General features: G+C 35.2%; 2 protein-coding genes, 3 long non-coding RNA genes and 1 pseudogene across 6 annotated transcripts; 2 read left to right on the top strand and 4 right to left on the bottom strand.

The window, feature by feature from the left end:
- Positions 1 to 13,609: 13,609 nt before the first annotated feature.
- LOC147283191 (uncharacterized) lies at positions 13,610 to 15,503 on the top strand. The gene is made up of 3 exons (XR_015123090.1): positions 13,610 to 14,024; positions 14,752 to 14,802; positions 15,471 to 15,503. It is a non-coding gene; the product is annotated as an uncharacterized LOC147283191 (long non-coding RNA).
- A 9,707-nt stretch (positions 15,504 to 25,210) lies between these two features.
- Positions 25,211 to 28,800, bottom strand: ATWHY2 (WHIRLY 2). 2 transcript variants are annotated; one of them, XM_086247702.1, is made up of 9 exons: positions 28,653 to 28,800; positions 27,835 to 27,955; positions 27,084 to 27,175; positions 26,873 to 26,970; positions 26,682 to 26,774; positions 26,417 to 26,511; positions 26,118 to 26,191; positions 25,694 to 25,782; positions 25,211 to 25,574 (listed from the first exon to the last, which is right to left on the bottom strand). In XM_086247702.1, exons 2-9 carry the CDS (start codon positions 27,867 to 27,869, stop codon positions 25,461 to 25,463), a joined length of 690 nt encoding a protein of 229 aa, XP_086103828.1. In that variant the 5' UTR covers positions 27,870 to 27,955; positions 28,653 to 28,800; the 3' UTR covers positions 25,211 to 25,460. The 2 variants fall into 2 exon arrangements, with proteins under 2 accessions (XP_086103828.1, XP_086103827.1); XM_086247701.1 differs by lacking the exon at positions 28,653 to 28,800 and adding an exon at positions 28,341 to 28,484.
- Positions 28,801 to 36,872: 8,072 nt separating this feature from the next.
- On the bottom strand, positions 36,873 to 38,109 carry LOC147283189 (uncharacterized). Its single transcript, XR_015123108.1, has 3 exons — positions 37,572 to 38,109; positions 37,433 to 37,481; positions 36,873 to 37,345 (listed from the first exon to the last, which is right to left on the bottom strand). It is a non-coding gene; the product is annotated as an uncharacterized LOC147283189 (long non-coding RNA).
- A 274-nt stretch (positions 38,110 to 38,383) lies between these two features.
- On the bottom strand, positions 38,384 to 40,177 carry LOC147283188 (uncharacterized). The gene is made up of 3 exons (XR_015123129.1): positions 39,960 to 40,177; positions 39,203 to 39,259; positions 38,384 to 38,727 (listed from the first exon to the last, which is right to left on the bottom strand). It is a non-coding gene; the product is annotated as an uncharacterized LOC147283188 (long non-coding RNA).
- Positions 40,178 to 44,048: 3,871 nt separating this feature from the next.
- LOC147283187 (short-chain dehydrogenase reductase 3b-like) lies at positions 44,049 to 45,061 on the bottom strand. Its single transcript, XM_086248508.1, has 2 exons — positions 44,977 to 45,061; positions 44,049 to 44,901 (listed from the first exon to the last, which is right to left on the bottom strand). Exons 1-2 carry the CDS (start codon positions 44,988 to 44,990, stop codon positions 44,088 to 44,090), a joined length of 828 nt encoding a protein of 275 aa, XP_086104634.1. The 5' UTR covers positions 44,991 to 45,061; the 3' UTR covers positions 44,049 to 44,087.
- A 2,658-nt stretch (positions 45,062 to 47,719) lies between these two features.
- On the top strand, positions 47,720 to 52,281 carry LOC147283186 (ARM REPEAT PROTEIN INTERACTING WITH ABF2-like; annotated as a pseudogene).
- Positions 52,282 to 64,839: the final 12,558 nt, after the last annotated feature.

Here is a 64,839-nt window from a genome sequence, read left to right as displayed (position 1 = left end):
ATTCAAGGAAAATCCTACCGAAAATTCGGTAGAACCTCCCCTGAAAATGGACTAACCCAGAAATTTCAAGACCTGTTAAAAACACTTCTAAGTCATCAACCACCTCTACCACAACCAAATAGGGTCTCAGACCCAACAATTTCACAGAGAATCCAACTTAAAATTGTAGATGATTATCAGAGCTGCTATCCTAATACAAGGAATTTTCTACAAAAATTAAATGACGCCTACAGGGTCCGACTAGGGAGATGGATGTAACTGCCTCGACGTTATTGGCTCGACCTCCACCAAAGCTACTACCTGGGGGAAACAATTTAAGACAAACAAGAAAAACTGTGAGATAACTCAGTGAGTGGACAGTTTAATAAAAGCGAAAACAAAAGTGAGATTCTTGTTTTCAGAAAATCCTCCAAAAACCACGTTTAGCTCTAAAAACTCACGTCACTCTTGGAAATCCCCCAGTTTTTAAATCATTTTCAAGCTTAAGAGTATTATGAAATCAATGGAACTCTGGAAAATAATAACTCAAAACACATTTTTCAATAATAAATCATTTAATTTAACGAAGTCATAAAAATAATGAAATCGAAATCTCAATAGAACTCGAAAAGTATTTCTCACTTAAAATCCATATTTTAAACTCTTGAAGATATCAATTTTGTTTTTCCACCATGCTATATACCCTGAATAATCCTGGCCATACACACGCGTGGAGTGAAATCCAACACGTGCAGGCAATATCCTGGCCATACACACGCGTGGAGTAAAATCCAACACGTGCAGGCAATATCCTGGCCATACACACGTGCGAATAATATCAGCACGTGCAGGCAATTCTGTCATACGTGCACGCAGAGCAGCCCCCAAAGGGCGAAGCATCCCGACACACGGCCCAAAGCCTATATGTGTGCCGTGATGGGTCCCAAAGACCTATTTAAATCTGATAACCTGGAGAGTACTGCAAGGGTGGTTTGAAAACCATTTTTCCACAAAAAATAAATATCAAGGTACCTCCCAAAATCCGAATCAGATTCAATATACATAAATCAAAATAATACTTTTCGACAAAACCGAAATATTAAATGAACCTTGTATATAAAATGAGAAACTAAATTCTTTTCCCAAGGCCTAACAACTCACTAAAATCAACATGTAAATATATGTTTTAAAAACTTACTTATGAAGCATTTGAAATCCGAAATCTAACATTTTCATCAAATCCCAAAACAAATTCAAGCCATCATGCGTAATAGGATTAATGAAATCTTTTATGATTTTATTTAAAAACCAAAGTTCGCTCACATTGTTATTTCTAAATCAAACTTAAATAACCAAAATAAAAACATAAATTTCATAAATCAGTTTAAGGAAGAAGGGTCCACTCACATTGAGAATCCTAACTTCGATCCTTCGCCGGATCGTCACGAGCCACGGTCGTCTCGCCTATGAAATAAACAAATAAAAATATTATTAGTCCCGCCACAAAGGCATCAAAGTGGGTGCTAAACCTAATGTCTCACTCGACTCTCGTTCAATGACCACGAATTTTAACATGCCCAAATTAAAATCCGTAAACGCCTCCTCATATCCCAAAAGCTTCGCGGCTCAACCCAACGTCACATACACTTCTAGAATCAAAACGAAAATTAAAAGAACTAGCATAAGACTTATACCGGTCGAAAGCTCATCTTAGCGAAATTTCGACAACAACAAAGTCTCGCCTTTTGCGCCTCAAACAAATTTCGACTTCTCCAACCACACTCGATGCAGCCATGGTTAAACCCACTCATCAATCGCCTTAAAAATAAATTTACAACCACGAAATGACAACGGGTTTTCGAAATCACAGCGGGTGCCACCCAAAGTGGCTGCCCCAAATCCAAATTTTAACTAAAATACCAAATTCATCAAATCTACTCCAACCTTCAATTCTAAACAATAATTGAGGTTCCTAGGGATGAAATTTATCCAAAACCAACACCAATTAACAACCCCCAAATCAGAAACCCAAGGAAATTCGAAGTGGCCCTATAATCCAAAAATTTAAATTTCTAAATGCTCAAATTGATCAAGATAAGTAATGGGGAAATAAAGCCCATAAGAAATGGAGAAAAACCCACCTGGAAACAAGCCGAACGGAGGCTGGAGGTGGCTGGAATCGCCGAAGAGAAGGGGCGGCGCGAGGTGCATTTTTCTGGCGAGTTTCCTCGTGCAGGGGGGCAGCTCAGCGAGGAAGGAGGCTGGGCTGGACCGGCGCCTGGGTGGGTCGTCTGCCGTTGGCCTTGGGTCGTCGGGAAACTCGCCGGAGAAGATGGTTCGGCCTGGTGGTGTCGCGCGCCGAGAAGGGGAAGAGAGAGAGGGAGAGACGCGAAGGAGAGAGAGAGAGCACGGGGAGAGAGAAAACTGGGTCAGTGGGGTAGCTGGTCGCCGGGAAGTAGGCCGGAGCTGGCCGCGCCGGTGAGAGAAGAGAGGGGGAGGTGAGTGAGCTCGGGGAGAGAGGGAGAAGTGAGAGAGTGCGGGGGAGAGAGAGAGAGATAAAGGGGGAGGAAGAAGAGTGTAGAATTTTCTGGAGAGAGAGAGAGAAATCAGAAAAAATTTCTGATTTTGGGTATTTTAAAAACCCACTTATATAAATTTACAAAATTGCCCCTCATTTCACGTGCCCGTATCTTTCAAACCGTAACTCGAAATGACGCGTGCTACGTGTCTATGAAATCGTGGAATCGAAACCTATCTAACGGACCCAAAGTCAAAATCGAAAACCCATTTTTTTAAAAGTCAACTTTGGGTCAAGCTTAAATTAAAATGAAAATAAATAAATCAAAACTTTAATTCAAAACCCTTTTTACTTTTCAAATAAATTTCAAAATCTTTAAAATACAATCCAACATCTTTTATAAACCTCTTAAAAACATAGTTAAATAAAATTTTAAATTTCTAGTGAAAATTTGGGTCGGGTCGTTACAAAACTGGACATAAAAATGTAGATATTATGACTACTGCCAAGGAGTGAAATTTCAATTTCGAAAAAATTAATGAAAATTTTTGTGAAAATTTCGATTTCAACAAAATTAGACAAAAACGACGAAAATTACTATAAAAATACGGAAATTTTGAATGAAACTTGACCATATGTTTATTTAATATATTATCTACTACATTGATAAAAAAAAAATTAAAGAATCCAAATTATATAGTAGGTTTCATGTGATATAAGGTGAATATAATATGCGCTGTTAAAAAACAGGTCCATTGATTTTAACTACTAAATTTTAATAACTTTTTAGTTTAGGTACCAAAATTAAATAGCATTTTAGATTAGGTACTAGTTGAAAAGTCAAACAAAATAATAATGTAAAAGATATTATAATTTACAAATATTACATCACATGCCACTACAATAAAAAATAAAAATAATATTACATTACAAATATTACATTAATTTATACTATATTGTATTAAAAAAAAAATCAATTTAGTCACAACTTAACTGTGACTGTCTTGGTAAATTGAAAGAGACAACTTACACCACTATACTATGTATTATTTTGAGTAAAAGTATTATTTTGACCTCTATTTATAATATATTGTAGTATAATTTTTTTTTTAAAAATTTAATTAAGTCACAATTTAACTGTGACTGTCTCACAACTTAGATGTGACTGTCGTTCAGTCACAACTAAATTTGAAGTTGTGAGTGTCGTACAGTCACAACTAAATGTGATGTTGAGACTACATTAGCAAATTTTCAAGATAATATAAAAGCTTCAAGGGCAATTTTGTCAAAATCTTATAAATTTTAACTAATACCCATCATATATGGGCCAAAGGACAAAAATGTCAAATGGAAAAGGCTCAAATCAAATGGGCCAACATATTTGTGACCTAATCTAAAAAACTACATTTAAATTTGGTAGTTCAATTAAAATATTATATGGTCTTCATGCTATACCAAAAAATTATTGGGATTTGGTATTTAATCCTAATTTTCTAGTTAAAAAACTGGGTCACTAATTAATAATTATATAAATAACACCTCAAATTTTTTTATATTACAATATTAAATCATAAATTAAATAAGTATTCAATAAGATGAATATAATGCATGTTGGAGGCAAATACTGTTAAATAAAAATGGTTCACTAATTAACAATTATATAAAAATGACCTCTTTTTAAGGAATAGAAATGTATTAGGGTTTACTGGTTTAGGGTTTAAAAGCAATTAAACGAAACCCCAAAACGGCCAAACCAAACCCCAAACGAAATCCCAAACCCTCTTTTTCTTTCTAATTGCCCAAAAACCCCAAATCTCAATCAAACCTAAACCTTTTTTTTTTTTTTTTTCTTTCCTTCCTTTTCTTTCCCCCGTGACTCTCTAGTCCTTCCTCTCATTAGTCTTTCTCACTTATCTATCTACTTCTCAATATCTTTTTCCCTTTTTTTTTCCCCCAAAAGTCAAAACTCCAAACTGCTTTCAGGCTCCTAGGCTCCCAACTCCCCCACTCCCCTTTCTTTTCCTCTCTTCTCCTTTCTCTCATTTCTCTCCACAGACTCCACCTCGTGCTTCTCTCTCTCTCTCTCTCTTGGCATCTCCATCACCAACCCACCATCACCATCACCCTCATCTCTTTCTCCCTCATCTCGCCCTTGCCGCGGCCCTCCGCTGCCGAAACCCACCGAAAACCCAGCCCCTCTTCTCTTCCTCCTTCCACAGCCTTAGCTCCCAAGTGAGAGAAAGATTTGAGTCTGAGAGAGATATGAATTTGGGGCTAGGAGTGTTTAGTCACAGTAGATTTGGACGAAATTTGGAGAAATTTTACAAAAACACACATGCTCTGAGTTTGAAATTTAAGCGAGATTTTGCAAAATTACCGAAATTTCACCGAAATAATACCAAAAAATAATAGATATGTGATAAAATTTCAGGACCCCAAAATTTTTGAAATTTCATTCCTTGACTACAACCACCACTTTCTACGTTGATGATGTAAGTTACATGTGGAAGTTATTTAAATTACAAATAATTTAAAACTCATCACATGTTAACATGCGTTGAAACGATGGAATATAAAATTAAAAAAATACACAAAGCCTCTTCAAGTTCGTCTTTTCTCTTCAAATATTGCAACATTTTTTTTTTAATATGTAATTCCCATCGTACATTGCAACATTTTTTTATTTTGCCTTTCTTATCTCTCATGGCTGCAGGTAGGAGTGGAATCAGCAGTATTGGGTGGGGCAGTTCAGCATTTTGGTGTTTTGCTGGGGTTTTCCAAGCCGCTTCCGACCATCGATGGTGACAGTTTAGTCATTTCCGCTAACCAAAACGGACAAGGCAAGAATATAACCGAACTGATCGGTTCGGATCAGTGGTAGTGGTGGTTTTTCTCAGTTGCTCGGTCAGAAATGTCAGCCCTAGCTACAGGATACATATTGAAGGACAATCGCCCTTTTTTTTTAATTTATAATTTCAGAAACCAAATACTGCAAGATAGTCACTGTTTGGGCACTTAGCATACATTGCAAAGTTTTAGTTGTTACCAAGCCTCTCTTTAATTTCTCCCATAGTTGCAAGACAAATACTGAATGACAGTCACATTTTTTTTTTTACATTTTAGAAACCACATATTGAATGACAATCACCAATTGAGAACATAGCATACATTGCAATGTTTTTTTTTACTGTGCCTCTCTTTTATCTCTTGGCTGAAGGACACATACTAAAAGACAGTTACCATTTGGTCACTTAGCATATTAAACCACATAATTGGAAATGTTATAACTCAAAAGGTAAGTATGAAACCTATTTTTTTCATGTTTAAATTGCTAATTTGATTCTAAATGACAAATACCATTCATTAATTAAGTTTCCAATTAATCTTTTTTCAAATAAGTGGTTGTATCAATGTGTGCAAAACTAACAAAAAAACACACAAACTTAAAAATATTGACAACAAACTGTGACTGTATTGAAAAAACTAAAACAGTGATTGCATGACAGTATACAAAAATAAGAAAAATGCAAAAAGTAGACACAAACATGAAAAATATAAGAAACAAACATTTGAAAACATCAAACTAGTATTGGACAGTTTTACGACATTAAACAATGAAAAAACCTAGAAAAGAATCATTTTCAAAATAATTTTTCATGTAAAGAAACTCCAATGAAACTTTGTTCTTTCTTGAAAACCCCAAATCGAATTCATATGTGAATTTAAAGAAAACCCCTAAACCAAACTTTGTTCTATAAACCCCAAATCGAACTTCAATAATGCAAAAAATTGAAAACCCTAACTCAAATATACCTAAGTCTTCCAAGGCATCTCAAACGTGCGTACATGCAGTGAGCTTCTAGTGGGGTTAAGGTACAAATCGTGATCGAGACTGGATATTTGGGTTAAGGATCAGATCGAGATCGAGAGTCAACTTTTTGTAAGGTTCAGATTGAGAGAGCTAAGAAGAAGATGGTGTCGATGCACATAGATGGTTGTGTTAGTGAATCAAATGATTTTCTCACTATGACAAAACCTAGGATATGCTGTTTGAGTGTCTCAAATTTAGTGACACTTAATGAAATACCCGGGCTGATCTACCAGTTTTTTTCAATTGATCCATACAATAGTATTAACAAATAATCGTTGTGTGGTAATTTACATGATAAATCAAAAAGCCCAAAACATTGGATTATATGCATACATACGACAAAATAACCGTTGTGTGGTAAAATGTGAGGTCCTAGGATTTTTCCATAATTTATTTTGAGCTTACAATATTTTTTTGAAATTTAGTTAAGGTCAACATGATTTTGTTTATTATTTTTACGAAATTGGGAAACACAATTCTAGGTGTTCCCAGATTTATTCGATTAGACTTTTGATGTTGGGTAATTGAAGTAAAACCTTGATTCTGCAGTACTACTTAACGATATGGATCCAACGAGATTGAGATCAAGATGAGGGTTTCACCTTAGGGGTTTCCTCTCTTGGTGGTTTTGGCCAAGGTGAGGGTTTCACCTTATCCTCCTTTGCTTCCACTAGTTTGGTTCCTAACCTTTCAAGTGAAAGATTACTAAAGGATTGACACACTAAGAGACATCCTAAGATGAGATCTTAGAGAAAGGTTAGCTAAAATGGCTTTCTTTAAGAACAAGGAACCATGAGATATTTGTGACTATGAATCATAGACCTAGGCTCATCTCATGAGCATGATTCTCTAATCTCAACTTGACTTAATTAGAAGATCACATAAATGGAGGAAGAGATGAGTTTATGGAAACTAGGGTTCTTGAGAGAGTTCTAAGGAGATGAGAGAGTGTTGTTATTATGATAGATGAAGCAACAAAGGGCTTAAACCCCTCTCAATGCCGCACATCCCTCTCAAATATCTTTGACCTTAAGTAACTATCATATAGTCACTAAACCGGCCATCATGCATGTTTCTTTTAGGATATCAACTTATAGGTGTGAAATCCATAGGTTGTATTCCAATTTGGAAATGTAACAATCAAATCTCCATTTGATTTTCCCACGAGAATAATTGCATGCACTTATATCTTTTAGAGATGATAAGGTGCTTTATACCTATTATTCACCGGGCTTCCAAAGACCTTGAGTGACACTTAGCTATGATTCAGGCTTTCCCAAATTGAACAGATTATTGGAACCTATTCCGTTGTAGTTACAATTCGATACGCTTTCTCTATCCTTTAGTCATCTATTGTCCTGATCACTGATATGAGGTATGGAGCATTATCAAAACCTCTGATCGTGATGTTATGTCAGATATCTTTCTGATCATGAGCCTGGTCGAGATACAGTTAGAAAAACTCCGTTCTAACTGTCTTCTCACTCTTATGCTTCGGTTGAAATCTTTGACTCATGTCAAATAAATCGCATAGGACAATATTTCCTTCCGCACAGGGTAAGATAATAGATCCCTTGTTGACCACTCATATGTCTTCGTGCTTCCTTTCAGTGTACCCAACGATACACACATTATACCTTGATACACGTGCATTGTATTACCAAAACACAACTACCAGTTGCAGAAGACAATCGATGGTGTCTTTGGTCAAATGACTAATTTTGAATCTACTATAACTAATGAGATCTTGTCTGACAGGCGTACGTATCACTCCATACAAGATTCTCATTAGTTGATATTGTTCAGTGGACCTATATTCACTATAGGCACCCATACTTTTTGTCCTTGGTGTCTCTACACACATAGTCCGAGATTGACTGCCTCCACTTTTGAGTAGGCTAAAGAGCTATGCTGATCTCACTCATATATAATGTTTCCCAGACAACAATCTTTTCAATTAGGAATAGTTTAAGAACTATCAACAGAGTATAGGTCTCGTGGATAACAAACCTTTATTCCACTTATACTCTCCTCTTAAATAGCTCTAAGGTATCATCCGTCTTAATGGGTCTACTCGATGGACGATTGCCCGAAATATTGTCCTCAAGGTCGGCAACGATTGGCCTTAGAGCACACAATTCGTACAATACGTACCCCTACCTGCTTTCTTGAAGATCTCCCTTTGGTTGATGATTTGGACTGATCTGTTTGAGCGTGGCACTCTCACATCTTGTATGGATCCGCAAGTTCTCTAGGCCCTTTACCATATTCTTTTTCTATTATCATTGGGTCCTTGCTTTCTCTTCTTTTGTTGTTTCTTGTCTTTAGTTTAACTGTAATATATTTTGAAGTTCTCTAGTAGTTGTGGTTGGTGTCATTGTTTTGTACAATATTTTCTAAACATGATCTTTAAAGGCATTATGTTGTTATGTTCGTTTTGTAAACTCATCACCCTAACGGGTTGGCTTTTTAAAGTAAAATATTTTGAAGTGCGTTGTATTAGATCATGTGTGTAGATTAACTCTAATCTAACTTGTATTCTATCAAATAAAAAGGGATTAACTTGTTTTAGGTAATCTTGGAAATATAACGCTCGAGATACATGTATTATATTTCTGAGAATCCTTAGGACGGGTGCCGTTGTGGCGATTTCAAATTGGACGCTACAAAAACACTATAACAGATTTTACAAAATTATTGTCTATTATGTGTCGTCTATTCACATTATTGTAGTAGTTCCAACTAAATTTTTTAATTAAAATTCATTTTCTTACTGCCGAATTAAAAGGAAGATAAAAGGTCTCACATTATGAGTAAGCATTTGAAAATAAAAGCAAAAGATATTTAATTAATTAAGAGTTAATTAAATTTTTTGGGTTATATTTATTGGGCTAAGTTCTATTTAATTTATGTGATAAATTAAATAAAGACTTACATTGGACTTTAAACTATTGGGCCAATAATTATGAATTAATAATAAAAAGCCCAACTATTCCAACATACCCAATAGTCAGCTAGCCTTTTATGGTGAGTAGGGTTTTTGAATCTTACTCATACTCTTATATATAAATACATCATATAGGCCCAAGATAGCCGCTTGAGAGCCTTTGGAGATTTTATAGAAAAACTCTATTGCGATTCTCACTCACCTAGGGTTGTCACTATAGGGATTCTTGTGCTAGCACACTTTGAATTCCTTACACTCATTTTCTTCACTTACTTCTTTGTGTGGACACTCCAAGCTAGAAATTAATCTGATAGACTTTTTGAACCACAATCTGAATCATAATTGCGGCAACTATCAAAAGGGTGACGTTGACATGTTTTGGTGAAACGAGTGAGGGGACTTCAATCACGCGACAAGGGTAAGTCTCTAAGAAATTTAATTCGATTTTTGTTCTTACCATATTTATTATATTGTTGTCACTATAGGGATTCTTGTGCTAGCACACCTTGAATTCCTTACACTCATTTTTTTCACTTACTTTTTTGTGTGGACACTCCAAGCTAGAAATCTGATAGACTTTTTTGAACCACAATCTGAATCATAATTGCAGCAACTATCAAAAGGGTGACGTTGACACGTTTTGGTGTAACGAGTGAGGGGACTTCAATCACGCGACAAGGGTAAGTCTCTAAGAAATTGAATTCGATTATTGTTCTTACCATCTTCATTATATTGTTATTATCAATATTCTTGGCCAAGATCAGTGATTAAATTTTACTTTTATTTTTCTCCTGATGTGTATTTATTTACATATTCTAAATAAGTTATTTCACAAAGTTGTGAAGGCATTTCGAGGATTTATCAATTTTCCAGTTATAGATGCTTGAGAAAAAAAAAAAAAAAAACATTTGCAAAATATTTTGAGGATCTTGAGTAACAATCATCTTACAAGATATTTTAGGTACTTTTTCCCAATCATCTTGAGTAACTCTGGTGAATTAATTCTTAGTTCACCTACTTGATCATGATTTTAGATTTTGATAATTAACGCACTTATCCCATAGCCATTCAGTATTGTGAAGATTTTTTATTTTTATTCATTTTATCTATGATATCTAAGATTATTCTAGTGAAAAACCTTTTTAAACACATTTTCTTGATTTTAAGAATCCAAATTTTTATTTATCTATTTTTCCACCAAACCATGATATCAATTTTTTTTTTTTTGGGATGGGCCTGCACGAGAACAAGCACGAGCACAAATAAGTCTAACTGAGCACGACATGAAGCATAAATAGCTCTAACTTAAATGGGTTGGGCTAGCACGAAACTGCGCATTTGACATCTCTATATTGATATATAACTAGAGAAGTACATATAGGAAATTGAATATCCTATTGTAGAAGGGGCTTAATGGACCAAAAATTTCGGTATTTTTCGATTTTGGTATTTTTCGATTTCGGTATTTTTCGATTTTGGTATTTTTTCTGTTTCGGTATTTTTTGGTAAACTTCGGTTCAATTTCGAAAATTTTGGTATTGAATACTTTCAGTTCATTTTCGGTTTAATTATAATAATACTAATTATTATATACCAATATAGATTGAAATTTAATCAAATATGATGCATAACATATAATGTTTGATAGATATATATTTGCACAAGTAGTATTGGTAATTTAATTAGTATAGTACTAGTATTAATTGCAATAATATTAACATTAGTAATATATACTAATATAAGTAGTTTAATAATATATATTAGTACATATCCTATTAATTTAGTAGAGGAAATTACAGATTTGGTCCACTTATTTTATACCTAGTTCAATTTTGGTCCACGATCTTTTTTAAGTTCTGTTTTGGTCCACTAATTGTTTCATTTGTTCAATAAAGGTCCAGATTTGTGACTTTAAATCTTTTGGGTTGTGTTTTCTTCAATTATAATTGAAGTATAAGTTATATTTCATCATTTCTTAGTCATAAAAACAAATTTGGAGTATTATAATCTAAGAGAATTGAGATTTGGTGAAATTTGAAAAATTGGCAGTTTTTGGTACCCTACTTTAGGGTCAATTATCTTGAGTTTTAGAACTCCAATTTGAATGATCTTTATATGGTTGTAAAGAAGAAATGCATAGCTTTAAAACAAGTATATATTTGCTGAATTTGGGTGAGATTTGATAGGGTAAAAAGCAGGCCAAATTTGAGAAAACAAATCTGGACCTTTATTGAACAAGTGAAACAATTAATAGACCAAAACAGAACTTGAAAAAAATTGTGGACCAAAATTGAACTAGGTATAAAATAACTGGACTAAATCTGTAATTTCCTCTAATTTAGTATGTATATATACCGATAAACAGGCTCCTTCTGTTGAGGTATACCTCAACTTATTTATGTTGAGGTATACCCTGTTGGGGCCCACACGAGTCGTTTTGTGTCAATCCGAACCGTTCAATTTTTACATCTCCGTAGATAGATCATCCTTGCAAAAAATTAGCCAAATCGGAAATCATTTGCCTATCTAACTTTGATCAAATAAATGGACGAACCAAATATTTTCGATAAAACCGTCCATTTGTTTTATCAAAGTTAGATAGGCAAATGATTTCCGATTTGGCTAATTTTTTGCAAGGATGATCTATCAATGAAGATGATCCTTGCGAACGGTTCAGATCGACACAAAACGACTTGTGTGGACCCCAATAAGGTCATACCTCAACATAAATAAGTTGAGGTATACCTCAACAGAAGGAACCTGTACCGATAAATATAAGTATATATATATATATATATGCATTACTTACCTAAATATGAGATTCTTATTTTCCCAAAATTAATAACACTTACTTTATTAGAGAATGACTCTATATTTTAACTCACACTTTTGATAATATTAATATGATAACATTATAAAATTATATTTTTTTATAGTTGTTTATAATATTAGTAGTTTAATATTTATTGTACCACTAACATAATAGTATTATATAAGCATATGTAACTAAATTTTGGTAATTGTTTCAATTTTTTGATATATATTTCGGTTTTTTCAGTAATAATCGATTCAGTTTCTTTTAGCAATAATTTTCAGTTTACCAACATTTTTCAAATTTTTCGATTTTCAAATTGTGAAAATCAGTATATCAAACCAAAAAATTTCGATCAGTTCAATCAAAACCAAACCAAAAGGCAGCCCTACCATAAATCTTTGTTTTTTTTTTTAAGTGATAAGTTGTCCTTTATAGTCTTTCAATATTGGGTTAAATTTTTTATTTCACAAACTAAATAAAAGAGATGTCTAGTGAGAAGTAATGGTGTGTTCAAATAGAAATTTCTATTATATATATATTTATATATATATGCTAATCTAATTATATATTTGCATGTACAACAATATATGAAGGACAATTAAGGAGAAAATTGCTTCACATAATAAAAATGGAAACAAATCAAAATTATCTTTATTGTGACAAAAATTGACTTGTGGATTCTGATTTTTTATATCCCAAACCATATTTCTTGATTTTAGTATTGTTAATTACTTTCTTAAGCTCCTTTTTTCTTTCATTTTTTCCAGACCAAAGTAGTATATTTTAGAAAGAAAATATGGTGTATTAGCTTAGAAGCAGAAAGGAAAACCAAGTTAACTATTATGATCGGAGCATTTCAGAGTCAGAAGATGAGACTGATGATGAAATATATAGTTCTAATGATCCAGATTATATAAGATGGCGCCAAAGAAAACATGATCGTCCTCCTAAGAGACTGTCACAAGGGGTCCTAGTATCCAAAAGTCGAAGAGGGAAAAACGAGCAGAAAATAATGGTGTTGGATCTTCCCAAAACATAGTACACACTACAAGAAAAAGGGGCATGAGGCACATACAAAGAAGGCACAAATACAGATTTGTGACATGTTGAGACAATAAGGGCACAAATATAAATATATTTGTGTTTTATTATATAAGGCACATGTGATTGTGTTTTTTTTATACGTGTCCTATTATATAGGACATGATTTCCGTGTCTATGGTTATGTCCAAATTGACCATCCTTCACGTGGCAACAAACATCTGCAAACTTTTTAAAATAGGCACAAATAATTGTGTTAAAGTCATGGTTGATATCGACACAAGTGTATTATTTGTGTTTGTAGTGAAACACAAATGTTATCAAATGTGCCCTTTTACATAGAACGACAAAAAAAAAAAAAATAAAGCCTCTTTGTTATAATTTATAAAACACGTTCCCACCAAATTTTTTTTTACCCCCGCCTCTCATTTCTCTCTCTCTCTCTCTCCCCGACCTCACTCTCTCTCTCTCTCGCCATGCTTTGACCGGCCATATCGCTGTCGTCCGGCGGCTGATGGAGGCGAGACCACCGCCGAAATTCTCGCCTCTCCCTCCTCTCTTTGCCCATCTGTTTTGATTTTCCAGAAATGCAAGGATTGCGGCGACCCGAGCTGGGGCAGAGCCAAGCCCTTTGCCGGCGATCTCTATGCTCCGGCGGCTTCGCGACTTACCACCACCCAAAACTCATTCCTCTCGTCGAGCTGGTCCCTCTGGTACCTTTCCCTCACGCCGACGACGCCCCACGGCGGTGAATCGAAGCCACCCAGTCCGACGGCTCCGACCAGATCACTTTGTACGCAAACGGTGATAAGATGAGAAATGAGTACACTCAGCTACACAGCCTATGCATTTGGTATTTTTCTAATCATTATTTTTTATTATTTTGAATATGTGAAGCTAATTTATGGATGCGCAAAAGAAAATGGATGGTTAATGTGTTGGAAGTTGATTTGCATTTACTTAGAATTACAGGGTTTTGAAAATTGTTGGATTTGTGGAAGGTTTGGTTGTTGCAGATAAAGTCATTGGACTCCATACGAATCCACAAGAGGTGCATGAGGTCATGGCTAAACACGTACTCATGGAAGGTGTTAATAGTAGGCTATACTGCTCTTCTAAATTAACATATTCCAAAGAAAGAATTCATTTGGCATTATTAGAAACATTTTTATTTTGCTTAGGCGGCTAGGATGTGATAAACAGTGTTTGCAACCAATTAATCTATCAAAACCAAAGAGTCCAAGACCTAGGTAGCTAGGATGTGATAAAAAGTGTGGAGCCACCAAGTCTGCAATTAAATGGGCATAAAAATTTCTAAAATGTTCAAGTTAAGGATCTATAATTTGTTTGAGAATGACAAGGGACATATATACATATGTATTGTTTGTAGTTGAAGTTGTTGAATCACATACGGTTGTATAGGGCTGGTCTTTGCAAAAGCAAAGGAATCCACCATTAGCAGTGTTAAGGCCACACTTTCCTCCTGAAGTCTATTATTTTTAGTTGAAAAACTATGAGTAATTATATTCAATTCTCTTTTTTAATTTTCATTTCTTTTGGCTTACTTACCAACAATGCAGGTTGTTTTTGCTTATGGTGTGACAAGTAGTGGAAAGACACACACAATGCATGTAAGTTTTATTGTCTTTTCTTGGGATTTTGCTATTGAAAATTTAAGAATATTGAAAAATTATGTTGCCTACTGTTTGGTGAGTAAAACTCCCCTTTTGAGTTGTGCCAATTGGGTTATAATAAATAATGTTGACTCTCTGTCCGTTGGTTTCCACATTAGGCAATTAGTTGTATATTGGAGAGTTACATATTTTTGATGGTCTTTGTACTCATTTTTCTTAGATTTGCAGTAATCCAACTTCTTAACAAATCTTTAATAGAACCTACCCAGAATTGATTCTAGTTGTTTTTCATGATGAATAATAAGAAAAGTATAATAGGTTTGCTCTACAACTCAGTAAACCTTTATATTGTCTTTGTTTGCATATTGTTAGTGAGGACACACAAGATTGGTCATGTTGAGTCCAAATGAACACAATAACCGCTAAACACTTGGAGTTTTGATGCTGCCATCCATGCTTTCCCATATTTATCAATCTTTCAGTGCTGATGCTTCCCATACTTGGCCTGATTGTTGTCTTATTTCAATAATTGCACTATTGAGTTGTTCAAATTTATGAGTTTAGGGTCTATTTTTCATATAGGCATTCATTTGAATTCTTGAGATTCTTTTAATTCTTAAGACTTATAAATTCATAAAATTTGCCAATATGAACTCTCTTTGCAGGTTGTGTATGTTTGGCAGCCCTTCTTTGAAAAGAATGACATTGACATAGATTATCAAGTGAGTAGATGGTTTCAAGAGTCTTCTTACAATTGGGTTGTTAGCTTCTAGACTAATGTGATTAATTTCCTTTTTCTGACTACTCTTTCTTGTTCAAATACTGTGACGGCTGGAATGCACATAAATGCAAGGGCAGTTGCTAGGGGAAATCATAACAAGAGTTGTCTTCTCCCTTCCCGCAGAGTCTTTGCTTCTGAGGGAATTGAGTTAATGAACTGGTATGGCCTAATAACCAATACTGTGGTTTGTAGTTTATTTCATTTGTTAATTCAAAGCTTTATTGAGCACTGTCATAATCTGTCATTGTATCATGAACATGTAGAGTTTAATTAGAATATTTTAAGACTCTAGTTCTTCCATATTAAAGAATAGTCTTCAATATAGTAATATTTGTATCCAATGCCTATTAGAGTATGTTCTTATTCTTATTTATGTTTTCTCTGTGAACTGTAGGATGTAAATTATGGAAGGCTGTGAGGAAGGCAGCGGGATCTAGTGCTCTAAACACCAACAAATGCACAAATGTCAGTGAGTTGGTGATAGTTCTAGTGTACATTGGATCTAAATTTGTTTTCTTTGTATACATTAGATCTTTAGGATTTTGGCAATGTGGGGGTTCTCTATTTAAGAGGGTCACATGGTGATAGTTCTACTCTTTTGTTGTATTCTTTTGTAAATTAGTGTAGGGAAACTTATGAAATTTCCTGCATGGAATAGTATATTTCTTGTAGTGTCATTTTTTACTATATTTAATAGTATAATATAATAACATGTTTGCATATAGTTAATAAATTAATATGAGCATATGAATCTGTACTTTATTAGTATTAATTTAATTAGCATAAAGAAAAAATTGAGGTATTACAACAACAAAAAAATTCATAATAATAAAATATGATATTTTGAAATGCAATTCTATTGTACTACACTTTCGATAGGTAGGATAGCATTCTAGTGTATAGCATTTACTTATGTATTGTGTAAGTGCAAAATAATAACCAATAACTTGAAATGCAAACAGTTCATACTAATATATTGTTAATTTATTTAAAAATAAATAAATGCATTTGTTAACGTGATTGTTAGAACTCAAAATACTAATATATGTTGTTTATTTATTTAAAAATAAACTCATTGAGCACGATTGTAGTATTTGTGCCATTGTGGGAGCAGTAATGATTGTCAAATTGGAGGCACAAAATAGTACTTGTATTTGTGTCTCTGTGTAGGGGTCGGCAATGGGCCGGGCCGGGCTAGCCCGGCCCAAATTTTTTGGGTTCGGGCCGGGCTCGGGCTTGAATTATAGAAGCCCAATAGGGCTTTCGGGCCGGGCCGGGCCGGGCTTGGGCTTTAATACACAAGCTCAAGGCCCGCCCATCGGGCTTTGGCTTGCGGGCTTGGAGGACCGGGCCGGGCTAGGCCCGAACGGGCGGCCCAAAATGGGCCCAAAGCCTATTTAGACACATATATATCTTCAAAAAAAAAAAAAAAAGATTTTGGCTATATTGTGATTTGAACATGAGACCTCACATATCAAGCTTCAACTCTCAACCAACTGAGCTGACTAGTTTATTTGTCAAGTTTGTGAATCATAACATATTTAATAGCTTTTTCGTTTATTTACTTCAATAAATTATTAATATGCTTATTAAGTTATTATATAATACTATTATGTTAGTAATAGTGTAATACCATAAATAATAAACTTTTAAAATTATATACAACATTACAACTATAATAAAACATAAATGTACATATGTATTATTATATATTTTATTACATATTTTTATAAACAAACGATGCAATTGTGTTGTCAACGATCCAAACCGTTCAAATTTTAGTTCCTCACTCAAAGATAATTTGTGCAAAAAATTAGCTCAATCGGAGATGTAAAAGTGACATAATGGTGGTCAAATTAATGAACGATCGTGGTTTTTCTAATGATCATCGAATGGGTAGATGAATTTCGATTTAGCCGATTTTTTGTACGGATGATCTTTGACTATGAACATAGAAAATGAACAGGTCAGATTGTTGAAATCACGTTGTGGTCTTCATAATTATGGAAACAATAAGGTTTCAACGGGAAAGTTATTAGAATTATACTCTTCAAGTGTATTTATATGTAGAAGCTCACATATCGATCTTGTTTTCAACGATCCGATCCGAACCGTTCAAGTTTTAGTTCTCCACTCAAAGAGAATTCTTGCAAAAAATTAGCTTAATCGAAGATGTAAAAGTGATTTTTCTAAATGTAACGGTAGTCGAATTAATGAACGATCGTGGTTTTTCTAATGATAATCGAATGGGTAGATGAATTCCGATTTAGCCGATTTTTTGTAAGGATGATCTTTGACTATGAAAATAGAAAATGAACGGTTCAGATCGTTGAATTAATGAAATGACGATTGTGGTTTAATAACTTTAATTATACTTGTATTATAAAAGTTGTATATACACATATACATTTATATTTTATTATACTTGTAATGTTGTATATAATTTTAAAAGTTTATTACTTTATTATTTATGGTATTACATAGTTTACACTATTACTATTTACTAACATTATAGTATTATATAATAACTTAATAAGCATATTAATAATTTATTATAGTAAACAAACAAAAAACCTATTAAATATGTTATGATTTCCAAATTGGGCTTTGGGTCGGGCTTTGGGCGGGCCTAAACAGGCCGGGCTTCGGGCGGCCCATGGGCTTCAAGGGGATGGCCCAAGCCCAACCCAAGAGACTTTCGGGCCGGGCCGGGCCGGCCCAATTTTCGGGCCAAATCGGGCTTCGGGCCTAATGGGCCGGGCGGGCTTCGGGTGGGCTTCGGGCCTTGGGCTTTTTGGTGAGGCCTATCTCTGTGCATGTGACACAAATATTGATTTGTGTCCCGTGCTATCAGTAACGCCATTACCGGTCACAAACATGATAATTGTGGCTGCACTGTTACCAATGTCATTATGGCATGATTAATTGTGCTTTTTGAAACAAAAAGACACAAATATAAATTGTGCTATGTAAAGTTTTTTCTTGTAGTGACATAATGATGGTGTTGGATCTTCCCAAAACTCAGGAGAAAATAATGGTGTTGGATCTTCCCAAAACCCAGCAGAAAACAATGTCAATGAGAACCAGACAATATTGTTGGAACAATATGCTGCAGAAGCTGATATTGCAGATCTCTCTCTCTCTCTCTCACACACACACACACATACACACACATGCACACATATAAAGAGTATTTACCTTTTTTTTTTATTTGTTGATCAAAAAATAAATAAAATTATTTTCCTCCATAAATTCATTACCTTATGCACGTACATGCTTGCACAAATATATAGCAAGTTTCAGTTGTGTGAAGCAATATATGCACAATGCCTCTCATCACCTTGACTTCACAAATTTTATGATGCCATACAATTTAAAATTCACTCGTGTGTGTGTGTGTGTTTATTGTTAATATTATTATTATTTTACTATTCACACAGTTGAGCCCTTCAATTAGAAATAGAGGGGTGCTATTCCGACCACCTTAAAGTGTTGAATTGATCACCCTATTTCAAAATTTCAATTTTATCCTTCAAACAAAAAATTTCAATTTTGTTCGTTAGGTCATTCGACGGTTATCTACCGAAATATTTGTAGTTATTCAACAGTTATCTGCTGAACATTGGAAGATTATTCGGTGAATAACCACCGAATATAAATGAAAAAGGCATTTGCCATTTATTTGTGAAAATATTTGTGTTTATTCGACACTTATTTGTCGAATATTGGTGAATATTTCGATGGATAACTACCGAATGAATCTGGGGTAAAATAGGAAAAAAGTTGGGTAAAATATATTAGGGTGGTCAACTCAGCAGCTAAAAGTGGTCTACATAACCTCACTCTTAGAAATATGCATGTGTATTTATGCAAGAGTGCTTATTCCATCACGTCACCTGCTCTTGATTTTCTTGTGCAGCTACTCAAGTTAATGAAGTGCAAAACAATGATCGAAATGTGATCTAGCAAAATGCACCCCAAAGACCGCTTTTGTTTGACTTAAATCTTCAACCTCCGGATGAAGATGGCTCTAGAGAGAATGAAGTGATTAAATATTCATAAAAAAATAGCTTTATAGGGTGTATGTGGGGTCATATAGATTTGTGATCATCGGATTTCTAACAAATAATGGCTAGTACTGCTCAAGCTAATTTTCTATAAATTTAGTTTTTTAGTATGCTTAAGATAAAATTATGAGCAAATTAGAGATACACAAATTTCTGAGGCCCACTTTGATATTATCTCATTATTTTAATATACATCTATTTTTGAATTTGACACGTAGGATTATCTATTTTTCTGTAGAAAATTCATTCCCATCCAATCAATAAAAGCATAACTGGAAATAAAAAAAATAGCGTATTATTTTGTTTTGGTTGTCTTTGTAGTTTCTTTGATCTCCTTCTTCTTTGATCTTCCTTTTCTTTGATTTTTCTTCATCATCAATCTTCGATTTTTTTTTCTTCTTTTCAACACGTACCAAGCCCTCCATGATTTTTGGTTTTATTTTTCTTCCACATTTTTCTACTTGAGTGTAAGAGGTAATGAAACCATTGGTATATATACATCAAAAGAATGTTGGATTTGGGGGGATAGATATCTTCTTCTTGACCTAAGTGATAGGTATATTCTTCTTGACCTAAGTCATAGGTAGCTTCTTCTTTTTCTTCTTTTGTTTTATGTACTTGAGTCCAAGGTATTGATTTTTGTATTTATATATCTTAGTGGTATATTTGTATTGTGATAGATTTGTTATATTTTAATTAGATATATTTTTTTTTTAACCCAAAGTGGAGGCTTACTGTGTTCATTTTTTAAAATCTATATTATAGGTATATTATATGTATATATTATTGGGTGTTTAATTTTTTTTTTTTGTATTGAAGTGTTTATATGTTGATGTGAATTGGTAACAAATGTTTTTTTAATTGAATTCATGAATCATGAAATTTCATCAATAAAAACATTCAAAATTAGGAGCAAGGAGTAAAATTTCGTTTTCGAGGAATATGGAAATTTTAATACAATACCATATTAATTTAGTTTAAATTTTGAAATATTTCGCCGAAATTTCAAAAATTTCCCGAAATTCTCGAAATTTCGGCGAAATTTTTGAGTTGGGAAGGCGGAGCTAGAGGGAGAGAGGGGAGGAAGAGGCCAGCCGTCGCCGGAGGAGAGCGGCGGATCGAACAAAGTGATGATTGGGGAAGGAGGAGAGAGAAAAGAGAGAAGAGATGGGGGAGGGAGATCAGGAAAGGAAAGGAAGAGAAGGAAAAAGAGATCTGGGAGGGAGAGGGAGGAGAGAGAATAGATCTGGGACTGTCACAGTGGAATTGGGAGAGAGATATGAGAGGCAGCTGGAAGATTGGGAAGGAAGAAGGAAGGAAAGAAAGTCAAAGGGAAAATGAAGAAAAGAATAAAAAAAGAATAAAAAATAGAAAGAAAATAAAAAATTGTACTATGTCACTGTGTGTAGTACGGTGAAGTTGAAGTTGATTAGCCTAATTTTTGGTTTTTAACTTTTAAAAATTCAAAATAGAAATTACTCAAAAGCCCCTCACAATCAAACGCCCGTAACTTTTAAACCGTAACTGTGATTCACGAACGGTTCGCGTGTATGCGTTCGTGAGCTTGTGCATTTCCAACGGCACAAAAATTAAGATTAAAAACCCATTATTAATAGTCAACTTTGGAGTCAAACTAAATTATAAAAAATTTAATTAAAACAAACATTTTTAAAAACAATCACTATCCAATTTTTTTAGCTTAAATCTTTGTAAAAATAAATTATGAAAAAGAAATTTATCCCCTCACCATGAGGTTTCATTTCCTTAATGTTTGGTTTTCTAATTTTGAGAATTTGTGAAATTGAAATTTTTAAGTAAATCGCTGTCGCCGCTACTGTCACCGGGTCGGTTCTCTTTTAACCCAATTCGGCTCAATTTGACTATTGAAGACCATTTCCAAGTCCCTTTGAATAAGTTTGCTACTTCCCATTGCCACATTGGTGATTTATTCATGTAATTTTATTATGTAATTATTAATTAGTGAAACATTTTTTTAACAGTATTTGCCTCCAGTGCACATTATATCATCATATATCATTATATCATATGAAACCTACCATATAATTTAGTTTCTTAAGTATTTTTTATCAATGTAGTAGATAATATGTTAAATAAATATATGATAAAGTTTCATTCAAAATTTTTGTATTTTGATAGCAATTTTCGTATTTTGTCGAAATTTGAAAATCTTCGAAATTTCCTCGAAACCCGAAATTTTATTCCTCGATTAGGAGTAATAAATGCCTCAAATCATGGATCTTTAAATATTGCTCATTTTGGAGCAATGATATCTTTTGTAAATATCCATAAATTCATGCCTAGCTAAACCATTAATCTGGGCCGCTCAGCTTCATTAAAGGGACACGATCTCAGCTATCCATCCTCTTAGGCACCGGTTACTGTTCACGCCGGGTCAAGGATGACCCATATGTCCTATGTGGGTTGACCCATGGGTTTCTTGTGTCTACAAACGAGTATTTTGATGGGTTTTGCTGACCCAGTTCAGATTTTAAGCCTTTTGTGAGTATTTTTAGTGCAATTTGTCCCACATTAAAGATTTACAATTTCTTCCAACCCTCTAGTGCCTATAAATAGAGATCCTTGTCCCTCATTTTCACTTGCACCACCAAGTGAAGTTAGAGTTATTTACTTCTTGGTTATTTGGGAGTCTTTCTAAGAAAAGACATACCAAAAGTGAAGTGCAAAGAGGAGTCTCTAGGAGTGGAGTCTAGCTTTAGAGGTCTACAACCGGGTAAGTATTTTATTATTTTTGCTTTATTTATTTATTTATTTTTAAGCTTTAATTTTAGGATGCATACTTAGATTAATTAAGTAGGATTTATTTATTAATTAAGCATGCCTAGCTTTGTTTTTGGAGACTTAATTGTTTAATTAAGAGTATTTAGCATGTTAGGATTAGTAAGTTTCAATTGTAGAGATTAAATTGAATTAATATAATTTATTTTTAGGAACTACTTTGAGCTAAAGCAACTAGTTAATTGGTTTAACTTTAAGATAATTAAAGAAAAGGTCATATCGTCTTCCTTTATTGTTAATCGTCCCTAACTTAGAATTTGTTTTCTTTTGTCGTTTCTGTTTCTATCGGATTACCCAGTTACACAGTGGCCGAGTTGTTAAGAGGTTAAGGTTGCCGTATTTTCTAGTTATGAAGAATTTGCCAAAATAGGACCGAACGCGAACGTGGAAAGCTTGTGGAAGAGAATACTTGAAGAGCATTGGATTCCAGGTACAAGGATTTATTCTACATTCTTGACTATGAAATTTGTGTGTGTATATGTAGTTTTTAAACTGTTATAACATACTATTATGTTTATTGCATGTGTTTTTTCTGAGAGTAAGGGTAGTCTCGTAGGTGACCTTGAGTTCAAATCCCTAAACCTTCTAGAAGAATTGATCGCTTACGTTATGAGGTGCTTAGCCATATTGTCATGTGTATTGTGTAATTGTGCGAAGCCAAGGCTCATAACTGATCAGCTGACAGTTGATACGGTTTCTCAATTGCGAATTCATATCTTTGTTTACTAGGGCACTCTCGCTATGGTAGCTGTCTTCCGCAGCTAACATCATAGTTGTACCTAATATGTATCGACCATTTGTTTCACTATTATATATGGTTTTTTATGCATGTTTACCATATACTGTTGTAGCTGAGGTGTTAAATCAATTTTGTGAAAATTTTTTGGGATTTTGGAAATCAATCTTTCACAGGGAAATGTTTTTTTTTTTATGGTTTTCAAACTTAGTAGGATCTCCTAAGGGAAGTTATGATTGTATGAGATGATTACCCTATACTTTCTTTCTTTGTTTGTTTCTACTCTATTTTTTATGTAGACTTGCCTCTTGGAGGAAATCTTGACTGAAGAGGTGCGCAGCTTGGATTCTCTTGTCGGGTGTCTCAAGGTCTCTGTTGTATTGTCTTTTGCTATCTCTGTGGTTCTTACATTCCTATGTGCGTTTTATATGGGAACTCATTTTGGAACAATGATGTTTTGATTTACTTATTTTGTAGACTTATATGAGTTTTACTTATAGTTTGATAATTCTTTTCCTGAGGTGTTGATTTAACTATTCCACCCTAGTGGGTTGATTAATATTTACTTTGATTACTATTTATTTTAATCTTATTCTTCTTCAAACATCTTGTTGTGTAATGAGTACTCTGATCCAACCCGATCCATTTAAATTACAAGATGCTCAACCTTCCCCGAGCGTCTTAGGGATTAACGTTGGTGGTTTGGTATTAATCTCTCGGGATACTCAAGGAAGGTGTTTCTGTCGCATACCCAAGATTAGGGGTGTGATACCGAGCGCTCGGGAGAAGAAGAAAATGGCACTACCGAGCGCTCGGCGATGGAAATCTGTGAAAAAAAATTGCGCTCTAGAGGACTATATATATATATATACACAAGCCCACTTCATATAGTATTTCAATGATTTGAATCGTAAAAAAATTAGATAAATCGAAAACCAAATATCAAACTTGATCAAATAAATAGACGAACAAAATATTTTCGATAAACACTTAAAATGGTAACCATTAATCAACAGTTAAATGATTTCTGATTAACTTAATTTTTTGTAAAGACGATCTTTCAGTGAAAAACAAGGAAATAGACAGTTATAATTATCAAAATACAATGCAAAGTAAATCCCACAAAAAATACCTTAATAAAAGGAGAAATTATTCTGTGTAACCGATACACCACCACATACTGTAACTAATTCAATGTGTCATAATATAAGTGAATGTTATTAATACTATACCTTACTAATATAAATATATCATCCAATAATATATTTCCACGTTGGATTGATTACACCACGTGGCGGTATATCAGATACACCTAATAATTTTTCTAATAAAAGAGGCCTATATGTATATTACTTGAAAATATATATATACAAGCTCCTTCTATTGAGGTATACCTCAACTTATTTATGTTGAGGTATATCCTGTTAGGGCTCACACGAGTCGTTTTGTGTCAATCCGAATCATTCATTTTTTATATCACCGTTGATAGATCATGTTTGCAAAAAATTAGTCAAATCAAAAATCATTTGCCTATCTAACTTTGTTCAAATAAATAGACGAACCAAATATTTTCGATAAAACCATCCATTTGTTTTATAAAAGTTAGATAAGTAAATAATTTCCAATTTAACTAATTTTTTACAAAGATGATCTATAAATGAAAATAATCCTTACGAACGATTCAAATTTACACAAAACGATTCGTGTGACCCCAACAAGATTATACCTCAACATAAATAAGTTAAAATATACCTTAATAAAAAAATACCTCGATATATATATATATATATATATATCATAAGTTGTTGCGTTCCCTTCCTACTCCTCACTTTTCATTTATATTTGAAAAAAAATTAAAGGGATGCAATGACATTTTTTTTTTTTTTTTTTGCTAAAAAAAATTCATTTGATTGAAGATAAATATTCAAATACCAAGGCCCAATAAACTAGGATTGGTTGAAAATGGACCAAGCGCAATCCTCAACCCAACCCACACTTAAGTCAAACCAAACAAAAAATGATCACTTCTGATTTCTGACTTCTGAGCATCTTAAGCCAAAAACTAGGATAAGATCAGCTGCTGCTCAGTCATGGTTACCAACTTTTCTGAGAGCAGCATCAAAAATTTCTACACCAGATCAGATAAGCCTTTGCCAAAGCTCAAAATCCACCATATACACCATAAGTACATTAAGCACACACTTTTGTAAGTCCAAGTTCCTTAAGCTTGATAAAGACAAGACAGAGGCAGACTTCATCTATCCCACTCATCCAACAGTTGTGGTTTCACCCTTGATTCATCCCCTTCTACGCCTCTTTGCATCTTATTCGTCAACCGATCCCAACCCATTATGTGGGGCAGCGCAAACTGCACAAGAAATATTATTTTATTAGATGCACGTGAAATAAATTAATAAAAACAAACATTATAATGCATATCCATCATTATTATTCCAGTAGTAGGGAAGTTTAAAGTTGTTGTCATACGCTGCAAGCAGTCTTCATCACAGCACATTCAGCAGTTGTGATAGGAACTGAGAAGTTCTCCCGTGTTTTTAGAAGGTTGTTGACAACAGCTGCCACCAAAAATAGGGAAGAAATTATATCAAATTTTGATAGAAATCCATAAATCTATAGCCACATGAGTACATGAATAAAAAACACAACTTTATTTGAGATGATCGTGGTTCAATTACTAAAAACAGATGGATATCATACACAAAGCGTCAAAGCGTCAAAACTTCGAATCATTCACTCAAATTTTAAAACAACACATGGGTAAACAGCAGCCTCAATTTTTTTTTTTTCCAAGCAAATGTAAATTCGGGCAGATAAATTGCTTACTCAAAACTTCACATGTATTTAAAAAAAAAAAAAAAAAAAAAGTTTTATGAGAAGACACAGTGCTTACTCAAAGAAATAAAATAGCCACTGCCATCCGCATGGGGCTTAATTGATAAGCTCTTCTTCACTTGACCAGCATTACTGTAAAATGAATGAATTGCTCATTAAAGCAAATTACTATCTATTTCCCCAAAATACTAAACATCTTTTAAGGGAGGAAAAAAAACAAGTCATGGTTTAACATAGAAACAATAAGATAATGGCATCTACAAATTGGTTTGATCAAAATGTGATTCTCTCAATGAGGTTAAAAGACAAAAGGCAGTTACATATGTTTCCACAAAAATAGCATGCAGAAAAACCAACCTTGACTTCATTGAGGGATCATGTAAAAATTCACAAGAATCTTTGGGACCCAAGCTTATCAGAGAGCCAATCTCTGTTGCCGATAAAGCAAACACCTAGAAACAAATGTCAATAAGATTACTAAAATACTAAGTCAAACAGAAGGACAAGAGAGAGAGAGAGAGAGAGAGAGAGAGAGAGTCCCTAATTAAGCTCTACAAATTATTTTGGGATGTACAAAATATGAAAATCTAAAAATGTAAATAGGAACCGCTATGGAAAGTACCTGTGTCTTCTCCCAGTCATACTTGCGCTCACCAATGGCAGGAGTGAACTTGAGCATCACAGAACCACGCCGATCAACTACAAGACTTCCAGACTATGCAATATATAAAGAGATGAATGAGGAGATATATCATTGGCATCCTTCAACAGATGAGCTTATGGAAATTATGAATGAAAAGAAAAAGTATGTACTTCCAATTTAGTGAATGTTGGGAGAACAGGAGCCAAAGAGACTGTAGCTTTGCCTTTGTAGATAGCAAAAGGAGCATATACTTTATCAGAAATACTTCCTGCAGGTTCAGGAACAAAAGGACAGAGATAAATAGGCAAATCTGAATCATTTGATCCATCAGGAAAAAAAGATGTAAGAGGTAAAACTTGAAAAATTGTATACACAAATTACCTTTAGCAGAAAAATTCTGCCTGGCAGTGGAAAATCTGGTGCTATGTGTAAGAGCATGCAACGATAAAGCATCTCTATTGGACAACTGGTTCCTTTTTCAACAAAGAAAATTAAAAAAAAGAAAAAAAGAAAAATAAGAGATATGTTGCATGAATTGGGTTTAGCAATTTTAGGATACTACTCCAAAATAGGGAAGCTGGTAGTCTAAACAGCAAAAAAATGGAAAAAATTTAGCCTTTCCGGCCATATGCTTGTTTGTTAATGCCAAATATGACCAATGAACAGTCAAGTAGGATTTAATTGAAATCAATCAAATGGCCCATTCATGTGTGTGTGTGTGTGTGTATCTCAATGCTAGATTAGGGTTTTAACCCATCCCTGTCTCGCACAAGAATATTCTAGTTCTTCCAATATTAACAAAATGAAACAGATTCTAATCCATTCACCACAAGGCACAAACATATACATTTTGGCAAAAAATTGCAGGTCAAAAGTTTTCAAAAACCTATACAGGATATTTATCTCAATTGCTAAAACAAAATCCATAGGTAAAGGAATCTTTTTCATTTCTTTGCAACCAGATACATAAAATTCACACTTACATTTCTCTTAATTCTTTGAGCTCAGTTTTCCCAACAAGATTTTTTTTTTTTTTTCGCCATATTTTCAGGGTTTGAGGAAAATAAGCAAATTGTTCATTGTCAGATTAAAAGGAAAAAGGAAAAAAGAAGAAAGACAATAGAGTTGGTACCTGGAGGAGGAGAAGAGGCGCAAAAGCTTCATCATCTTTGCTACAGCCAGGGATGGAGCGAGGATTTGAAATTGGGATGGGCTAAATCTCCAGCAACTAAGATTGAGCTTGAACCTGGCACCTGGAATAAGCAGGCAATCCCACATCAATCAAGTAATCATTAGACCATCGAATAATATTGTGCTTCTTTTAAGAAAATAAAAAAGAATCATAATGGGCTCTACTGCTCTCTATACAACTCCAATCACACGCAACTCTTCTTTTTTCTCAAGCATAATCGTACTGCTAGTTTCTCCACTCATCTCTTCTTTTTTCTCATATATTTTATTTTCTCTTCTCTTCTTTTTTCTCATATTTCATTGCTAATTAAGAAAAAATTGACCAAAAAAAGCAAATTGATCCGAAACACACTCTCCCAGCAGCCAGCTAAATACCCAAACACACTTACAAAAAGATTGGCAGTACAATCAACCAAAGAAGTGCTAAAGAAAGCGAAGTGATCTGACCTACGAAATGGGCATCTCCCATTCTCCATAATCAGCCCAAAATACAAATGGTTCTGAAAATGACACAACCCTAAATTGGTTTTTGTTTTTGTTAAGTCAAACCCCAAATTTAAACCTAGCTTAAACCCAAAATTTAATCTTACACTAAATCCCTAAATTCAGCTCCAAATTGGAAACGAGAAAGAAGGAAAGGTAGGCAGACTCGACAAAAGCTGCAAACTACGGTTCAGAAACCTCGTGCAATCTAAAGAAGACATAAATTAAACTTAAAAAAAAAAAAAAAAAAAAAAAAAAAAGGGAAAAGAGAACTACCAGCCAATGCCCAAAATGAAGATTGAAGAAGAATATAAGATGATTTGAATGCCTGGTTCACTCGTTGGACTTGGAGCCGGAGACTGAGAACTGAGAACTGAGAGTTGAGCGTGGGACAGAGTGAGAGTGACTGAGTGAGTCAGTGAAGGATCGCTGGTTATGTTGGGCTGTGGGCTGGCCTGGGCTGAGCTATTTAGCAACCTTTGGGCTGGGCTGACTGGACATTGTGCTATAAATCTGTCACATTCGAACACCTGGTGGGGATTCTTTATTGTGGCTGAAGCTTCTTAAGTTGTTATCCATTATAAAACAAAAATTTTTTTTACGCCCTTTAGAATCCGACCAACAGTTACTTTTTATTTAATATTTACAGTTATTAATTGAAAGTTGGTGATTTGTTTTATGTGAGAAGAATTTTTTCAATGTAACCTATATACTGTTACGTAGTGTAATCAATCGAACGTGTAAGGGTATTATTGGACGATATGTTTATATTAGTAAGGTATAGTATTAATAATATTCACTCATGTTATGACACATATACTAGTTACTTCACATAGCGGTATATCGGTTATATCGAAAAATCTCTCCTGTGTGGGATCCATATTCATTGTCAAGTAGATAGATATTGCACTTCCGGTCACAAACCCATTTTGTGATTGTATAATTGAAAATTTTAAGCATGCATCAATAATTCACCTATAGGGGTAGTGTTGAATGTTTTCTTAGAACAAAATAAACATCTATTTCATTCCAAGTATACTCGCAAGTGCACGAATCGCATTAGTAGCAAAGCGTACAAGCACGAGGTCGATCCCACAGGGAATGGTTAATACACAACAAATCAATTCAATTAATCAATAGAATAACTAACTGGGGGGTTTTAAGAGATGAAAACACACGCACACATCACCACACGCACACACCCTTTATTTTATCTTGCAATGTTAAGTTTTCAGTTTCAAATCAGATAAGCATGCAATAACCATCCAAGGCTAATGACAGTTAATTTGAACACAACATATTAAAGTTTGACTGCTAAAAAGGTTTGGCTAGTTACTTTCTCGCAATTGTTCTCCTAATGCATAAACTAAGAGCTTCTTGGGCCTTCCTTAGCCAGTTAACCTACATGTTCCCTAGTTCAAGCTAAGGCAGCTGTTACCCATGCAGGAGTCATTAAGTTTTGTGAGAACGTCAAACATGCACAACATATAAGCTTTGACTATTTCCTTATAGAGGTCGCCCAACCCCACTACCAAGAATAATCCCTTATTCCCTTGTTACTTGTGGTTTAGTGTCTTTGACTATTTCACAGCTAAACCTAACAAATAAACTAGATGCAATTACCCTAAGGTGGCCAGTCAAAGGATGCAAATAACTAGTGACGGGTTCTAATAGATAGTGGAAATTTAATACATGCAAACATCAAACTAACAGACCAAGAGACGGATAAACGATTTGTTAAAGCATGCAAATCCAATAATCAACCTACAACTAACATGCAAGATAGAATAAATAAACTTACATAATTAAAATAGAAAAGAAAATCAGAATAATATAAATAAATTCCCAATCCATGTTGGAAAGCAAACTAATTAAACAAAACAATTAAAAACTAGAATCAAACAAAAGAAATAAGAATTCCAAAACAAAAATAAAAGAACATCCCTAGAGAGTGGCAGCAGCGGCGGCACAAGGTGGCAGCAGCGGCACAAGGTGGCAGCAGCTCGACTTCTTCCTCCTCCTTCGGTTCAGCAGAAAAATAAAGAAAGAGAGATGATGGTGGCTGCGATAAGGGAAGAGAAATAATGGGGGCTGCTAGGGTTCCTAGGGTGCGTGAGAAAAGAAAGAGAAAGAAAGGAGGCTAGGGTATTGGCGGCTACAAAAGAGAGAGAGAGAACAGCTAGGGTTTCTGAAATTTTAGAGAGGAGCCCCCTCTCTTTGAGCTATAAAGATATATTTATAGAGGAGAGTGGGGCTGAGATTTCTCTTTCTCTTCAATGTAGGATAAGTGCATTCCTTGCACACCAAGACTTATAATTTTCGTCCAAGCATGGGCCTTGGGCTGATTTGGGCTCTTTTTGGGCGTAACTCCCTTTTCAGCTCGCGGAACTGCTGCGCTACCTCCACTAAAATGACCATATCTTGAGCTAGAAAACTCGGAATCGAAATCCGTAAAATTCCCTGCGAAGCTAACATCCGTATCTTTCCAATCATATATGGCATGCTACCTGATTCGTTCTGGAGAATTACAGAATTGCTGTCGAAATTGGTGCTCTATTTTCCAGGGTTTTGACTTCTTTTTCAACTAGGATTCCTTGGGCTTTCTCTTTGTAGGCGTGATGGGCTAGGGTTTCCTTTAAAAGAACATGGGCTGGCTGCAACAAGCAAGTGGCGTGATGGACTTTAGGGATGCATGGCTTGCATGGCTTGGGCTCTACAATTGGCGCATGGCTTGCATGGCATGCGCATGCATGCATGGGCTGCCACCTCACCATTCTTGTGGATTTCGACTTCACCTAGGCCCAAAGCCCAATTGACTTACCCTTGACCATTGACTTTGACTTCCAATTTTACCCTTCTATCCCTCTTGGATTCGAATTCATTCCTCCATCTGATTCCATGGATGTCCACCACCTTCTAGAAGCTTCTGGAACCTTGACTTGATTGAGTTGACTTTGACCATCCTTTCCTAGTCCAACTAGGATTTCTTGTAAATGAAAGATTCCTTATCCATTTTGCCTTCTCGTAATGACCATATTGCCCTTGGAGTCTTCTAGTGTCATTAGGACTCCTTTCCCTAGTAGGGTTAGGTTTCCTAGTTCAACCAGGAATTTCTGTTCCAATCAGGATTTCTCATTTCTGGCTCGACAATGATGGTTCTGGACTTGATGTTTCCTAGTGTGACTAGGAATCCTCATTTGATTAGGATTTCAGCTCTTTTCCTGGTTTGACCAGGAATTGACCCATTTTCCTAGTTTGACCAGGAAATGTCCCAAAATGGCTCCATTTGCTCATATTTCCTATTTATGCTTCATTCGACCTAAAAACATAAAAACAAGACAACAGACACAAAAAGATCGAGTTCTAACACTCTAGGTTAGGGAGTTAGTATCATAAAATAGCGTAAAATGAACACTCATCACACCCCCAAACTTAGACTTTGCTAGTCCTCGAGCAAAGAAAATAAAGAAAAAGACTCAAAGACTCAAAAACAAACTAACTTTCCCAACAACTGACATCATGAGAATGACCAACAATAACATAGTAGAGCAAGACGTATATAACATTTATTCTTCAAATTCTAATACTGCTTCAAATAACATACCTTACTCCTCCATTGTGCATATAGGTCATTCTCTTCATAACCCAAGTGTTGGACAAGCAAGAAATAAATCAACATATACAAAATAGATTCAACTCCAATCCTCACCAAGGCATACCCTCAACAATAAAGCACTCAAGAATTGGGTTGAATTGTGCACTCAAAGGATATGTGAGAGAAGTTATGTAATCAAAGAGAAGTATCTCACATATTAGCATGAAAGATAGGCACATTTGAAAGGAAATAAGATCTCAAGGAAGGAAAAATCAAAATACTTGAAATAAAATCAATAACCATAAGCTTCCTTCCGTCCTAGACTCCACATTAAGAACTGCACTTCTCTTAAAATCAATTAGGGCTTCATAGGGGTTATAATGAAGGCTTAGGGTAAGGTATGATATTGAAATGAAAGGGATAAACAAAGGGCTATAAACTATGGAATTACAAGAACAATAGAACATTCTGAGGCATACCTTGCTTCTTTGCACATCATAGCTTGAACTTGAACACTTTTGTCCACTTCTTCTTTTGAAACCGTCCCTACGATTTCTTTCTCTTTTTTTTTTTTTTTTTTCCCAGGGCACGGCATATACAATTAAGCACATTTCATTTTCTTCTCCTTCAAGCTAATCATAATCATTTATTTACAACCTCAATCTTAATTAATGCAAAACCATAGTTAAGGGTAAACGGGGTAAAAGGGGTATAGCACCCCCAAACTTAGGGTTTGGGTATATAGTATGGGTAAACAAAGAAAAAGCTATAAGGCTCAAAATGGTTAACTAGGGATAAAACACATAAGGGTTGGCTTTTTAGGCTATAGGTAAAACAAACATGGCCTAAAATCATCTTCTAAGATTCATGTAGTTATAAACATGCTTTGCCTAGAATAAGAAAGAAGTTCTAGTTTATTGATTCAAAAATATATACATTTCAAGCATTTGATCAAAAACAATGAGATCATACAACGACTTAAATAACGAGAAAAGAATAGAGTCATGTACAACACTCGCGAAATGAAGGACAAGGATCAAAACTTCACATGGGTCACATAAGTCTACTCTAAGATGCATATGAATCACTAAATCATGCAAATCACAACTCAAGTTCATGCAAATCACAACTCAAGTTCATGAAAATAAGGCCCAATCACATAGAATCATAAAATAGGTTATGGAACAATATTAGAAAAAGAAAAATACATATCATAGACACGATGCTAAACATGCTTCTCAAAAGTCATAAACAATCAATCAACTTGTTGGGGACTCAAAAACTAACCAAAACACACAAAAGACTCAAATCACTTTAAAAACAATGTTGCAACAAGGTTCTAAAGATTCAATTCCATCATTAGGGTAGAATGAATTTTAGAAAATTGCATTTTGATGTGGGATTTGACTTCCTAAGTTTAAAAACAAAAGAAACAAAATCTTTTTTTTTTTATTTTTAAAATTCCCTAGAGGACCGGACCTCTAAACCCAAAACGAATTTTTTTTTTTTTTTTTTCAAAGTTTAAAAACAAAAAACCTAATAAACAAGCTACGACACCATTGCTTTCCCCCCAAACTTAAATGATGCATTGCCCTCAATGTATACAAATTAAATGCATGAATGCCCAAAATAAGCAATAGGGAAATTGCAACCAAATAAACACACAAATGAAATAAGATGGTCAAATGAAGCAAGAATAGAGGAATTGTTTACTTGTGGATGCAAGTTGGACACTCCAAGTGTAGGTGCGGCCTCCTTGGTCTCTATTGATCTCTTGGATTCTTGAAAAAGCTTGGGTTGCCTCCCAATCAGCGCTTGATTTACTGTCTTTCAGCCTGACATTGCCATTCCTCTACTTGTGTCTTCTCTTTCTTGTTCTCCCATTGTTGCTCTAGGCATCTACAAAAGCAAACACCAAATCAGTAGAGAATATGCATGTAAAGTCATGGCATTTATTCAAACTAAAAACTAACCAAAAACAAATCTAACTAATATATCCTAATTCTAATGATTAATCAAATCAATTCATTGATATTAGACATCATTCCCCGGCAACGGCGCCAAAAACTTGTTGAATGTTTTCTTAGAACAAAATAAACATCTATTTCATTCCAAGTATACTCGCAAGTGCACGAATCGCATTAGTAGCAAAGCGTACAAGCACGAGGTCGATCCCACAGGGAATGGTTAATACACAACAAATCAATTCAATTAATCAATAGAATAACTAACTGGGGGGTTTTAAGAGATGAAAACACACGCACACACCCTTTATTTTATCTTGCAATGTTAAGTTTTCAGTTTCAAATCAGATAAGCATGCAATAACCATCCAAGGCTAATGACAGTTAATTTGAACACAACATATTAAAGTTTGACTGCTAAAAAGGTTTGGCTAGTTACTTTCTCGCAATTGTTCTCCTAATGCATAAACTAAGAGCTTCTTGGGCCTTCCTTAGCCAGTTAACCTACATGTTCCCTAGTTCAAGCTAAGGCAGCTGTTACCCATGCAGGAGTCATTAAGTTTTGTGAGAACGTCAAACATGCACAACATATAAGCTTTGACTATTTCCTTATAGAGGTCGCCCAACCCCACTACCAAGAATAATAATCCCTTATTCCCTTGTTACTTGTGGTTTAGTGTCTTTGACTATTTCACAGCTAAACCTAACAAATAAACTAGATGCAATTACCCTAAGGTGGCCAGTCAAAGGATGCAAACAACTAGTGACGGGTTCTAATAGATAGTGGAAATTTAATACATGCAAACATCAAACTAACAGACCAAGAGACGGATAAACGATTTGTTAAAGCATGCAAATCCAATAATCAACCTACAACTAACATGCAAGATAGAATAAATAAACTTACATAATTAAAATAGAAAAGAAAATCAGAATAATATAAATAAATTCCCAATCCATGTTGGAAAGCAAACTAATTAAACAAAACAATTAAAAACTAGAATCAAACAAAAGAAATAAGAATTCCAAAACAAAAATAAAAGAACATCCCTAGAGAGTGGCAGCAGCGGCGGCACAAGGTGGCAGCAGCTCGACTTCTTCCTCCTCCTTCGGTTCAGCAGAAAAATAAAGAAAGAGAGATGATGGTGGCTGCGACAAGGGAAGAGAAATAATGGGGGCTGCTAGGGTTCCTAGGGTGCGTGAGAAAAGAAAGAGAAAGAAAGGAGGCTAGGGTATTGGCGGCTACAAAAGAGAGAGAGAGAACAGCTAGGGTTTCTGAAATTTTAGAGAGGAGCCCCCTCTCTTTGAGCTATAAAGATATATTTATAGAGGAGAGTGGGGCTGAGATTTCTCTTTCTCTTCAATGTGGGATAAGTGCATTCCTTGCACACCAAGACTTATAATTTTCGTCCAAGCATGGGCCTTGGGCTGATTTGGGCTCTTTTTGGGCGTAACTCCCTTTTCAGCTCGCGGAACTGCTGCGCTACCTCCACTAAAATGACCATATCTTGAGCTAGAAAACTCGGAATCGAAATCCGTAAAATTCCCTGCGAAGCTAACATCCGTATCTTTCCAATCATATATGGCATGCTACCTGATTCGTTCTGGAGAATTACAGAATTGCTGTCGAAATTGGTGCTCTATTTTCCAGGGTTTTGACTTCTTTTTCAGCTAGGATTCCTTGGGCTTTCTCTTTGTAGGCGTGATGGGCTAGGGTTTCCTTTAAAAGAACATGGGCTGGCTGCAACAAGCAAGTGGCGTGATGGACTTTAGGGATGCATGGCTTGCATGGCTTGGGCTCTACAATTGGCGCATGGCTTGCATGGCATGCGCATGCATGCATGGGCTGCCACCTCACCATTCTTGTGGATTTCGACTTCACCTAGGCCCAAAGCCCAATTGACTTACCCTTGACCATTGACTTTGACTTCCAATTTTACCCTTCTATCCCTCTTGGATTCGAATTCATTCCTCCATCTGATTCCATGGATGTCCACCACCTTCTAGAAGCTTCTGGAACCTTGACTTGATTGAGTTGACTTTGACCATCCTTTCCTAGTCCAACTAGGATTTCTTGTAAATGAAAGATTCCTTATCCATTTTGCCTTCTCGTAATGACCATATTGCCCTTGGAGTCTTCTAGTGTCATTAGGACTCCTTTCCCTAGTAGGGTTAGGTTTCCTAGTTCAACCAGGAATTCCTGTTCCAATCAGGATTTCTCATTTCTGGCTTGACAATGATGGTTCTGGACTTGATGTTTCCTAGTGTGACTAGGAATCCTCATTTGATTAGGATTTCAGCTCTTTTCCTGGTTTGACCAGGAATTGACCCATTTTCCTAGTTTGACCAGGAAATGTCCCAAAATGGCTCCATTTGCTCATATTTCCTATTTATGCTTCATTCGACCTAAAAACATAAAAACAAGACAACAGACATAAAAAGATCGAGTTCTAACACTCTAGGTTAGGGAGTTAGTATCATAAAATAGCGTAAAATGAACACTCATCAGGTAGGTTCGGTTTGGTTTGGCTCGATTTGAGGGCTGAACTGCAAACCAAACTGAATACAAAGAATTGGTTCGGTTCAGTTCCACCAGGGGTGGGTTTGAACTGGTAATCGAACCGAAAAGCCCAAACCAGAAGACCGAACTGCACCCCTCCAGTTAACCTCCAGCGCAATCGTGACAGAGACTAGAAGACCGGTGGCCGGTCAACCAAAGAACCCCGTCGGCTCAGCTTAATCATGGGCCTAGATCGAGCATATGCTAGGCCACGTTTTGGGCCATTTTTGGGCCTTTACTCCATTTACTCAACCAAATTTTACTAACAAATGGGCCACATTTAAGACATCTGATTTTGTAATTCAAGGGCCTATAATCATAAATTCATAATAATCTTAATCTATGTGAAAAGATGACATATATTTATATCACTTCATGTTCAAAACTTCAAATGTCCTATAATACTACAGAAACCAAATATGCCAACTTCCATGTTTTTTGCTAACTCCTATAAAGACCAAATTAACAAGCAGCAGACCAGCTTATAGAATTACAAACCAATTAAAAAATAAACAAGAAAAAAACTGCAGACTAGCTCCAACTCCAAAACCAAATTATTAATTGATTTACAAACCAAAAACCAAATTACCAATTCAATTACAAACCAACAAACTGCAGACTAGGCTGACCAGCTCCAAAAAACTACAGACCAACTTGAATTGCTTAATAAAAAAATTGCAGACTAGCTTAATAAAAACCTTTTCAGCATTCTTCAAAACCTTTGTAGCAGAAATGTCAAACCTTTTCAGCATTCTTCAAAACCTTTGTAGCCTAAATGTCAAACCTTTGCAACATCCTTCAAATTCCAAACATATTCACAACCTTTGCAGCATCATTCATAACGGGAAGGTCTAAATCAAAGTATAATTAAATAATTAATAAACAGATAACTTACTTGGACAGTTAAGCAAAATAACTATGTTAGCAAGATAACTTACTTGGACAGAAATTAAGTTGTAGTTGTAGACATTTGTTAGGTATCCACCACTTCAAAATATTAAAGAGAACAATTACTTAGACAATCAGGCAGCACACAAAGGCAAGAAAAAAAAATGCAGCAAGCAATCAAGCACTTACTTCTTTCAATTTCTTCAAGTTCTTTGTAGAATTCAACTTCATCATCAATTGGCTCCTTGTAGAAATTGAATTCTTCTGCTCTAAGCCAATCACTAGTACACACTAATGTCTCTACTATTTTTGGGGTTAAAGAAACTCTAAAAGGATCTACAATCTTCCTTCCCAAGCTAAATGCATTCTCACTAGCTGACAGGACCGCCCCTGAATTCCACCTTGAAACCCGAAGAGGTCGTGTGGGATCCAAAATCAAGGAAAATCCTACCGAAAATTCGGCAGAACTTCCCCTGAAAATGGACTAACCCAAAAATTTCAAGACTTGTTAAAACACTTCTAAAACATTAACCACCTCTACCACAACCAAAAAGGGTCTCAGACCCAACAATTTCAAATAAAAACCAACTTGAAATTTAAGAGTGGTTATCAGAGCCACTATTCTATTACAAGAAATTTTTACAAAAGTAAAATGGCGCCTACAGGGTCCGAGTAGGGAGATGGACGTAAAATGCCTTGACATGATTGGCTCGACCTCCACCGAAACTACTACCTGGGGGGGCAATTTAAGACAAAACAAGATAAACTGTGAGATAAACTTAGTGAGTGGACAGTTTAATGAAAATGAAACCAAAGGTTAAATATCTTTTCAGAAAACCCTTCATAACCACATTTAACTCTAAGACCTCACGTCGCTCTTTGAAATCCCCCAGTTTTAAAACTATTTACAAGCTTTAAGAGTGTTATAAATGAATGTAACTCAAGGAAAAGATAAATCAAAACACATCTCTCAGGGGCCAACCATCTAAAATAACAAAGTCATAATAATAATAATAAAATCAAAAATCTTTATAAAACTCGAAAGGTATTTCTCACTTAAAATCCATATTTGAACTCTTGAAGAATACAATTTTATTTCCACCATGCTCATACCCTGAATAACATGGCCATACACTTGTGCGGAATTCCTGCATCGCACAGGCATGCAATATCCTGGCCATACACACGTGCAGAGTAAAATCCATACGCGTGCAGGCAATATCCTAGCTGTACGTGCACGCAGAGTAGCCCCCAAAGGGCGAAGCATCCCGACACACGGCCCAAAGCTTATATGTGTGTTGTGATGGGTTCCAAAGACCTATCCAATCTAATAACCTGGAGAGTACTGCAAGGGTGGTTTGAAAACCATTTTTCCATAACCCAAATATATCATTTTCCACGGTTAGAAAATATCTTTATCGTTCCCATAAACTTTAAATCCTCAATCCACAATGCATAAGCACAACTAGTAAAATAGTCCTTAATAAATCTCAGTCGAAACACATAAAACTCATCAAATCTTTGACCAGAGGCTAAAATATGAAATAATCCATACGTATAAAAATAAGAAACTAGTTTCCTTTCAAACGTCCAACAATAAAACTTATTCGAAATAACATTTGAAATCCAACATTTAATACCAATGATCAAATCCCAAGATAAATTTCTAAAATATTAAGTGTGAAATGATTAATGAAATTTTCATGAATTCTTTAGAAAACCAAAAGCCCATTCAAACTTCTATTTTACAACTAAAATTTATATAACCAAAATAAATCATGAATTTCATAAATCATTTAAAGAGACAAGAGTCTACTCACAGAGATAGCCCTAGCTTCGATCATTCGTTGGATCGTCACGAGCCACGGTCGTCTCGCCTATAAAATAAACAACAAAACCATAGATTAGTCTCGGTTCTACCACATTTAAAGGGTGTGTGTGTGGAGCCTAACGTCACATTCAACTTCCGTTCCTACATGATGGTTTACGATCTATGCGAATTGACCAACAACACTTCCACAACCACCCCTAAAGTTTTCCGGCTCAACCTAACCACAATCACTATAACTAATATCGATAACCCACTCAACAAATTGTCATAAGTACTCTAAAATTATAGAATATCAGTGGGAGTTTGAAATCACAAGGGTTGCTGCCCAAGGTGGCTGTTTCAAGCCTAAAATTTACCAAATATAGAAAATTTCTCAATCTTCATATACGTTCATATCTAACATCAAATTTTGGGTTTCCTACACAAGAGATTGTCCAAAACCAGTCCAAAAATACCCTGAGACTTGGCCAAACCCCAACTGACCCAGAATGGTTTCCAACCTCACCAATCCAACCACACAAAACTTAATTTTCTATAAATTTAGTCAAATTTTGGGTTCTAAATGACAAATGAGTATCTTAAAGGTGTAATTCGTCTAAGAAAACAACATAACCACCCAAAATCTGGAAATTACAGAGGAACCCAAAATGACTATAAATTTCAGAAATTTCAAATTCCAATTACTCGAAACTAATCAACCTAAGTTTAAGGAAATGAAAGCTCAATGGAAAGAGAAGAAATCTCACCAAAAATAGGGATGAAATGAGCTGGGATTTGGCCGGAATCCGGCGAGACAGAGAGGTGTCTCTAGCATCGTTACTGTGCGCGTGGGGCTGGGCTGACTGGAGGAGGGCCGGGCTGAGCTGGTTGGCCAAAGGGGGAGGTCGCCGGTGGTCGGGGTCGGCGAGAGGTGGTTGGTGATGGTGGCTGTGGTGGGTATGTGCGCACGCAGAAGGAGGAGAGAGAAAGATGTGTGGGAGAGAGAGAGAGAGAGAGAGAGAGAGAGAGATAGAGAGAGAGAGAGGGTGGTCGACACCTGGGGGGGTCATGTCGGTGAGGGGTGGTCGACGGTGATCTGGGTTGTGGGCGCAGGGGAAAGGTGCGGGAGAAAAAGGGAAAGATGAAGAGAGTGTGGTTGCAGGGAGATGAGTGAAAATAAGAGAGAGAGGGAAGTTTGTAGAAACTTCTGGAGAGAGGAGAGAGAGAGAGAGTGAGGAAAATCTGATTTTTGGGTATTTAAAACCCACTTTTATAAATTTACAATATTGCCCCTCACTTCACATGTCCGTAACTTTCAAACCGTAACTCCAAATGATGCGTGCTACGTGTTTATGAACTCGTGGACTCGGGACCTTCCCAACAAGCCCACTAATTTTAAAAGTCAACTTTTGGGTCAAGCCCAATTTAAAACATAAACTAAGAATTAAATCAAAACCCTTTTTATTTTCTAAATAAATCCCAAAAATCTGTAAAACACTTTTCAAGTAAACCTTTTTTAAAAAAATACGGGCTTCACAATTCAACATCCTTTAAAAAACCTCTTAAAACCCTAGTTAAAAAAATATTTAAATTTCTAGTGGAATTTGTTCGGGTCATTACACTAGTCATTGTTGAGCTTGGGATGAAGATGAGATCCTTGGCAACCTTTGAGAGGATTGGGTACCATGATTGGTTAATCTTCCACCAGTCTAAGATATCAAAACCCACCCATTCTAGTTTTTCAAATGGATCATTTAGATACTTTTCCACTTTATTGGATATCTTAGTACTCTATTCCTCCAATCTTTGTCTTTTAATCCTTAATTCTAGCCTAGTAAGTCCAGCTTCTTGAATGACCACAACTGATGAACTTGGTGGGACAATGCTATGATTTTATGCTCATCCTTTGTATGCACTATACAAATTGAACAAGCATTTTCTGATCTCACCAATAATTTGTGAGACCTTTTCAGTATTTGCCCCTAGTTCTTCAAATTGTTTGTTACATGGAAGGGTTAGTGTGAACCCAAAAACCCCAAATCTCATATCATCATCAATTTAAACTTGTACTTGAATTTGCTTGCTTTCCATTTAAACTAGCTTGTCTTTAATTTTAGTGTCACTTGTCATCAATCAACCAAACAACAACTCAACACTACACATTTGCACATATCATTATGCTTAGTCTTGGCTTTGCATAGTACATAGTATGTTGTTTGTTAGTTTTATAACCCTAAAATCAATCTAGCTTATGGTTGAAGTTTTATCCAATCTCTTGGGTACAACAACCCCCTACTTCCATTTCCATACTAAAATTTGACAACCTTGCACTTGAGGTAGAGAAATCAACAGTATGTACAACACAAAAGCACAAATAAACCCAACGACTCATCTTGGCCCATTTGATACCTCTACAGTCAAAGTAGTACGTAAATGCATTATTATGTATGAGTATCATCATTGAATAATGCCGCCTTTTTTTTAGGCCCCGAGTAATGCTGCCTTTAATTGGACGAGGCCACTTGTTTCCCATGTCTTGATATAGACATGGAAATGGGTCGGGTTTTTGCAGGTTCGGATCAAACACGACGCAACCCGTTAAGTTAATGGGTGAACATGAGACGACTCGTTAAGTCAACAGGTGAAAAAAATGTCAACATGAACACAACACGAAAAATAATGGATGAACACAACACGACCCTGTTTCACCCATTAAGAAGCAAAATATACATTTTTTTTCAACAAAAAATTTAATTTAAATATATTATATCACATAAATGTATAGTTTAAACATTAAACATAAGAAATATCTAAAAAACGTGCAAATTAAATGATTAATATCACAGAAAAAAATAAAATGTATTTATTTCTTAACTGGTCACTAATGGGTTTCGTGGGTTAACACGAACAGAACACAGAACTTAACGGGTCACTAATGGGTCCATATGATTTCAACACAACACGATAAGCCTCAACACGATTGCCAGGTCTATCTTGATACATAAGTTCTCAATTTGCAGCAAATTAATTGAAAATGATAATGACTATGTTTGCTGTAAGGATCACAAACCGAAAATGAAATCTTCCCTAGCTAATTCTCTATTTTATTTTTTATTTTTTTTGTGAATAAGGCAAATGGAGCTATGAAGAGGGCTGAATAGCCCCAATTAAGCTAGCCACTTTCTTTATAATGTAACTTTCTTAGTTGGTATAGCCATTCCACTGCAAGCCCATCCAATTCTCATTCCTAGTCCAACTAAGTCGCTATCCTCCCCACTCTCAAGACCCAGCCTAACTCAGCCTAAAAGGCTGGTTCCATTAATCTTGTAGTTAGTAAAGTAAACAATTCTTTGGGTCCAAATAATCCTGAACCCATTTACCTTCAAAGTAACAAAAAAAAAAAAAACAGAACAACCCTACTTTTATATTCAAAATAACAGACATAAAGGAATCACTAACAAGCATTACTTAGAACTATAATACAAAATGTTGGACCCAAAAATCTATGAAGAAGAATTTTTTGGCACAGGTAATGTTAACTTGGGAATCGAACTTTGGATCTCAAAATTGAGATCTTTGCCTTTTGATGGATCTTGATTTGCTTTGGATAGAGGGTGGGATACTTGCAAAAAATACTCTGACGCTCAAGTTAGTATTTATTCTAGTTACTGTATGTTCGATCAGGAAGAGTAGATTGCATAGTTGCATACCTTTCCAAATGACTTTGCTTCCATATTTATAGTCGCAATTTCTTAAGGATAAAGTTTACGGCATAACGCGCAAGTAAACTCCCTTCACGCGTCTTCTATCCCGATGTTCACGCAGAGTTACTTGCCTCCCACGCCCACGTTCATATATTTCATTCAACCACATGGTCAAAACCACACTCTGGGCTTGCTTGCTGACAGGATGGAGCTTACCTCAATCCCAAACTCAATTGGATTTTCACTAACTAGTTCAACCCCAAATAAGTTTATTTGATTAATTGGGCCACAAACCTGGGCCGTGGAATATTTTCCCCACACAAAACAAATTAATAAATTGGTAATGACGCTATTGACTTAATAAGATTGTCACTTTGCATATGCAACATGACACTATTTCTCTTCCTTTAGTCCCCTCTGCAATGTATTTTGTTCAATTCCTCACGAAGTCTCATACGATTGTTCGCATCAAGTTTGGATTTCTATATTATCATTACGGTAGTTGTTCCAAGTTTAACTAGCATAATGTTGGCCTCCAAGTTTAATTAGAACACTGTTTTTCTACGCCTATACATTTCTAGTTTTAATCCATAACTCTAATAGACACCAAACAAACTTGCATGGGTAAACGGTAAACCGCTCAATTTAAATGGGGTTCATAAATGATAATTGTATTATGGTTCTTAATGATTCAATGTACCTTAACTGTATCTTGGATTTCTTTTGAATTTGTAAACTGTACATCATTGCTTTAAGAAAAAATCTTAAAATAAATAGGAAATTTAAATTAGAGGGTGTAAGGGTATAATGGGGGAAGGAGGGTTGAACAATGGGAGACATGAATACATGATTGATGGATTTATGAAGTGAAAAATAGAAAAAAGATAACATTGCAGATTACTAGGAAAATGCACATGGGAAACACTGGTAACAAGGTTTGACTTCCACATAAAATTCTGTTTAATAATAATAATAATAATAATAAAAAAAAGATAACATTGCAGATTACAAGGAAAATGCACATGGGAAACACTGGTAACAAGGTTTGACTTCCACATAAAATTCTGTTTAATAATAATAAAAAAAAGATAACATTGCAGATTACAAGGAAAATGCACATGGGAAATACTGGTAACAAGGTTTGACTTCCACATAAAATTCTGTTTAATAATAATAAACGCCAACTATGCATTAAAAGAGGTGGCTGCTTGAGCGACCAGAAAGCGCAGTTTTAATGGCTGAAAAACTGTGATCAACCACCGTGAAGCCTCCATCAACAACCAAGTTGTGTCCACTGACGTAGGCCGATTCATCTGTAGCAAGAAATAGAGCAGCCTCTGCAATATGCTTAGCCTTCAACACAATGCCCTTCAAGTTGGCTATGGCAGAGCTATTGGCTTCAACCTGATCTGGTTTCACATTGTAAGCTTTACATGAAAGATGGGTCGCAACTCCAAATGGGGAAACGCTATTGACTCGAATCCCATACCCACCAAGCTCACTACAAGCTGCTCTAACCAGACCCACCAGAGCATGCTTTGAAGTTGTGTAAGCATGTGGAGCTGAGCCTCCTAGAGAAGCCGCCACGCTTGTGGTGCATATGATAGACCCTCGTATGTTTCGAGCAACCATGGCTCGAGCCACATGCTTGATTGTTGCAGCAACTCCGCGAACATTTGTGGCCATTGTGTTGTCGAAGCCTTCAATGTCAAGCTCTAGTATGCCACCCATTGGGCCCATAATGCCAGCATTGCTAAACAGAACATCTAGGCTGCCATATTTTTGCAAGGTGTAGTTCACTGTTTGCTCGACTTGGGTTTCGTCTCTTACATCGCAGTGGCAGTAACTCACTCTCTCTGAGCCTATTGAGGCAACAACTTGGTGACCCAATTCGTCTTGAATATCAGCAACAACAACAGAGGCTCCATTCGCGGCGAAAAGTCTCGCTGCCGCCTCACCAATCCCACCAGCTGCACCTGTGATAAGGACCACCTTGCCCTCCAACCTATTAACATTTTGAAGATCTAATAAGCTAGCTGCTAAGAAATTAAGAACATTAATGCAATTGTTGATTAAGTACCTTGGCTTAGACATTGATGATGATCTTTATCGGGCTGCTCTGCTGCTGCTCAAACTTCCAAATGAATCTCTTGGATCTGCTGTACACGTCTGTTTAATACCCCATGGTCTCATATATTATAATCTTTCCAACTTGCTAGGTTGCACAGCTCAAGGCATAGACATGTGGGAAAAAGATTATACAATTAATATATATAATTATATGGTTGTTGACTATATTTTGCTTTTCAGTTCTGGACTATTCACGTCCTCGAGTGCTCCGCTATTACATACCCACTTGTCTCCTTGCATTTGTGGTTCCTCTCTCTCATCAGTCAATAAAATTTACTGAGTACGAAAAAAACAATAATTGGATCCCCCAGCTTTTTTTTTTTGGGTCACTTGTTTGTCCTCGATAATTGATGTGGACCCAGTGCCGGCTCAAGCATAAGGCAAGCAAGGCCTGTGCCTAGGGCCTCATGTTGAAGGAGTCCTCATATTGAAAGTATTTGACACATTATTAAAAAAAAAAAATTAAAATATTTATAATTAGCCAATTAGGTCTAAAAATTTTGAAAATAGTGCCGGCTCAAGCATAAGGCAAGCAAGGCCTGTGCCTAGGGCCTCATATTGAAAGTATTTGACACACTATTAAAAAAAAAAAACTTAAAATATTTATAATTAGCCAATTAGGTCTCAAAATTTTAAAAGAGGTTTTTTACTTTCTTATTTAATGTTTAGGTGTGAGATTCTTCATTATTTGTTAGTGAGACTTTTTATTTTTTTATTCCCTTAGGCTTTCTACTAAAAAAAAGTGCTTCATGAATTGTTTTCGGGGACATCTCGCATCTATTTCATTTGTACATTGTGATCTGCCGGTTTTTTTCCTTTTCTCTCATTCTTTGTAATATCTCTCGTCTAAAACTAAAAGAAGCAAGCCTAAAGGCTGATTTTTTGAATAATATATTTGGAAAGCCTCTGTATAGTTTCGCCTTAGGCCTCACTTTCCATTGAGCAGCTACTGTGTGGACCAATAATCAGGCCACAGTGCCACACCTATTCTTTTGGTTTAATATCACTTTTACTTCGAAACTCGAAAGTTAAAAATAATTCTCACACTACCACCTGTGAAGTTCATATTCCTCTATTGCATGCTAAGCTTCAGCCTAAGGTTTCACCAATGGACTTTGACGACGATCAATGATGCGACTCCGACAACCAGCAACAAGACGCTTCTGATGATCCTATTGCTTCTCCTATATTTGATGAGTGGTCGACGCTAGGGAGGGGGAGGGACTGAGGGAGGAGGGTTTGGGGGTTGCGGGTTGGTGGGCTTTTTTTTTTTAATTATTAAATTCAATTATTTCTTTTGATATTTTATATCATTTTTAAAGATTTTATAAGTTTTTTATTATTTTTTATTCAAGTGGCTATATTTAAAAACCAAATCAATACTTAGTGGGGTTTGGTGCGCCATGTCATTACCACATCAATAATTAATGGATTTTTTGATGGCCAGAGTAACGAGAGTACGTAGTTGACGAGATGTTATAATTGAGGTATTCTAATGTAATTTTTTAAACTTGAGATACCAAATTAAAAAATAGTGTATAATTGAGATATATAAATATAATAAACCCTAGAACATAATAGTTAAATGAAGGTTGATCAATTTAGGTTAAATTCTTGGTGAGTTGCTTTATGAGATGGGTTTTTTTTTTTTTTCTAATATTTTTTTCATCTTTCTTGCTAATTTAGGTTAAATGCTTGGTAAATTCTTTGACTATTGGGTTGTGAGATGGAGTTTTTTTTTTTTTTTTTCCCCTAGTATTTTGTAAGATTTCTTGCTTTGTTTGGTTTTATATCATCTATGCATTTCATTCAAATGCAGAGGCTGTGATATCTTTTACTAACTCTAGGGCTTGAATTTTATCAACTTTGTAACAGAAAAAATTGTTGTCTCTTTCACGACTAGAATTTATTGACTTTGGAGTAGCCAAACATCTGAAAATGGACCAAACTTGAATGACAACTGGAATCAAATAGAGGAACGTCACTACAAGAAAAACTGTAATAGATATCACTTGTTTAATATCAGTTTTTACATAAACCGATATTGTAGAGTTTTACATATCGGTTGATTTTTTAGACGATATCTAAACACATTAACATATCACCAAATTTTTTTTCCGATATCTTAAATTTCCATTTTGATTAACAATTGTTTAAAAACCGATATCTAAAGTTTTAACTGATAACTTAAGTTATCTCCTTCCACATAAAAAAGCACGTTATCTCTCTCTCTCTCTCTCTCCTCCACTTATCATTTCACCCCCGCTGTCCTTATTTTCTGACTTATCTCAAACGCCCTCTCCCTCTCTCTGCTTGATCTCTATGACTTATCTCAAACGCCCTCTCTCTGTGTCTCTAAACCCTTGCTGTCGCGCCCCACCGACACCGTCACCACCGTTATTCCTTGCCGATCTCCCTTGCTGTCGAAGTCCCTTCGCTCTCTCTTGTCTCGCCCTCTCCAAACCTCCTAGAATTGATTGTTACTCGGCGTTAATTGTTGAGGTCGAGCTCAGCCATGATTGGCTCAAGCTTTTGCATTGCGGCATCGAGATAGAGGTCAGATCTTAATTCCAAGGGCTGGGCTTTGCGATCTTAGGTGCTCGGAGATTGGATCACGCTTTGCGATTACCTGTTGTCGGAGGTCGAACGACATCCTCTCGAGGCAGAAGCTTGGATCTCAGCAGAACGTTGGAATGGCAAGCTTGGGTACCGCAAATTGGGCGGAGCACTATGGATCTGTGTCACTGCTCGAAGGTCGGATGACGACAAGTCCAAAGCTTTGGGCCCGAGACAGGTCGGGCTTTTTATGAGTTGTTGGAATGGCGAGCTTGGGTCTCGTTTGTTCATTCATTTTCGTTTTTCTCATCCACTTCCCTATTCCCCACTTTCTCGAAAACCACCTTACCCGCTCACTCCCAGCCGTCTCTCACCTCAAATTTTGTTCTTCAATCGACTCGTTTTCCCCAGGTATTTCTGATTTAGGTTTTAATGTCTAATTTGGAAATAATTTTTTTTTTTTTTTTATGTTGAATTGAGAATTGGGAATCCGTTGTGCAGTGAGTTTGTTGCTACTAAAAACCTAGTTATTTCTGGGTTTAATTTTTGTGTTCGAATTAAATTAGGAATTAGTGTTGACAATTTAGGGTTTCTTTTCCAGTTTTCTTTGCTGAAATAGGGTTTTAACTAAGCTGCTATTTGTATTCTTTAGTCAAATCAGTCTTGTTGTTAATTGGGTTTAATTGTTGCTGAGTATATCTTTCTTTTAGGGTGCATTTGGTTGGTTAGTTAAGGTTTCAACCATGTTTACATGATGTGTTCTTTAGTTAAGGTTTCAACCATGGGGTTGAGATGCTTCAATCCCCAGATGTACAACTGAGGGAGATGTCGGCATTTGCATTGGGGAGATTGGCACAGGTTAATATTTCTTCATATTTTGTTTTGTTTAAATCACAGGTCTTGGCCAATATTGAAAAATTTAGTGTGGGACCAGTGTCTTCATGCCATTGAACGGGTTCTATCTGCTAAGGCTGACTTTTGATTTTGTGCTAAGAATTTAAATAACCGTAGATGGACTTATTCCATGTTCTTCTAGAAACAAATATGAATTTATGGGCCATTTGTTAGTACATTTGAGCAGAAGTTCTAAAATTTAAATCTTGAGGAATTTTTTTCAATCACTTACTGTCTTCAGGTTCCTGATAGTGCAATCCAATGCATTAATCTTGATTTATTATTGAAATATTCCTTTTCTCTCTTTTCACATGCTACTTTCTTTGGTAATAATTGCTTCAAGTATTTGCAAATTCAGGATGCACACAACCAAGCTGGTATTGCTCATAATGGTGGTTTATTGCCATTGCTGAAGCTTCTTGATTCAAAAAATGGGTCTCTGCAACATAATCCTGCTTTTACTCTTTATGGCCTTGCAGATAATGAGGTATGGTATAATTAATGAACTGTCATGAACTTGTGGAATGAATGCTATATATAAATTGGGTCAACTTTTATCACCATTTTAATGTGATCTTATTTTGTTTATTCATTTCCTCCGCTAGGATAATGTGTTCGATTTTATTAGGGTTGGAGGTGTTCAGAAGCTGCAGGATGGAGAATTTATTTTTCAATCTCTCTCTCTCTCTCTCTATCTCTATCTCTCACACCCACTCTTTCTTAATGTAGGTTTTGTCCCATTTGTTATATTTGATGCGTGTGGCGGAGAGGGTTGTTCAAAGACGAGTTGCTTTGGCTTTTGCTCATCTTTGTTCCCCAGATGATCTGAGGACAATATTCATTGATAACAATGGCATGTCATATTTTCTGTATCTCAATCTATTTTGTTCATGTTGTTCTTTTGCATAGAAACTTATATTCTTTATTATATTTATGCTGGTTTGGAGTTAGCTGATATATTTAACATATTGTTTAGCAGGGTTGGAGTTGCTTCTTGCACTTCTTGGTTCTAATAGCCATAAACAGCAACTTGATGGTGCTATGGCTCTGTACAAGTTGGCCAATAAAGCCATGACTCTTTCTCCTGTGGATGCAGCTCCCCCATCTCCAATACCACAGGTTGGGGTGCTTTCTAATAGGGGCTGGTTTTTTCATGCTTTTGGTATATATATTGAATTCTTATGTTTTTGGACATGCTATAAGGGGTCAACTTGGTGGCAGAATACATGTTTTGTTGCTCCAAACCATTCAAGTTGTTAGTTTCTATTTTCTTTTTCATTTTTTCTTTTGTCGATTCATAGTTTGGTAGGGAGGATATCAAATACTCAAGAAAAAGTTGACATCCAAATCCACTCTTTAAAGAACTGAAATACGGAGTACTCTTTTCAATCCATAACAATAAGTATCAAAATATAAGGAGTTGAATCCAAATCCTTCATTTCAAATCCACATACGTAAATGTTATCTAAATATATTCTCGACAAAATAACCAAATTCAGAGTGCCCATTCTGTGGTTGCTTGTCTGCATTTAAAAGTGCTGTCATCTTAAGCATTAAGCATGTATTTAGTATGAATTGCCTATGATGGTGGATAAATCTTCCTGCAGGTCTATCTAAGGGAGCAATATGTAAACAACCCTACACTGTCCGATGTTACATTTTTAGTTGAAGGTATAAATCGTTTATTTTCGTTCAAGTTATTCCTACTTATGTTATATTAGTTATCATAGAGGAGCATTAGTGTGTTTGTAATTGTTAGCATAAAGGACCTAAATGTTTGATTGCTTCACTCACCAACTGCAGGTCGGCGGTTCTATGCTCACAGAATCTGCCTCCTTGCTTCTTCAGCTGCGTTTCGTGCTATGTTCGATGGTGGTTACCGGGTGAGCGTCTGCATGTTTTCCCCTTAGCCTCCCATGTTTCGCCCCCCCTTTTTTTTTTTTTTTTGGGGGGGGGGGGTGTTGTTATTCCAGTAGTATCCAATAAACACTAAAGTGCACATTACAAAGTAGAAAGGATGTCTTGATGTTCAATAGTATGCATATCTTTATAATTTCCAGTAACTTGTTACAGGAGAAGGATGCAAGGGACATAGAGATACCAAATATTAGATGAGAGGTTTTCGAGTTGATGATGAGGTAAAGATAAAGTGAAGCGTGTGTTTTCTTGTTTTGCAAAAGCTGTCTGGTGAGCTTTGATGATTCAGAGACTTTTGACTATGAACAGATTTATATACACTGGATCGGTAGACATTACTTTGGATATTGCTCAAGATCTCCTCAGAGCTGCAGATCAGTATCTTTTGGAGGGACTCAAGCGGCTTTGTGAGTATACAATAGCACAGGTGAGCTAGCACTCTCTCTCTCTCTGCATGTCCTGCTTCTGAATCAAAAAAGCTGGCTGCCTATTTACGATTTCATTTGTTGACTTAGGACATTTCATTGGAGAATGTTTCGAACATGTATGAACTTTCAGAAGCCTTCCATGCAATGTCATTAAGGCACACATGCATTTTATTTATTTTGGAACAGTTTGAGAAGTTGAGTGCTAGACCAGGGTATGTGCTTCTCCAACCTTTCGTTCTTATTCAAATAATTTCTCTTCCTATGCAGATTAAACTAAATTTTCTTTTTGCAAAAAAATCTAGAAAGTTTGCAATGTCTTGGGTGTTGCACTGAGTCTTTAACAGAAAATGTGGAACCTGACTGATTTCAACTTATGACATTTAAAGCACAGTGATGTAATTATGTGGTTTTACAAGCAAATAATTGATTGTTGGACTTTATTCTCTATACATGCAGCTGGAACTTAGGCTTGTAGAAGAGGGTTCATATACTTATGTTGCTTATCCTTCATGGACATTTGATTCAGCCCCTCAGTTGGCTTGGCTTCGTGCCTCTGGCACTGGGATGCTTATAATGTTTCTAATAGTTTTCAAGCTATAAAATTTCTGATAGTTTTCAAGATATGTTGGTTTTGGTCTAATATTGATGATTTCATTCTTTTTAATTGAATTTGATTCGACTTTTGATTGTTGTGCATGTGGCTGTTTGGTTTGTGTTTATGATTTATGCTTGGGTTTTTTTGAACTTCAATATTCTCCTTGTCATGTATTTCAAATTTTACATTGATTGCTGCCAACTGATACAAATCTTATTTCAGTATATATATGTTTCATGTTATTAATGCACTTAATGCCCTTGCCGCAATCTATAGTTTTTAGAAAGCAATCTCTGTGATATATCAATAGTTTTTAATATATAAGCTTCTGTACTTAACAGAGGACGGGATTTAGTTTGTGATTTTCGTGTGACTAACTTGGAATTATTCTGATCTAAAGTATATATTTTTTGGCTTAAACCGGGTGTTGCACTTGAAGTTAGGCTACTTTTGCATAGAACTTGGAAGATATTGTAATATGTTTTCTCTGCATTTTCCATCTACAAGTTTTATGGTTTTCCATGTTTCGTGATCCCTTTGTGAAAAAACAGATTGCTGGAGCTGGTGCTGCTGGCCTTGTGCTTGCTGATGTTGCTGCAGAAATGGTTGGAACAATATATGGGTGTTGTATTATCTGTTGGTACCTTTTTGAGCATTTTGTGGATATGAAGATACTACCTAGTTGACATTCCAATCTTTTGTGTAGGCAAAATTTTGGCCTAGCTGCATCACTGCCATGCCTTAATTATTTTGTACATGTTGGCAGTGTTTAGGATCTAGAGATGGATTTTGTGAAGGTGCTTATGGAGATAGAATAGTGATTTTGGGGTATACATGCATTGATGAGGGCTATCCATATTTTTAGATGGATTTGTAATTTATTTTTGTTAACTTGATTACTCTTTGGATGTTGGATTAATTTATATGAATGAAAGAATTGAAGTTGGATTACTTTAGAAGTTGACTAATTGTTGTGTGGATGCTGCCTATCAATTTCTATCCATACCAAAAGTTTACTTTGGATTACATATCAGATTATATAAAAAAGCAACGATAAGGAATAGAGTTTCAATATCATTTAAAAAACAAAAAACCGATATCTAAAGTATACTTTTATATCAGATTTTAGGTACAAAAATGATATATTATATATCTTTTTATATCAGATTTAAGTACAAAAACGATATGTTATATATCTTTTTATATCAGATTTTAATTACAAAAACGATATGTTATATATTTTTTATATCAGATTTTCATTACCAAAACGATATTGAATATATTGTTTATATCAGTTTGAAAAAAATAACGATATAATAAGTATGTTATATATCGGAATTTAGTTTTTAAGATATCAGAAATGTTTAAATTCGATATCGTTGGTTATATATGATATCAGATTATCAAACAAATACGATATCTAATATAGTATAGACATCAGTGTATAACCGATATGTAATATGGGAGAATAGATATCAGCACTCAATATATCGGTTGGAAACCTAAATAGATATCGGTTTATCACTGATATATATATTAAGGTTTTTCTTGTAGTGACAAAAGGGTATGTGGCCCCTGAATAGTTCAAAACTTTGTCATAGTGAAGGTGGATGTTTACAACTACGACATTTTGTTATTAGAGATTATTTTCTACAGGAAGATTTGTGAAGCAGAGATATACGACAAAGATCAAATATGATACTAGCTGATTGGGCTAATAATTGCTATAAAGTATAGGCAAATGAAACTGCATCTATTACTGGAGAACGATGATGATCATGGATGACATTAAGAAGATGAAGAAGTATCTGATGATAGCAATTTGGTGCATTTAAGAGGATCCATATCACTAAGACCTACCATGAAGAATGTGACACGGATGTGAAGGAATTATTGAAGTCTCAGTTCCACCAGATCTATCCTCATTACAAGTTCAATTTACATTCATGCTTGCAGTTAATTTTTTTGTTTTTTGGTGAAAGTGCAGGCCTAAGCCCAAACAAAAACACAACAATCTAGCCTCTAACTAAACGGGGTCTCTCACGACCAAGACCATCAGCCAACACCAGACTAGCAATGCAGGGAGGGGTGTCACAAAGAGATGACATCCAAGATCCAAATCATGGCCAAGAGCAGCAAGCCCATCAGCCACACAATTCTGCTCATAAAACACATGTCACACCACACAAGTCCATTGTCTGCTGAGTAAGTCCTTACAACTATTAACAATGCTAAAGAGAGGATATTTAACCTCAAGAGGAGTCTGCAAAAGAGACACAGACACAGCATAATCCATCTCCACCTCTAGCTTTCTAATCCCAGAATCCCAAGCTAAACAAAGGCCGTTGTATAAGCCCCCGAGCTCTGCATCAAGAACACCTTTGCTACCCAAATTAGAAGAAAATCCTATAATCAAGGCACCATAAGCATCTTGTAGCACACTACGTGCACAAATTCTACCAACATCCTTTCTCAGACTAGCATCATTATTAAGCTTATACCAATCCCTTGGAGGCCTCACCCAATGAACCATATTAGACTTCTTAGAACCCAAAATAGCCTGACCATCATTAGCCATATAACACTCATTAGCATACCTCCTAATCAACGCTTGAGGCTCAAAAGGCAATTGAAACCCAAGTTCAAAAATATATTTACACCTCCACCACCAAATATACCCAAGAGCCATAGCAAAAAGACAAGACCAAGGCAAGCCATTAGATAAGCAAACTTTGGATTTTAAATTCTGAAACAACTAATCCTGAAAACCAGTAGTAAGAGACACAGAAAACTCCTCATTCCAATTCATGGCATCCCAAATACACATAGAGGACATGCAACTTCTAAACAAATGCTCCATAGACTCCAATTAAGAAAAGCATCTAGGGCGCTTAGCATCTTGAGAAAGACCCCTTCTTAATCTAGCCTCATTAGTGTCACCATGAGCCACTAACCAAAGGAAGGTCTTAATCTTAGGGGGAATTTTAATTTTCCAAATAAAAGCCCATTTCCAGGGGGGCCACTCTACATCACAGAACAAAGACTGATAAGCTGTCTTAACAAAAAAAATTCCTGAAGGAGTAAGGCTTCAAATAAATCTGTCATCACCACAAATAGTCCCACCAGCTTGAATCCCACAAATAAGCTGAACAATAGAGTCAGGAAGAAACTCCTTCAAAAGACCAATATTCCAACCAAAAGGAGTGCAAACACTATTAACATACAACTCAAGCATAGAAGGAGGAATGGTTTTGATCACATAATCCCTCAAAGCACCCATCCCAGTCCAGTTATCATTCCAAAACCGACACTAGTACAAAAACGTTGATAGACATCACTAGTTAGTTATCGGTTTTTATGAAAATCGATATAATATAAATTTAGATATCAGTTGATTTGTCGGCCGATATGTAAATTAGATTAAATATCGCCAAGATTTAAAACTAATGTGTAAAAACCTGCCCTTTGACCAAAATAATCTAAAAAACTAATAATTAAAGTCATAAGTGATGACTTAGACAATAGAGGCGCGAAACTCCAAAAGACTTAAAAGATTTTTTTGTACATGTGTATCAGACCTAACCCCCCGGCCAACACTTAGCCCGATACCTCCAGAAGACTACCTCACTCTCTCAGACACTCACATGCCCCAGACCCAAATCCTTCATTCTCGTCGTCACTGATCGATGTTGATATCCCCATTGCCGAACTTGGTTGGTCGCGCGCGAAGCTTCATCAACTAGTCCTGCTGGTTCTAGGGTTCCATCATCGTCCTCTGGATATTTCGTAAAAGGTTAGGCCATGTTCCTCTATCTTTTTCTCTTCGTCTTCTGTGGTTCCTCTTTCTCTTTCTCTTCCTCTTGGTTTTCTCTGGGTTCGATTTGAGTAGATCTAATTTTACTCAACTGAGCTCTTAGTTCTTTTTTGGGGCTGTTATAGATCTATTTTGTAGAATCTGAATTCAACACTTTTTGGGTAATAGCTGGTATATTGATACATATGATGAGTGTCTAGTTTTACTCAACTGATTGCCAGTTTACATTGGGGACTGGTTGTGATTTTAATTCGGTGCTTGATATATGATGAATTGTTGTAAATCCTCCCCGCAGATTCTTTGGGGTTATTTCTGCTATATACAGAGGCACCTGTTTGTAATCGAAACATTAATGCTTTTATCTGGCACTTGAATAACAATCTTATATGAGTTGCAATCCTCACACAAATTAATTACCACATATGAAAGAAGCCCCATTCCACATCCTACCAACAATCTTCCAAGGTCGGCCCACCAAGCAACCTTTCAAGAAGCACAAAAGATTTAAAACACGAATTGAAACCAAGAAATTCGCTTCTTAAGCATTATTAGCTTCAGCCCTCTTGTGATAATCAATAGCAGAGGGTTATTAATCAATAGCAGAGGGTTATGCATGTGCAGCTTCCAATTTTGAAGAAGAACGACAAGGTCAGTTACCATAGATGATTATATTCTGAAATCTTTCAAGTGAAACTAGTGGGCATGAAAAAGGTCAGTTACCACCAAGGAATGAAATTTCAAAAATTTCGCCGAAATTTCGCCGAAATTTTCGTTTTTTTGAAGTCCCGAAATTTTATCACGAATCCATTATTTTTCGGAATTATTTCGGCGAAATTTCGCCCGAAATTTTGAACTCGGAATATGTTTATTTTTGTAAAATTTCGCCGAAATTTGACGAAATTTGAACGAAATTTCGCCCAAACTCAGCCCCAAATCTCCCCCAAACTCAGATCAACCCCAAATCTCCCCCAAACTCAGATCTCTTTGTCACTTGGGAGTTGAGGTCGTGGAGGGAGGAGGAAAAGAAGGGAGGAAGAGAAGAGGAGAGGGGCTGGGTTTTCGGTGGGTTTCGGCGGCGGAGGGCGGCGGCAGCGGCGAGATGAGGGTGATGGTGGGCTGGTGATGGGGATGCCGAGAGAGAGAGAGAGAGAGAGAGAGAGAGAGAGAGAGAGAGAGAGAGAGAGAGAGAGAGAGAGAGAGAGAGAGAGAGAGAGAGAGAAGCACGGGGTGGAGTTTGTGGAGAGAAAGGAAAAGAAGAAAAGGGTGGTCTGGGTGAAGTCTGGAGAGAAAGGAAAAGAAGAAAAAAACAAGGAAAGAAAGGGGAAATGGGGAATGGCTAAATGGGGGAGCTGGAGCCTAGAGCATGCTTTACGGAAAAAAAAGGAAGGAATGGGGAAATGGGGAAGTAAAACTGCAGAGTTACTTTTACAAGTCAAAAGGCTATAAGTCTATAACATATTTGCTATTATTGACAATTTGACAATGCACCTTGTAGGGCTAGTGCATTATCTCGAACCTTACACATTAAAAAAAGAAAACCTTATTCATCATATGTGTTATTTTTTTTGTTGGGTTTGCTTCACATGGTTGTTTTTAAATTTATTTAATTATATTTATATGACAATTAAATTATTTTCAATCCTATTATTTTTTGTACAAGTCTCAAGACTCAAAACAACTTTTTTTTTTTGATACAATATTAATTCACAAATTTTTTTGTTTTATATATTAAGGGGAGGGAAGGAATTTCTTTAGGGCCTTGTCCAATGTTCAGATACCCATTAAACGCTCATTTGAAGGCTCACTCATTTTTCGTTAAAAAAAAAAAAACAATTGTATATGACAATTACACAATTGTGACTATATGCCAATTACAACTTACTTTTGATAATACTTGAGTTCTATTTACAACATAGTCTTTAGACTTTAAGCATAAATGTTAAGCTCTAAATTAACCATTATAAATATTTATAAACTTTATTAAAAATATATAATTATTGAATGGTCACATAGTTGCCACAATTACAGATGTGGTCAACCCTTATTTATGGCTGCCATATTTCGACTTTTTGGGAAAAAAGATGAGAAATAGAAACTTAGAAAGAGAAGTGAGAAATTCAAAACCATGTGTCCTTATTTATATTAATTAATGTGACTTATTACGCAGATGGGTTGGGTATGTTTATTGTTGGAGGGTTGGAGTTTTTTTTTTTTTAGGGGGATTGAATCCTCTGTTTATATTTATTGTTTTTTTTTTCTATAATGGTTCCCAATAAACTTCCTCCTGACTATTAATATAGCAATGTGAGTGATATTGTCCTTTTTTTTTTTTTGGTAAAAGATATTGCCCTTCTTTAATTTTAAGTATAAAATAAAAACAAATAATTGGGAAAACAAATGAAAAGGAAAAAAAAAAAAAAGTTTAGGGTTGATTGAGATTTGGAGACTTTGGGCAATTGGAAAGAAAAAAAAAAAGTTTCGGGTTTCGTTTGGTCATTTTGGTGTTTCGTTTAGTTGTTTTTAAACTCTAATATATTTATATATAAAAAATAATTAAAAATATCCTAAAGGGCCTAAACACTAATATCCTATAGCATATCCTAAACAATATATAGTATAGATTATAGAGCATATAGTGTTTAGTCTATAAATTATAGAGTATAAAGAGTATTAAGGTATATAGAGTATATAAGGTTTAGTATTAGGATTTAGTCTCTAAATTATAGAGTATAAATAATATACTAATTTCATTTATTCATTATACTAATTTTATTTAACAGTATTTGTCCAGCGCGCATTATATTTACCTTATATCATATGAAACCTACTATATAATTTGGTTTCTTCAATGTTTTTTATAAATGTAGTAGATAATATGTTCAATAAACATATGATCAAGTTTCATTCAAAATTTCCGTATTTTGATAGCAATTTCCGTCGTTTTTGTCTAATTTTATCGAAATCGAAATTTTAATCGAAATTTCCACGAAAATTTCCATCGAAATTTCCATCGAAAATTTCCATCGAAATTTCCATCGAAAATTTCCTCGAAACCGAAATTTTACTCCTTGGTTACCACAAAAGATTTACATTATTATTTTTTTAACATAATTATAAAATAGATAATATTGAAATATATATATATATATATACAAAAATGCTCTAGAGCTAACTAGTTAATAATTAAGATAATACAATATTATCCACCATTTTGGGCCCACTACATAATGTAATCTCATAATCCAAACCGTTTATATTTTAGGTCTCCATTCAAAGATTAACCTTACAAAAAATCAACCAAATCAGAAATCATTTAACCATTCGATTATCAACCAAATCAGAAATCATTTAACCATTCGATTATCATTACAATCATTTCATGAAAAACTTGTGTTCGTTCATTTACATGAGCACAATTAGCTTACTAATAGTTGGCTAAACGATTTCCGATTTTGTTACTTTTTTTTAAGAATGATCTTTGAATGAGAGCCTAAAAAATAAACAGTTCAGATCATGAAATTACATTGTGTAGTGGGCTCAAAATGATAGTTAGCGTTATATTATCTTACTAATTGGTTACCTTTAAAGCACTCCTCATATATATAAATGTAAATAAAAATATAAGTATGTTTAATAAAAACTAATTAAACATAATAATTAATTTTTTTTAAACATAATCTGGTTACAATCTAACATCCTTAAAAGAAATTTTGTCCTCAAAATGTCGCACTTACCGAAAAGTTAAAGAAATAGCTCGGGATACTTCTGACGTACTTCAGCTTCTACTTCCCACGTCATTTCCTCAGTATTCTCGTTTCTCCATAGTACCTTCTCTAACCAATTGCTCAATAGGGACATTTCACCTTAACATGCAAAATTAATTATATTGAATCTCAATGAATCATACAAATTGGTGCAGAAATATTTAATAATATTATAGATTCATGAATGTTATGGTGCACTTCCTTAATAATCCCTTTAAAAAAATAAATTACAATTCATCTTGACTTCGATCTCTGATGAAGGTCCGAATGCGCTTTGGGGAGGTTAGATCGTTTTATCAGTCTCTACTGAAGGGGCTTCACTCCCCGCCCACTCTATGAATTTAAATTTAACTCTCAACCCCTTCTCACTACCAAAATCTTCATTTCTCAATGAATCATGCTTCACGTTCAAATAAATGTCACATTCAAATAAATGCACATAATTATATAATAATTAACTAATTTATATCATGTTCAAGTAATTCAAATAATCATATAAATCATATATTAGCACACATATTGCATTTTTCAACAAATATTCAATAAAATCAAATTTTGCAATTTAAGGTTCCCCAGATCCCTCTACCTTGAAAACGAGCTTAATCCGCCACTAAAAATAGCCTCGTGTCGCCGGGTAGTTCTTCGAACCTAATCTCGTAGAAAATATCACAATTAATTATGGAATAAACATCGCTCACTCTCTAATTCTAGTGTGTGTAGTGAAAACACTAAATTAGGGGTTTCAGATTGCAAAACGGAGGCCACCAACGGACTAAAATGCAGTGGGGCAGGACTTTCCCCGGTCATCGGGCCGCCGCACGCCGTCGCCCGCACCGCCACGCGCCAGTGGTGTGAGTGGTGGTCCGGCGGCACTGTTCATCATCTTCAACCTTGCTGCCAGTGTTGCTTATTTTTTTCCAACTTTGGCTCGTTGTTTACCCTATCAAATCAACTCCAAATTGAGCAAACTTATACTCATTTTAAAGCTCTGCAACTTCTTTTTACAACCATCAAAGAACACTCAAAATAGATCTCTACAACTCAAGATATAAGACCTCAAAGTAGGCTACCCGAGCACTGTCAAAAATTGCATAAATTTGGCAGATTTTCCAAAATTCAACCAAACTCATTTTTCTTCAATTCTCACCATCCAAATCAGTTCCTAAGGCTAAGAAATGAAAAATTATAACTTAAACTTCAACCAAAATCAAAGGAAACACAATCAAATGAATTTAAATTCAAAAACTCAAAACTGAAAATTTGCTCTCTACACCCCAACCCGAAAATCCTTCACTTCTTCTTCAATCTCTAGGTTGTTTGTGATCTTAAAGACGACTCTAACAATCAAATAAACCTCACCAATACAGATATCATCACCTAAATTCAAAATCACAGAAAACTGAGTATCCATGGAAAATTGAAAATTACCTTCTCTTTCTCTCCTTTTCTTTTTCTGTGTTCTTCTCTCTCTCTCTCTCTCTCTCTCTCTCTCTCTCTCTCTCTCTCTCTCTCTCTCTCTCTCTCTCTCTCTCTCTCTCTCTCTCTCTCTCTTTCCTTTGGTTTCTCTTCTTCTCTTTCTCTCTCAGGTTGGCTGGGTTATGGGGTTCTTGCTTTTGGTGTTCTAAGCTAAGTTAAATAAACCCAGCCTTATAACACCACAAACACGCACCTCTGCCACCGAAACACACACACACACTGCCTAACTCACAAGCACACACCTTCACCACACACTGCACAACTGCCCAGCCACCTTTTGTTAAACCAATGAAACAAAATTTTAAAACAACGGTAGGGTGTAGAAGCTACTGTCTTCTACACGTTTTCAAATTTTTTTTTTAAACATAATTATAAAATAGATAATATTGAAATATATATATAAATGTAAATAAAAATATAAGTATGTTTAATAAAAACTAATTAAACATAATAATTAAAATTTTTTTTTAAACATAATCAGGTTATTACAATATATACTGGATATATTGGCTTTTGAGGTAGTGTAGCGTACAATTGGTTAATTTGGCTGCAAAAATCTATGGCTTGTAAAGTGACTAGTCATAATTTGTGCTACTTTTTTCGGAGAACTGTGAAAAACCTATTATTTACTTTTGAAGTTGAACATCTATATATGCCATGGACTTTACTTTGGGTTCTGATCTTTTGGCATAGACATTTTGGGCTCGTTTGGTACGTCGGACTGTATTGACTAATTTCTGCCGGATAGTATTATCTGTTCCGGAGAGTACTGACTGTTTATCCAGAATATTATCAGGCGTTTGGTACTGTTCCGGATAAACAGTCCAACTAAGTTATATTGCGTTTGGTGCTCCATCGGATAGCAGCGAATCAGACTATTTTTTTAATTCTTGGATAACTTAGTGAAAATTAAAATTCATATGACACAAATTATTTTTGGCAAGATTCATACGACAAGAATTTTTTTTTTCTTTTGTTTTTGCCAAGATCTATAGGACAAGAGGACATGAGGAAATTCATTCTCATAATTGTAGAACTTAGGATCATACGTTTCACATAGTATATAAGCACATCTTTATTGAAGAAAAAATCATAACCTAATTCCCAAAAAAATGTAATAAAATGATCTATTGAATAAATTTAAAAGAAAAAATAAGAAGAGATAATTAGACATCATACATAGAAGAGGAAATATATAAAGAAAGAGAAGAACAGAGAAGAAGCATATTGGAGAGAGTATGAGAGAGAGAGAATGAGAGATGGATACCTGGAGAAAAGTGAAGAGAAGAACCTGTGGAGAAGATAGCAGAGAAAACCCTAAGGAGAAGAAGATGAAAATAACGTCTGTTGATTTTCAGCGTGTTTTTGTTTTCCCAATTTAAGCGTGTATTATCTAATCCTAGGTGTGTGAGTTGTATTAGTTAGTCAGGTAAAGAGAGTATTAAAAGCCCAGTCCGGTTTACATAGTCAGGTAATTAAATAATACAAGTGGACACCAAACAACTGACATAGACTATTTATTCATATCCAGAATCTAATACGATGTACCAAACATGCCCTTTGTGCATAGTGGTTTTATTTTCCTTAATAATTGTTTTAATTCTATTTCATGCAAACTAGGTATAATTTGTACACCAATGCTTGACCTAGAAAATATTTGAGTTATAGTGTAACTCATTTCACATCTTAGATTGTCATTGCTGAAATGAGATCATCATGTACAAGACCACATACTTTAGTTTTGGACTAGTGATTGTGCCCGCGCGGTACTGCGGGTGTGAAAAACTTATAAAATGTGCTAAAGGCTTATAAAATTTAAGTAGATAGATGGAGTGTTTTGTATCCACTAAAGCTAAAAACTTTATGAGCTCTAAAAATATTATGAAAGTGGATACAAATCATACAATTACATTTTTCATATTATTATCATAACATTTAAGCACTAAAACTGAAAACTTGCCAAAGCTTATAACAAAGAAGTAAAACATTTAAGAGTTCATATTAAGTGAAACATTTGTAAGAATTCTATCCACTTAAGTCTATTCTTTCAGGGGCACCCCTTCTTTTTCTTGTCTTTTAGTGATTGAACAATAGGGAATGCCATGGTGGGTTTGAACTCTTCAACCATTTGAAGCTTGTCTCTATGGACCATTTTTTTAACTTCTGCAATTCTTCAACACACGTTGCTATTATAAGATAAAACTTGGACAGATGCACATTCATGCAAACTAAATTTTGCTAAACTGAAAAGTAATAACATAAAGCAATAATATAAACATAGGATGACAATAGACCCTACTATTCCAACTATGCAATCAGACCCAACTCACAGTGATTCGAGCCTAACTTAGCCAAAAACCCAGGTCTTCACCAGAAGCCAATATTTTTTGCACCAAATGCACTGACTCATAAACCAAAACCAAGCAAAATAATAACCACTCAAATTAAGGATCATCAAAAGCAAATAATAGTATGTTACTTCAGAATGAAAGACATAATCCCCTGGTTCCAGTTTCAATTTTTTATCTAATTTTTTTCACCTATCAAGACATATGGAAGATAAATTGTTTCAATAGTGCTACAAATTAAGTGAATAATATGTCAATCACAACCCATCATCCGGATTGAGGACCCCAATCAATTCCTAACCCAAAGCATAAAATTAAGATACTACAATACTAACTAACTAAAACAACCTCTCTGTTTCTGATTAAAAATAATGTTTTCATTCTCAGATAATTTTTTTAGAGAAAATAAATTAAATTGAAAATAACATGTACACACATACACCCAAAGCAAGGCACTGGCACAATATCTCTTCAATCTTAGCCATGTAATCATGAAATGAAATGGAATGGCACATACAAAATATTCACCCAAAAAAAAAAAATGGCACATACAAAACAACCACATCATAAAATGGCATCATCCCATTTATATCATACCTTTTTTTTTTTTTCCTATAAGGAGTTGTTATGTTTTGAACTTGCATAGAAGAATTCCAATTCATTGATTCAACATATATAAACGTTTTTAGAGCCAAAACTCTCTCTCTCTCTCTCTATCTCTCTACTGAGGTAATATTTTCTTCCAAACAAACTTTTTTTGGGTAAACACACCAAACAACAATTTTTCTGACATTTAATCAACGACCTCATACAAAACATAAACTAATTATTGACATCGCTCGATCATTATTAGACATAAACTAAAGTTCAATTTGAGTTTAAGAGACGATTAGAAAACAGAGGTTAGCAGTCAAACTACGCATTTGATTATGTCCTTAATGCATACTTGTTCATTATGAACAGTTTTTCTCAACCAATGCAACTATATAAAACAGATCAGCTAGCTAGGCAGCTAAGTATACATCCATTGTTGCAATAATATATATTATCCTTTCACTTTTGTTGATATCTTCTGAGAGATCTGAATGCAACAATAAAATTAAAATTAATTAAGCACTTCAAAATAGCTGTCAAATAAACGAAAATTAAAACTATATATAATTCCTAACTTGTATCTAACCAAACCAAACTGCCTATTTTAAAAGACTGAAAATAATTATAAAAGTGGCTTAGACATTTATCAACCGCATAAACCTATTTAGGGAGAAAAATAAATAAAGAGTAGTTAACAAAATTAAACCTCCCTTGTCTTTTTTCCCCAAAAGGCAAGTTGGATAAAAATTTGGCACAACAGCAAGCAAAATTTGATAAATCTCTAGCTGAGAATAAATCAACTCAATAAACTTGAAATTGACAATGACCAAAAGAACTTACAATCACCAAAAACCATGGTCGTGTTCTAAACCTTAACCAAAATAAAAAATCAGATAAAAAATGTTAAACAACATAAAGCAGGATAAATGAACACCCAGATAAAATAAAATTTTCCCAAAGCAGTTCAACATTGACATTGAAACTCACAATGACCAAAAGAACTTACAATCACCAAAAACCATAGCCAGTTCTAAACCTTAACCAAAAGAAAAATCAGATAAAAAATGTTAAACAACAGAAAGCAGGATAAATGAACACCCAGATAAAATAAAATGTTCCCAAAGCAGTTCAACATTGACACACACAGTCATTAAACATGAATGTTAGCGTATTAATTAATTAAATGTCACATATAATTATCTCTTTATTCTCTCTTGATATTCAGAGTCAACATTTAATTCTGTATTATAAACATGGATGTGTTATTTCTGCCTATAAAGTATAAATATAGGCCCTTGTGTGTTATAACTTTTATATGACAATGGGTCTATTTCATTTTGACATGAACTGATGCAATGGAGTATTTAGTGCACAAAGACAATAATAATGCAGCTGCCATCCAATTTCACCGGCCTACTGTTTTGGGT

The sequence above is a fragment of the Dryas octopetala genome, chromosome 6 (genome assembly GCF_963921425.1).
Source record: "Dryas octopetala chromosome 6, drDryOcto1.1, whole genome shotgun sequence".
NCBI classification, from domain to species: domain Eukaryota; kingdom Viridiplantae; phylum Streptophyta; class Magnoliopsida; order Rosales; family Rosaceae; genus Dryas; species Dryas octopetala.
This window is presented reverse-complemented; position numbering and strand designations above follow the sequence as displayed.

Bases quoted from the DNA above. Each gene is read 5' to 3' on its own strand.
- ATWHY2 (XM_086247701.1), bottom strand. From the start codon at position 28,362: ATGGGAGATGCCCATTTCGTAG. The intron at 26,971-27,083 runs GTAATTTGTGTA...CTGAACCTGCAG, and splicing joins GCAGAATTTTTCTGCTAAAG to GAAGTATTTCTGATAAAGTA. The intron at 25,575-25,693 runs GTATGACAACAA...TTTCTTGTGCAG, and splicing joins TGATGAAGACTGCTTGCAGC to TTTGCGCTGCCCCACATAAT.